Source organism: Hibiscus syriacus, unplaced genomic scaffold, assembly GCF_006381635.1.
Source record: "Hibiscus syriacus cultivar Baekdansim isolate YM2019G1 unplaced genomic scaffold, ASM638163v2 tig00110372_pilon, whole genome shotgun sequence".
Lineage (NCBI taxonomy): Eukaryota > Viridiplantae > Streptophyta > Magnoliopsida > Malvales > Malvaceae > Hibiscus > Hibiscus syriacus.
The window spans coordinates 243,007-315,095 of NW_024062709.1; the positions used below are offsets into that span (position 1 = coordinate 243,007).

At 34.3% G+C, this 72,089-nt stretch overlaps 3 pseudogenes; 1 reads left to right on the top strand and 2 right to left on the bottom strand.

The window, feature by feature from the left end:
* Nucleotides 1–28,275: 28,275 nt before the first annotated feature.
* LOC120121431 lies at nucleotides 28,276–30,600 on the bottom strand (annotated as a pseudogene).
* Nucleotides 30,601–41,409: 10,809 nt separating this feature from the next.
* LOC120121360 lies at nucleotides 41,410–43,221 on the top strand (annotated as a pseudogene).
* Nucleotides 43,222–48,077: 4,856 nt separating this feature from the next.
* Nucleotides 48,078–50,110, bottom strand: LOC120121401 (annotated as a pseudogene).
* Nucleotides 50,111–72,089: the final 21,979 nt, after the last annotated feature.

Below are 72,089 nucleotides of genomic sequence, written 5' to 3' on the forward strand. Positions count from 1 at the left end.
GCCTTGATTGGAAAATATTAAATAAAACAAGCAATCAGAACAATAATTGTGTCGTGGTAATCCATTGTCTTAGAATCGAATTCGTCCCGATGTGTGTAATCGCTACAATGGACGAATAGCCCCCTGAGGTTAGCACGGTTCTCCAAATTCCGTATACCCGAAAGATGGAGTGAACTTGGTGGTATTGTTCTTCTCTCAACTCAAACAATACTCAATATAGGTATATACAAACCAAAGTGAGTGTTTCAAAGAAAATGTTTACTTGGGATATGTCAAAATGAATGAAATTGCCCATTATTTATAGGTTAAATAGTGAGGGCAAAATCGCCATTTCCAAAGCATAATTTAATTCTATTAAACATAGAATTAAATGCCATTTAGAAATAGGTTACAAATTTGAGCATTAACCAACAATCCCCCACTAATGCGATATAATTCTTTCATAAAAACAAGAGCATTGAAGTTAAAACACGAGAAGAGCAATAGCGAGATTAATTGCTTAAGCACTAGTGAACGTATATTGAATTAGTACATAGTGATGATGAGAAATTCTTCTCTTAGATAAGTGAAACTAGTCTTGAACTTTCTAAGATAGGGGTAAACTCATAACACACAATTAACCCCTGATCCACCGAAGTCCTCGATGTGTCTACAAAGAGTATATACAAAAGCATAAATATGTTTATCCCTCATTCCTCAGGATTCTAATAAGAATACTAGAAAAATGACCCAACATTTTTCATAGAAGGTGGCTAATCATTCTCACTTACGTAGGTTATTTCATCAAGTTTATCTCGACATCAACCACCCAAATCGGGCTATGATAATTAAGAGCTTTTACAATAGGTCATCCTCACAATAGTAATGGTGAATTTCTTCAAGTTTATTTTTAAACGAACCACCTAAACTCTCAGATAAGAAATCATTAAGAATAAATATTAAACCTCATTAATCGATGAATTCAATTTGTTATTCTCAATAGGATCTCCCAAACTCTTGGATTTGAATTTATTAAGAGTTTTAATAAAAATTCATCATCTCTAGCGGTAAGTTCATCTAGTCCTTCGCGATTAGGACCACCCACTCAACATTGGGTTATAAACTTATTAAGAATAGACACTCAACAAAAAATCGATAAATTCATCAAGTCTTTCTCATTAAGACCACCCAAAGCCTGAGTTATGAATTTATTAAGAGCAATGAAGCTCATCCTTTGTGTAAACACCCGTTTTTGTTCGAGTTTTTAAAAAAATTATTATTATTATTATTATTTAACTTATTTATATTTTTCTTTTACAGTCGGAGCCCACCATTACATGCCTAAGTTATCATCAACACCTACCAAATTTACCCAAGTCAAACCAAATCCACCTAACCCACCAAAACATCCATCCTATATCCCGAAAAATATGGGATTTCAAAGACAAAAAGTAGAGGGAGAGACCATTACCTCATCTCCTCGTTGGCAGCAAACAATGGAGGGGATACTAACCTGCAAGGATAAAAACGCAATAAGGATTTTAGAAAAGGGGAGAAAGATTCAAAGGGAAAAAAAGGAAAAATGGTTCTTTAACTCTGTCGGATTTTCACCGATGATAGAGATCTCTGATCGAAAATCCGAATAGTGAAAAGTTGCGCAAGGTCAACACGAACAACATACTAAAAAATCAGGACGATCGGAGGGCAGACGATAGAAGATCGGAGAAAAGAAAGTCAAACGATTTTCGGCCTTTTTGCGACGAACGAAGCCGATTCACGCAAAACCAACCCCAGATCCAAGACGGGGCGACCGACGGTGACCGACGACGACGGAGCAGGCGGCCGGCGGAGGTAACTTACCTAAAATTTGCCAGTTTTCTAGAGAGAAGGGAGACTGTTAACTTCCTAAAAAGGCTACTTTTAAAGCCTTTTTTCACTTAAGTTATTGTTTGTTTAAAAGCTCATTTTAGTCATTTTAGGATCATGTAGTTGCATATAGTTGTATTTGTGGTGGTTGTGCTATTTTATTTCTTAATGGTGCAGTTTGAGGGAAAGGTGCAGTTTGTCTATGGTGTGCAAGGAATAGCAAGAAAAAGGATTCTTTGGGAAGTACTGTCGCGGCATCACACGTTGCTAAAGCAGATTGAAATGCCTTGGCATTTCTGGCGCAGAAAAAGAAAAAAAGAAATTTCCGCATAAGGACAGCTGGCACTGGACAGCTGTCTCTGCACGTGAAGGACTGCTGTAACCGCCTGCCAGAGCTGCCAAAGGACTACTGCCACTTGGAGGATAAGGTTCATGCAGAACATGTGATTCTAGGGGTATGAGGGGTATTTTGCACCCAACAACCTCATCATTACCCCTAGATATTTTTATTATATATGACACCTCATGGGAGAGAGGAAAAAGAGGACAGAGAGCACACGCATAGAGCAGAAAAAATCAAATTTTTATTTCTTCTTCCTTGGGATATTCCTCCATTGATAAAGCTCCAAGGAGTGGCAAGCTAGGCGCCGGAAGGAGCTAGCGAGCTAGGTGGTTCGTGGTGGCCGAGAGGAGACCTCCGGTGGCGCGTCGAAGGCTTCTTCTCACTTCCCTTTTGCTGCTATTTTTCTATTAATTTGTGGGTTGTTGGAACGAATATTTTTCATGACTTTGTGTTTGGATATTTCGAACCCCACCATGAACTAACTTATTTGGTGGTGGTTGGTTGAACGATTGTTTAAACTTTATTTTTTAGGGTATATTTAAGTTTATTTTGGGTTCTTTATTTGCTTTGCTTATGAATGCTTCACCATCTAGGCTTGTAAGAGGCATGGAAATGTCCATCTCTTAGATGAAGGTTAGGTATTCGGAAGAATCCTAAGCTAAAAATACTTGTAAGTATTCAGAAGAAACGCAAGATAAGATCCTCATAAGCAATGGGTTATGGTATTTTCAAGGGGCTTTGAACCGGCCTAGGAATATTATAACTTAATCCCTTAGATCTCAGAAGAGACTAGGATAGGATTTCAATGACTAAAAAGGGTGCCTTTATCAATAGGGTAGGCTGTCCAACATCGTTGAGTGAGAGCAGATGCCTTGGCATCCTATTCTGTTAGGTTCTTTTGAACACCTTAGGAAAGCCTTGTCGAGTAAGTAAAGACAAGGTAGCTTAAATATACTTGAGAAATAAGTTTAGCAACCTTAGACCAATCCTTACCATTCATTTCATTGGAAGCTTGTCACGTGAGGATTATTTTCTTCTTATTTTATTTATTTATTTTTACTATCTTTACCATTTCTCATTGCCTCAACATTTCACCATACTCAACATTAAACATCCATCATTGCCACTGCATTTCCATTTGCTACACCATCACACCATCAATCCGCATCCACCAGCATACACATATCCATTGCCGTGACATTTGTATATATCAAGACTAACTATACTTAGATAGAATATTGCATTGCTTTGGTTAGACTTTTGTGATTTCACCCAATCCCTGTGGAGACGATACTCACTCATCATTATATTACTTGAGCGATTGTGTATACTTGCACATTATTTGCGTATATTTTATAGTACTCACAACACGCGAGCAAGTTTTTGGCGCCGTTGCCGGGGATTGGCAGCCTGAAGTTATTTAGCTTTGCCAGAGCATTTTATTTTGTTTTGCATTTTTATTTTTTGTATAGTTTACTTGATATTTTTGTTTTATTTTTCAGGTTTATTTAGTGTATGCCTAGAAGAAATTCTGAAGAGCCTTTGGAACCGATAGAACATGAGATTGAAAGACTCTTTAGAAGAAGAAGACGTGCTCAAGGAAATATGTATCATATTGGAAACCAAGGCATTGGTCAAGATGACGGAAATCAGAATGCCGCGGCATTAAACAATGCTGAACCTGCTATCAGGCCTCGTGTTATTCGAGATCATTTAAATCCGATGCTGGATGATCTGAATCCTAGGATTGTGGCACCCGAAATTCAAGCTGCACATTTCAAGCTGAAACCAGTCATGTTCAACATGTTGAATTCCATTGGGCAGTTTGGGGGTATGCCAACTGAAGATGTCAGGCAGCACATTCGCAATTTTCTGGAAGTTTGTGATTATTTCCGCCAAGAAGGAGTGCATGAGGATTTTCTGAAATTAAAGCTTTTTCCGTATTCATTGCATGACCGAGCAAGGGCTTGGTTGAGTGGTGTACCAGCCGGTTCGATGGAATCATGGGCCGATCTTTGAAAGAGCTTCTTATTGAGATACAACCCACCAAACATGAATACGCAGCTAAGGAATGAAATATCATCTTTTCGCCAGGGCGATGACGAATCCATGTATGAGTGTTGGGATCGTTACAAGAGTTTGCTTCGAAAGTGTTCAAATCATGGTTTTCATGATTGGACTCAAGTAGTCATGTTCTATAATGGAGTCAATGCACCCACGAGGATGTTACTGGATGCCTCGGCAAATGGGACATTGCTGGACAAATCACCTACGGAGGCGTTTGCTATCTTGGACAGAATTGCTAACAATGATTATCAATTTCCTTCCTCAAGACTTGGGAGTGGGAGGAGAGCACCTGGAGCATTCGAGTTAGAAGCCAAAGATTCGGTGTCCGCTCAACTCTCCGCTATTACTAATATGTTGAAGAACTTACAATGTTCCACTGATGTGAAGGAAGTGAAAACAACTAGTCTGGCATGTCTGTTATGCCAAGGCAATCATCACGAGAGCGAATGCCCAACCAACTATGAGTCCATCAACTTTGTAGGCAATTACAATCAAGGCAGCAACAATCCTTACTCAAACACTTATAATGCTGGATGGCGTTAGCATCCTAATTTTTCATGTGGAAATCAAGGAGCCCACAATGCTAATCAACCTACTAGGCAGCAGAATCATAATGAGCCTCAAGGTTACCAAAATGCTATGCCATGGCATAATGCTAACAAAGGAGCTTCATCTTCAGCGAGCATAAGTTCCTTAGAAGCTACAATTCAAGAATTCATATCTACTACGAAGACAATGCTGCAAGACCATTCTACTTCAATTAAGAATCAAGGAGCTTTACTTCATAGTCAAGGCACCTTACTTCAAAGCCATAGCTCGTCTCTAAGAGCTTTGGAAGGTCAAGTTGGTCAGATTGCTACGGCATTGCAAGAGCGTCAGCAAGGATGTTTGCCAAGTGATACTGAAGTCACTAAAGGGCCTGGAAAAGAACATTGCAATGTGTTAACTCTTAGGAGTGGAACACAAATCAATCGACAAGTCAAGGATAGTGGGCCAGAACAAGATGATTCTAATCCCACTACTGAAGCTGAATTACAAGATGATAGAGTTTCTGAGAAGGAAAAGGAGGAGGATTCTGCCAAGGTACCAGATTCTGATGCCAAGGCAAAAGAAAATTCTATTCCTACAGCTAAGGAAGCTAGACCTCCCTCACCCTTCCCGCAAAGATTGAAGAAGCACAATGATGAAGTTCAGTTCAAGAAGTTCGTAGACATTCTTGATCAGCTCCATATCAATATACCTCTCTTGGAAGCTGTTGAACAAATGCCGATGTATGCCAAATTTCTGAAAGACATATGTACCAAGAAAAGGAAAGTAGAGACTGTTTCCACGGCAACAGAATTTTGTTCTTCATTGAGTAAGTTGTCGCCAAAGAGAAATGATCCGGGCAGCTTCATTATTCCTTATTCAATTGGAGCTAATTTCGTTGGAAAGGCTTTATGTGATCTTGGTTCAAGTGTCAACTTAATGCCGAAATCGATATTCTTAAAGCTTGGCATAGGAGATGCAAGACCCACCTCAGTTATTTTATAACTTGCCGACAAATCCCATGTTAAACCTGAAGGGAGAGTCGAGGATGTCATAGTAAGGGTGGACAAGTTTGTGTTTCCAGTCGACTTCTTAATTATGGACTGCGAAGTTGATGCCAAGGCACCAATCATTCTGGGAAGACCTTTCCTAGCCACTGGACGTATCTTGATAGACTGTGAAAAAGGTGAACTCACCATGAGAGTGGCTGATCAGTGTGTGACTGTCAATGTTTTTAGAACGCTCAAATATGTTGATGACACTGAAGAATGCCAAGGCATTTCTGAATTGAACTCAGTGATTGAAGAAGAGACTGAACATCTTTGCCAGAACAACTTCATTCAGCTAGCAGAAAATGAATATTGGGTGGATGATGAAAGCTTAGTGGAGTCCGACGACTTTCCAATTTTGGAGGAGCAATCTAGCTTAGTACAAGTTAGATCAGGTATGAATTTTAAACCTCTGAATTTTGATGAATTCATTTCTCCTAAGCCTTCATTATTGCATGCACCCAATCTAGAGTTTAAGACTTTGCCAGGGCATCTTAAATATGTTTACTTAGGTAGCGATGAGACTTTACCGGTGATTATTTCCGCTAACCTTACTGCTATCCAAGAGAAAAGTTTGTTAAGTGTTTTGATGCAGCATAAGAAAGCAATTGGTTGGACTATGGCCGATTTGAAAGGCATTAGTCCCACGATCTGCATGCACAAGATTCTGCTAGAAGATTGCCACGGCAATTCAATTGAACCACAAAAAAGACTCAACCCTATTATGAAGCAAGTGGTGATGAAAGAAATTCTGAAATGGCTTGATGCTGGAGTGATCTACCCTATCTCCAATAGCTCATGGGTGAGCCTTGTCCAATGTGTTCCGAAGAAAGGAGGCACGACGGTGGTTACGAATGAGGATAATGAGCTATTACCCACTCACACTGTGACTGGATGGAGGATATGTATGGACTATAGAAAACTCAATAAAGCTACGAAGAATGACCACTTTCCTCTACCTTTCATCGACCAAATGTTGGATCGATTGGCCGGCAAAGCATTCTATTGCTTTTTGGATGGGTACTCGGGGTACAATCAAATTGCCATCGCACCAGAGGACCAGGAGAAGACTACATTTACTTGTCCCTATGGAACTTTTGCCTTTAGGAGGATGCTTTTTGGACTCTGTAATGCCCCGACAACGTTTCAGCGCTGTATGCAAGCTATATTTTTTAGATATGGTTGAGGATTTTCTAGAGATCTTCATGGATGATTTTTTTGTTTGTGGGGATGATTTTGAATGATGCCTCGGCAATTTAGCAAAAGTTCTCAAGAGATGCGACGAGGCTGAGTTGGTCTTAAACTGGGAAAAATGTCACTTCATGGTGACTGAAGGTATTGTATTAGGCCACAAAATTTCACACAAGGGTATTGAGGTGGACAAGGCAAAGATTGAAGTGATTGAAAATTTGCTACCACCAACTTCGGTCAAGGAAATAAGAAGTTTTCTTGGACATGCTGGATTCTATAGAAGGTTTATCAAAGATTTCTCCAAGATTTCTAAACCCTTGTGCACATTGCTTCAACAAAACCAACCCTTTGCGTTTGATGAATTATGCCTCGGCGCGTTTACTTAGCTAAAGCGACAACTGATCTCGACACCCATTGTAGTCCCTCCCGACTGGACATCACCATTTGAGCTGATGTGTGATGCAAGCGATTATGTCGTAGGAGCTGTTTTGGGGAAATACCGAGGTAAAATCTTTCATGTTATTTATTACTCTAGCCGCACTTTAAATAAAGCACAATTGAACTACACCACCACTGAGAAAGAATTACTTGCCGTAGTATTTGCTTTTGATAAATTTAGACCTTACCTAATAGGCACTAAAGTTATTGTTCACACTGATCATTCGGCTATAAAATACTTAGTGAACAAAAAGGATGCCAAGCCTAGACTTATTAGGTGGATCTTACTTTTGCAAGAATTTGACTTAGAGGTGATAGATAGAAAATGAACTAAAAATCAAGTTGCTGATCACTTATCTAGGCTAGAGAACAATTCTGAATGCCATGACACTGTAGATATCCAAGAGGAATTTCCTGATGAGAAAATTTTATATGTCGCGGTAATCTCGTGGTACGCTAACCTTGTTAATTTTCTTGTTAGTGGAATTGTGCCTTTTGATTTGAATAGTCAGGCTAAAAAGAAGTTCAAGCACGATGCAAGGCACTATTTTTGGGATGAGCCATATCTGTTCAAACATTGTGCCGATCAGCTCATTAGACGATGTGTACTTGAAGAGGAGCAAACTGATATTTTGTACCATTATCATTCAGCCCCAAGTGGAGGCCATTTTGGTGGAGCAAGGACTGCTGCTAAGGTCCTGCAATCAGGCTTTTACTGGCCAACTTTGTTTAGAGATGCCCAAGCATTTTACAAAGGATGTGATCGATGCCAACGGACTGGAAACATCTCCAGACGACATGAGATACCACTGCAAAATATTTTGGAGATAGAGCTGTTTGATGTGTGGGGCATTGATTTCATGGGACCATTCCCATCTTCTGAAGGAAAATTATATATATTGCTTGCTGTGGATTATGTGTCAAAGTGGGTGGAAGCAATAGCAACTTCAAAGAATGACTCCAAGACCATACTCAAGTTTTTGCACAAGTATATTTTTCACTCGGTTTGGAGTACCTCGTGCTATCATCAGTGATGAAGGAACCCATTTTGATAACAAGTTGATTGCCAAGGCATTGCTGAGATATGGAGTTCAACACAAGATTGCCACGGCATATCATCCGCAGACAAATGGCCAAGCTGAGATATCTAATCGAGTGATCAAGCAGATTTTAGAGAAAGTGGTAAACCCAAAGCGAAAGGATTGGTCGCCAAAGTTGGATGAAGCACTTTGGGCGTACAAAATAGCATTCAAAACTCCTTTGGGGATGTCACCCTTCAAGTTAGTGTATGGTAAAGCTTTTCATCTCCCGGTTGAGCTTGAACATAAAGCTTATTGGGCTATCAAGCGATTGAATTTCGATGCTCAACTAGTTGGGGAGCAGAGATTATTAGAACTTAATGAAATGGAAGAGTTTAGAGCACAAGCATATGAGAATGCTCGGATATACAATGAGAAAACCAAGAAGTGGCATGACCAAAAACTGATGCCACGGTATTTTCATGTGGGGCAACAAGTCTTGCTTTACAACTCCAGACTTAAACTCTTTCATGGGAAGCTAAAATCTCGATGGTCAGGGCCATTTGAGGTGCATTATGTCTATCCCCATGGAGCTGTTGACATCAAGAGAATAGACAATGGGAAGATCTTCAAGGTCAATGGCCAGCGTCTGAAAGCCTACAATGGAATTCCACCACCGCACAACAAGGACGTGTTACGGCTGCACGATACTGAAGCGTGCTCAGAGGAGAACCAAAATTCGATGCCTCGGCATTGAATTTGTGTCTGTGCATAAATAAAATTTAACATTCAAGTTTTTTTCTTTAGTTTTATTTTATTTTATTTTGTAATTAATTTTTGATCTGATTTGTAGGGACCACATTGCTGCAAACCGTACAAGGAGCGGTTACCAAATGGAGGAAAGGACAAAGCATTAATTGGAGAGATATTCTTTTGATTTGTTTCTTTTTATTTAATTTAATTTCTGACATTTCTTATCACCATCATTACCTTTTGGCAGTTTTTTTCCCTTCCCTATACATGCACAACCCCCCACCCACTAATTCCTCTCTTAATCGTCCTATCACCCATTTTCCCTCCCAAATTTTTAACTTTTTCTTTTCTCTTTCTTTGTTCATTTTTTCTCTTTCATGTTAACTTTTACTTTTTCTCTCTCTTTTACTAATCTTCTTCCCTTATTCTCTCCATAGCCGAAATACATCCAAGTTTTTAAAGCTTTCAAAAGCTTCTTCCTTTTTCATTTTTCTTACTTCAAAAACACTGAAAATGGTGCGCTCAAGACCAGATCCAACCGACACGACCGCTTGGCAACAGTTTGAGAACGATGAGGCCAAGGATCGGTTTGAAAACTTCATGAACCGAAAACTCTTTTTTGATTTGGGATTTATTTTTACCGAGGAAACCGATGGTGGTTTTGGACCCGATGTTATGGACATCGTGACGCCGCTCAAGTGGCAGAAGTTTGCCCGTCATCCTGGTTCGGTGAACGCCTCATTAGTTAAGGAGTTCTATGCGAACATTTCCAAGCCCAATCAACACTCCATCTTCGTTCGAGGTAAGCAAATCCGTTTTACATCCACTGCTATTAATCGTTATTTTCATTTACAGGAGATAGTAGACGGCCATGCCATGTTCGAAGAGGAAGCTGATAGCAACACATACGATGGGGTCTTGGAGGACCTTTGTTTTGAAAACACTGAGTGGAATGGACGACAAACGAGTAGATACTCGGTCAACCGAGAACGTCTTCAGCCGCGCGTAAAGTTATGAAATCACTTTCTCAAGCATAAACTAATGCCCACTTCCCACAACACTACGGTATCACTTTCACGCTTATTGCTTTTTCATTCTATGATAGTATCCCGTCCGATCGATGTGGGTCGTATTATTGTTCAGCAAGTTCATGACTATTTGGGTAAAAAGGCAAGTGCTTTGGTGTTTCCTAATTTAATTACCGCTTTATGTCGTAAGAAAAAGGTTGAGGAAAATGCTTTTGATGAAATTTTATCTGGATTATCGGGCATCACTAGGGCTAGACTTCCACTATTGTTGGGACTTGAAAATCCCAAGTCTAAAGACCCTGTTCATGAGCAATCTGCAGGTACTACAGAATCGAATGCCGAGGTAAAGTTACTTGCTCTCGAGGAAGTTGTGACGCAGACTCAAGCTCAACTGCATGCTTTACACGGTGACATCCGTAATTTCTTTGGATACGTGAAGCATAGAGATGCTATGGTGGAATCGTTGTTTCAAGAAATTATTCCCCACGGTCAACGGAATTTCCCTGGTTTCCTAGACGAAATTCTGCCGGCATTCAATGCCGAGGCATCTCCAGAGCCTGAGCACAATGCACCCGATCCTCCTGCTACTGACCCTACTCCTGATACACACCGGTCCGAGACTCCTGAATATCCGCCCACTGTCCCTGTCGAAGAAACACCCAGCCCCATCCCATCACCCAATCCTTCTCATGCACAACGTAGTGGTCGTCGCACCAAGACCACGGCTGGACGCATTGCGCACTATTACTCCACTTCTTCCGAGTCCAGCCCAGCACCTATCCGAAAGCGCACCCGACGAGGAGCTGCTAGCACCTCCGAAGCACCACCACCACGTGAACATTGAGGTACCTCTCTTGCATCCATTTTCATTTAGTTGCATTTTATTGCATAACATATAGTTTATAGTTAGTTTAGTTCTCTTTAAAGCATTGAGGACAATGCTTCCCTTAAGTTTGGGGGAGGTATTGTTCTTGGTAGGTCATATGCATGATAGCATTAGCATAGTATTATGCCATGGCATCAGTAAATGGTAGGACAGTTAGATGAAATGTTTTGAGGATACCCGATGATGATAATTTTGTTAGGCTAGAATCTGAATGTAAATGACTGTTGAGAATGGTAGAACTCACTCTAGGGCTTGATGCTTTGTGAAAAATATTTACACGATTTGTATGTTTTCTATACTTAGAAAATTTAGGAAATTTTTATGAAGAAACTTTAGTTAGTCTTGGCATTGAAATATAGTATGGTGTTTAAAAGAAAAATAAAAAACAAACTCCCTTAGAAATGAAACTGTGAATAAATGCTTAAGCATAGCTGTAGAGGGACACTCCTCTTTGCCGTGGCATTTCCTAGAACTTTCTTTAATAAATGGAAGCCTTGTGCATATGAGTGAATGAAAGAAGTCACGGGATGACTCTACTTAACTAGCTCGGGGATGGAAGGAATGCTCCCTTTCATCTAGAGTGTGGGAGAGTAGGTGTGATGAGCTGACTCCCTTCGTAACAGTTAAAAAAATAAAAAAAAATAAAAAAAAATATTCAAAGAGAAGGGAGTAAAAATGTGCTTAATGATAAGTAAATGCCTTGACAAAAACTAGGGGACTTGATTAGAAATTGTCTAAATTCGCTAAGTATAGATTGGATACAATCACGCACACACACTACCACAAAGGATTTTGACCTAGGGAAAAGTACTTGAATTCTTGATAAGTCTAGCATGTGAAGTCTATCGTTCTGAGGGTTGAAATTCAATTTTGTCCTACTGTCTTACTATCGAACTTTGTCATGACATTATGCTTATGTAACTGCTATCCATTGCTTGAGGACAAGCAATAGATTAAGTTTGGGGTGTGTTAACTTCCTAAAAAGGCTACTTTTAAAGCATTTTTCACTTAAGTTATTGTTTGTTTAAAAGCTCATTTTAGTCATTTTAGGATCATGTAGTTGCATATAGTTGTATTTGTGGTGGTTGTGCTATTTTATTTCTTAATGGTGTTGTTTGAGGGAAAGGTGCAGTTTGTCTATGGTGTGCAGGGAATAGCAAGAAAAATGATTCTTTGGGAAGTACTGCCGCGGCATCACACGTTGCTAAAGCAGATTGAAATGCCTTGGCATTTCTGGCGTAGAAAAAGACAAAAAGATATTTCTGCATAAGGACAGATGGCACTGGACAACTGTCTCTGCACGTGAAGGACTGCTGTAACCGCCTGCCAGAGCTGCCAAAGGACTACTGCCACTTGGAGGATAAGGTTCATGCACAACATGTGGTTATAGGGGTATGAGGGGTATTTTGTACCCAACAACCTCATTATTACCCCTAGATATTTTTATTATATATGACACCTCATGGGAGAGAGGAAAAAGAGGATAGAGAGCACACGCATAGAGCAGAAAAAATCACATTTTTATTTCTTCTTCCTTGGGATATTCCTCCATTGATAAAGCTCCAAGGAGTGGCAAGCTAGGCGCCGGAAGGAGCTAGCGAGCTAGGTGGTTCGTGGTGGTCGAGAGGAGACCTCTGGTGGCGCGTCGAAGGCTTCTTCTCACTTCCCTTTTGCTGCTATTTTTCTATTAATTTGTGGGTTGTTGGAACGAATATTTTCATGACTTTGTGTTTGGATATTTCGAACCCCACCATGAACTAACTTATTTGGTGGTGGTTGGTTGAACGATTGTTTAAACTTTATTTTTTAGGGTATATTTAAGTTTATTTTGGGTTCTTTATTTGCTTTGCTTATGAATGCTTCACCATCTAGGCTTGTAAGAGGCATGGAAATATCCATCTCTTAGATGAAGGTTAGGTATTCGGAAGAATCCTAAGCTAAAAATACTTGTAAGTATTCGGAAGAAATACAAGATAAGATCCTCATAAGCTATGGGTTATGGTATTTTCAAGGGGCTTTGAACCGGCCTAGAAATATTATAACTTAATCCCTTAGATCTCGGAAGAGACTAGGATAGGATTTCAACGACTAAAAAGGGTACCTTTATCAATAGGGTAGGCTGTCCAACATCGTTGAGTGAGAGCAGATGCCTTGGCATCCTATTCTGTTAGGTTCTTTTGAACACATTAGGAAAGCCCTGTCGAGTAAGTAAAGACAAGATAGCTTAAATATACTTGAGAAATAAGTTTAGCAACCTTAGACCAATCCTTACCATTCATTTCATTGGAAGCTTGTTACGTGAGGATTATTTTCTTCTTATTTTATTTATTTTTTTTACTGTCTTTATTATTTCTCATTGCCTCAACATTTCACCATACTCAACATTAAACATCCATCATTGCCACTGCATTTCCATTTGCTACACCATCACACCATCAATCTGCATCCACCAGCATACACATATCCATTGTCGTGACATTTGTATATATCAAGACTAACTATACTTAGAATATTGCATTGCTTTGGTTAGACTTTTGTGATTTCACCCAGTCCCTGTGGAGACGATACTCACTCATCATTATATTACTTGAGCGATTGTATATACTTGCACATTATTTGCGTATATTTTATAGTACTCACAACACGCGAGCAGAGACCCTCTCTCTAAAAATAATTTAAAACAAATGAAATGAAAATTAAAAAAAAATTGTTATTTATAGAAAACTTTAGGGGAAAATTGCACTTTAAATTCCCTAAGTTTGGCGTGTTTTAAAATAATCACATGTAGGGAATGTTTTCGTAGTTTACTCATTTTTGATGTATGTTATGTATTTTTGGTTTAATTTCTGTTTAGTCCCTATACTTTTAGGCGTGTTTTTCATTCCAGTAGTTGAATCTATGTATTTTTATTTATTTCGTTTTGGGCACTTAGGATTAATTATTTTTAATTTAATCATTTATGTCATATCTCTTGTTTTATTTATTTCTGATTTTGACACTTAAGTTTCTGTTATTTTATTTTAGTCACTTAAGTTTCTATTTTTGCTATCTTAATCCTTTAAGTGAATGTTTTCAAGATCTCTTATCAAGTAAAAGGATTTTCTTTTAAACGAATAATTCGAATCAAGTCTTTAAATTTTAATTTTAATTTTTGCAATTAAGACAACCGATAAATTAAAATGGTACCGAAAGGGCAGTTCAAGGGTGTTAATCTTTCCTTGACTGTAACCGACTCCCGAACCTGTTTTAATCGAATCTTTGGTAAACACAGACCAATTTTTGTCTTAAAAATGATTTTTCTTAAAATTATTTTTAAAAGACGTTTTTAGGTATTCGACATACCTAATCCTAAGGCTGATGGCGACTCCTTTTCAGTTTTATCCAATTTAATTTCAAAATCCCTAATTTTTCAAAATTAAAGTCGTGACCGTTTTTAAAACAACATTTAATTGTTCCACCTAAAAATGGTTATGACAACTTGGCGACTCTGCTGGGGATATGTAAGTGAGTCAGGCCGAAATTAATTTTCGGTTATCTTTTTGAGCGAAAATTACAAATTTAAGTTTTAATTTATTCATTCGATTCTAATTATTTATCTTTGATTTTTTTCAAATAAATAGTTGTACTGACGTTTTTTTAATGATTTCATATTTTCAAAATTTTCATCTCAAACTCTATACCTGAGCTCCAAACCCTTTTTAAGTAGGGGTGAAAGCGATGCATTCCTGAGAATTTATTCTCCGTGAGGGCCTAGCAAGTAACCTTTGGGATTTATATACCTTATGTCTTCGTGTGAATTTATTCAGTGTGCGAGCATAAGGGAATGCATCCTCTCGAATTTAACTTTAGTCCACATAAGCTTGTAATGGGCTTAGGGCTAAGGGTCTGGCAAGCCCAATGGGGCACCAGCAAGGAGAACTCGGGTACCCTTTTAATAACCTAAACCGGGAGACTACAGATAATTAGAGCCCACCCCAAAACCTCACTTCAAACCCTAGGCTATTTTGAGATTATTTACTGCTTTATTTTCTGTTCAAAGCATGTGAACTAGAAATTTATGTTGTTAGGACTTGTTCAAAACCAACTTGTGGGATAAAGATCATGTCGGGGTAAGGAATAATAAGCATGTGGGGTAGGACTTTTTATTTTCATTACTTTTATATTATCCTTATCTCACTAACTTTTTTTCCTTCCATTTTTGTTCTTTTTCATTTTATTTTTATCATTTACATTATTCAAAAGAGGTGTTGATCCACAAAAACGTGTTCGTTAAATGTAAATAGTTTGCATTAATGGACAAAGGGGTTGTAATACAAGAGATGAAAAATGCAAAAGTTCGACTATGGTCAGAAAAGACTCAGAAGGAAAAAGAGGACAATCTGCAAGGCAATTATGTGTCACATTCAAGACATGATGCTCAAAATCAAGTACATCAAAAGTCAACTTTCCAAACATAGGTTGACAAAGATTGTAGGGGCAAGATGAGAAAAACGTTACTGACCTGGAGAGTCCCTTTAAAGACAAGAAGAGCAAAATGATAGCTGAAATTGGAGGTTGTTATTGACAAATTCAAGAAACAAGCAAATGAACTTCGGATAACTCCTATCGATGGAAGGCTCCAATGACGTTTCTGTTAGGGAACATGTTCAGCAAATGTGCAGTCATTCGATTATGCAGGAAAAAGTAAAAAAAACAGCTTGTCACTTGCACGATTTAGCCAGAGAATCTAGAGCGGTTGGACATGGTATTCAACTAGTGACAAAAGAGGGCAGAAGATGAATCAACCTGTCAGAAGTTGTTCGGGGTCTAGAAAACTTGGTTGTTTTTTTCTCTTAAGAAATAACACATTTGTCTCAATAAAGATTATTTATAATAACAGACATGTTTTCGGATCAATGCTTCGAACATTTCATGCATTTTTACATTTTGCATCTACATTTCAATTTTAAACATTTTCATAAACATGAAATTAAGTCATGGAGAATTCGATGAAATGATCCTAATCACGTGACACCACATGGAAGCAAGATTTGAACAATTAAAGAAAAAATGATATTAGCACGGTGGAAGTTTGTTCAACAGGTTGTAGGATTGAGCCTTCTAGGATGATCTAAGAGAAGAGTTATCATTACCTACAGTTTATGATGTTGAAGTTGTGTGCAGTTACCACATAGGAAGCTCCAGCTATTCCTCTGAGAACTGTAAGGCACTAAAGCACAAAATCCAAAACCTGATGGATTCAAGGGCATGGGCAATCAAAGAAGAGAGCATTGCATCTACCATTTGCACTGAGAGCATTGTTTTGTTTGAACACATTTTTTATCTTTCATATTTTCTTAATCTTTTAAATGACTAAATTTATGTTATCTTCTAAGGTGGAATAATTGAAAAAAAATTAATCTTTAGTTCTTTGAATATCGAATGAATTAAGGATTCTTTTAATTCTTCAAGAATTATAGATTTTGACGTATGGCAAGATCAGACCTTTTTTATCCTGTCTAAAACAAAAAAATCCCTCGATTATTTACCCAGAATAATTCATGAAGATACAAAGAGTCATACATATACCTTTGAGTCAATAAAGTCACAACATCATCTTTTTAGACGTAAAACCAACATTTTTTCTAATAAAACCTAAGGCATTGAGTTGTTCATTTGAGCATTCTTCTAAGACACAACTTGGGGCATCTCGGATGGAACCTGAACATTGAGACATTGTTGTCCCCTTTTGAGCCTATATTATTTTTTTCTCTTTGATTCAACCCTAACCAAGGATCACCCTGGGGGGCAAGGTGGAAGGAATATGCTATATGAGTGAAAACATCTATCCAAAATAGATACCAAAAGGTGAACCAAATGTCAAGTGAGAAGATCCAATCAGAACAAAAAGAGAAAGGAAGAAAAAAAAACAAAGAGAAAATAAAAAAAGAGAACAAAAACAAAGGAAGAAGTGAAGAAAAAAGAAGACAAGACGCATATGCAAAGATTCTCTCGATTCAAATTATGCATCGAGATTGATCAAGCACAATCATTCCAGAATCACTTCACTATAAGATCATGGAGCATCCAGAGAAAATCAAGAGAAACACATACGAGCATATTCAAATTGAGCAAGACAGGATTGAAGACATCCGAATGAATTGATCTATGGTTCAATACCCTGAAACACTTGTTTGGGCCTATTTGTCCTTTTATTTTACAACCATGAACCATGGCCTATGTTACGTGCCTTAAAAGTCCCTTCTAATCATACATGAATTTCTGAACAGAAGAGACTATCTTCAGATTCCATCCCGCCCATCAGGATTAATCTTTATTTGCAAAAAATTTTCTAAAATCTTTAATGCATGATAGAGAAAAATAAAAAAGGGGGTTTAAAACGTAAATTCTGATTACGCCTTGAAAACCAAAGGAGGATTCGAGTTTAAAACCTGAAAAGGCAGCTCGAATATAAAAATTGTGCAGCTGAGGTGATCACACAAATTCCTTGATAAAGCACCACACAATTCGAGCGTGACCATGAAAGTTGGGAGTCGGAGAACACTTCCAGTAGAGGAACATACAAGCTACCCCATCAAATCTTTGAGCATCGAATAAACAAAAATCCAAATCGTTGACCAAATACAATAACCTGAGACTTTTTTATCCTTTCTTTACTTAACCATTTCCCAAAGATAGTTTTGATCTTGACATTTGTCAAATAACTATAATTTATTGAAGGATTAACAATGTAATTAATTCTTTGATATTCAATGAGCTCTAGTTTTATGATTCGTCTAAATTATAAAACCAAGAAAGAGATAATATTTTCAAAACTTTTTCGAAACTCTTTTAATTGATATTTTCAAAACTTTGGAAATAAAAGAGAAAGAAAAAAAATTTTCAAACAAGGCAATCTCTCTAGAGTGGATCTTGGAAAATGACATGTGGCTCTCAGACACAAAGCTCATGTTTAGAATCAATGCTTAAGCAAGAAATGAGGAACAATGGGGGCATCTTTGGGAATTCAATATCCTGATACGAATTATCAGATCTTCTGAAGGCCTTCCCTCTACATGAAGGAACAAGCAGACAAAGAATGAGGCTTCATCCAGGAAATAAAACAGAACTAATTCATGTTGTATGCATCTTAGACATACTTAAGAGCATCATATTTTCCATTTTTTTCATACATAATTTTTTGCAGCTTTTAGAGTCAAGTTTCAATATTCAAGAACAAATATACTTGATTCGAAAGCACCTTAAGAAATTGATAGTGGTTGCTTAACTCAACAGCGAGGAGCTACACCTCAATCAATTTTACCAATTGAAAGATCGACAGATTTCATAATCAACCTCAGACGGGTTCGAAAGCCAATCAAGAACGAATCTAGTTCAGCTTTACTCAACGACGAGTGGATAATCTCCAATTAACGTTTTCAGGCCAGATTTCAACTCAACGATGGAAGATATATGACTGACAGAATATACCACTTGGCTTTCCCATGAAAGGGGACCATTTAAAGAACCATGATCGGCTTAGACCCGCGAAGGGGGGTCGTCCTTCATTTAGAGGAAATTTACAGCACAACTTAAGTCGAGAAAAGCTGTCTGTCAACAAATAACGTTCCAGTTTCATTCAGAGTCAATTTCAACTTCACAACGAAGGATATTGGACTCAACAAACAACTTTCCAGTTTCATTCAGAGTCAATTTCAACTTTACAACGAAGGATATTGGACTCAACAAACAACTTTCCAGATTCATTCAGAGTCAATTTCAACTTCACAATGAATGATATTGGACTCGAAACAACACAATTTACTAGAGATTGGATTTCAACTTCGCAACGAAGGATATCCAACTGAAAGCCAATTTGGTGAAACTTACTCAAACTTGGATTTCAACTTCACGACGAAAGATATCCAACTCAAAGCCAATTTGGTGAAACAATACTTGGATTTCAACTTCACGACGAATGATATCCAATTCAAAGTTTAACTTCACAATGAAGGAGCTATCCACGATTTCAACTTCATGACGAAGGATATCGTGCCCACAAGCAGCAATGCAACCCTTGGATTTCAACTTCACGACGAAGGATATCCAATTCAAAGCTCAACTTCACAACGAATGAGCCATCCACGATTTCAACTTCACGACGAAGGATATCGTGCCCACAAGCAGCAATGTAACCCTTGGATTTCAACTTCATGACGAAAGATATACAATTCAAAGCTCAACTTTGTAACGAATGAGCCAACCACGATTTTAACTTCACGACGAAGGATATCGTGCCCACAAGCAGCATCCATCTCTAGATTAGATTTCAACTTCACAACGAAGGATATCCAATTCAAAGCTCAACTTCGCAATGAATGAGCCATTCACGATTTCAACTTCACGACGAAGGATATATTGCCCACAAGCAGCATCCATCTCTAGATTGGATTTCAACTTCACAATGAAGGATATCCAATTCAAAGTTCAACTTCGCAATGAATGAGCCATCCACGATTTCAACTTCACGACGAAGGATATCGTGCTCAGGATTTTACAGTTCAACTCAACTTCACAGCGAATGAGTCACCCACGATTTCAACTTCACGAAGAAAGATATCGTGCCCAATGGATCAGTTTAGTGTAACAGCAACTGTGTCACCCTCAGACGACCAGACCTCTTCATCACCTATGAGCAGTGTCATCCCCCAAAACAAACACAATCAAGTCTAAAAAAAGAGGACCAAACAAAAATTGGTTGTCTTTTTTCGTCTTTACCCCATTCTTGTTAACACAAGAATGTGCAAAGAGGGGAAGCTGTAGACACCCGTTTTTGTCCAGGTTTTTTAAAAAAATTATTATTAATATTATTTAACTTATTTATATTTTTCTTTTGCAGTCGGAGCCCACCATTACATGCCTAAGTTATCATCAACACCAACCAAATTTACCCAAGTCAAACCAAATCCACCTAACCCACCAAAATATACGTCCTATATCCTGAAAAATATGGGATTTCAAAGACAAAAAGAAGAGGGAGAGACCATTACCTTATCTCCTCATTGGCAGCAAACAAAGGAGGGGATACTAACCTGCAAGGATAAAAAAACAATAAGGATTTTAAAAAAGGGGGAAGAGGATTCAAAGGAAAAAAAGGAAAAATGGTTCTTTAACTCTGTCAGATTTTCGCCGATGATAGGGATCTCTGATCAACAATCCAAATAGTGAAAAGTTGTGCAAGGTCAACACCAACAACATACTAAAAAATCAGGACGATCGGACAGCGGAAGGCGGCGGATCGAAGAAAAGAAAGTCAAATGGTTTTCGGCCTTTTTGCAAAGAACGGAGTCGATTCACGCAAAATCGACCCCAAATCCAAGACGAGGAGGCTGAGATGGACCTCCCGGTGAAATTTGGTGACCATCGTCCACCAGCGACGGTGGCAGAGTGGCGGCACAGCGGCGACCGGCAGTGGCCGACGATGACGGAGCGGGCGGTCGGTGGAGGTAACTCACTGACAATTGGCCGGTTTTCTAGAGAGAATGGAGACCCTCTCTCTCTAAAAATAATTTAAAACAAATGAAATGAAAATAAAAATGTTTGTTATTTATAGAAAACTTTAGGGGAAAACTGCACTTTAAATTCCCTAAGTTTGGTGTGTTTTAAAATAATCTCCTGCAGTGACCGTTTTTGTAGTTTACTCATTTGTGATGTATGTTATGTATTTTCGGTTTAATTTCTTTTTAGTCCATGTACTTTTAGGCGTGTTTTTCATTCCAGTACCTGAATTTATGCATTTTTATTTATTTCGTTTTTGGCACATAGGATTAATTATTTTTAATTTAATCACTTATGTCATATCTCTTGTTTTATTTATTTTTGATTTTGACACTTAAGTTTCTGTTATTTTATTTTAGTCACTTAAGTTTATGTGTTTGCTATTTTAATCCTTTAAGTTAATGTTTTCAAGATCTTTTATCAAGTAAAATGATTTTCTTTTAAATGAATAATTCGAATCAAGTCTTTAAATTTAAATTTTCGTAATTAAGACAACCGATAAATTAAAATGGTACAGAAAGGGCAGTTCAAGGGTATTAATCCTTATTTGATTGTAACTGACTCCCGAACCCGTTTTAATCGAATCTTTGGTAAACGCAGACCAATTTTTGTCTTAAAAATGATTTTTCTTAAAATTATTTTTAAAAGACGTTTTTAGGTATTCGACCTACCTAACCCTAAGGCCGATGGCGACTCATTTTCAATTCTACCCAATTTAATTTCAAAATCCCTTATTTTTCAAAATTAAAGTCGTGACCGTGTTTAAAACAACATTTAATTGTTCCACCTAAAAATGGTTATGACACTTTGCATGTACATTATTCGTCATAGGGATAGGTAGGTAGAAATGTACACTATGAGTCTTTCCATGGCTTCGTTTGACCACATTGAACTTAGATAACTAAGTTGGGTATCCATCATGAATTCCTCAACCAATGGACTTTAGACCCATCCCCCTCGACGAATGAAGAATCATTTTCTGACTTTAACTTTTAATAAGCGGATCAACTAGGTTTTTCTCTCTGACTTTAATAATCATTTTAAGACACTCCCACAATTCTAACATTTTTAAGATAAAAATAAATCCATAAGTGTCTCGAATAACATGTAAATAAATTCTCTTGCACATTTACTCATTCAAACTTTATTAAAGTTTGTTATTAGTTTTAACCATAAAACTATGTTTTAACAAACTCAACTTTTATTTACATATGATTATATTCTCAAATAATTATGAAATTCCTTTATATCTCATTTTAGTCCTTTACGACTTTTTCTCTTTCAAAAGAAATTTTGATTTTCCTAACTCTTCATAAAATGTGTTTAGGAAATTATGAATATTATGACAAAATTTATTAGGAGTTTTCAAATATTCCTAACAATAGGAAAATTATCTCAAAATTTTGATAAAGAGATTTCAACACAACTCATGTAATAGGACATCTCTTTTCTTTCCTCTACTTAGAAAAATCACCCAAAGAGATTTTAATAGCTACAACATACTTTTAGTAGCAGTAATGTCTATCATTTTTTCATTCATAATATTCAATATATTAGCCTTAAAGATACCATCATATATTTTATTTACTAGGACTATATTTAGTATTCTACTTTACCAATTTAATCTCTACTCTTTTAACTTCTGCACTAAGTTTAAAGAGTTCTTATCTTGTCATAGTATTTTATAAATTAGAATAGTGAGCATAGTAATGAACAGTGCACCAAGTATGTTTCTAAGAAACAGAGGTGGTGCACTAGGCACGATTAGTACCAAGTCTTCATAGAACCAATCCTAGACATGCACTTTCATACTCGTCACACTATTTTGTAATAAATTATTTATGAATTTTCTCTTTCTTAAAGGCTTCTTAAGGAATTATGTTTGATACTTTTATTCACAATAGTATCTTATTAAGCATATACATTTTGGGCTCATTACTACCTTAGCCTTAGCCTTAGGAAGTTTTTCACTACCTTAGTCTTAACTACTGGTTTATTTCATTTCACAATATTTCCACTAAGTACTAAAGACTAACTTAAAGGCACATCTATACTAATTCATGCATCATTCTAAGCTTAAATTAATAAGCAACAAGTCTTAATAGTCTGACCTCACATGTAGAACCATAGTTCCCAAATTAACTTGTTCATCCTCACTCTGCATACAACTTCAACCTTTGCATTAGGACCTTTAATTAGAATGACCTCAAAATCTATTGTGGTAGTCACTTCATGTGAACCAACACCTATTTTGAATCTTCTAAATTCAAATGAAGATTATATCAGGTCAGTCACGAAAATAATTTACTAACAGTAAAATTAGGATAATTAATTGATAGCAATAGAGTTCTTATCTTTAATAGCTTTCGGTAATAAAAAACTTTGGATAAAAACATTTGATTTGAAGAATTTTTTTTTTCATTCCAACTTCACCACTTCCATACTTCTCCAAAATTGTAATTGTCATGTACGACATCCAAATTTCTCGAAAATTCGTCGTATGACATCATCATTCGCATAGTATTTCAACAAGATATATTCATACAATCGAGAAATTATATGTTAAATCACATGACAATATGAGTTTAATACTAATTCGAAGAAAAAAAATCAAAATATTCGTTACAACCATATCCTTCCATATTAATTAGTATTAACAATGCACTTTAATCATTATTAAGAGCATAACTTAAAAATTCATCTTAATGCTTTTAGTTATGTTTCTCCGACTATTAAAACATAACTTAAGGCAGGTTAATCAATAGATTTTAGAGTCATAACTCCTTAATTAATACATGAGTGAGCATGTAAATGCTATTTAAAGATTATCATAAGTTATGATAACGTATTAATTCAATGTTAACCTCTCAAACCCCATGGTTAATATATCATTTTACATTTATAAATACAAAAAGAAAAATGCAAACACCAAAAGTATTTATTCACACAAATCACCATTATATTTCCATAACTTTTGTGAATTCATGCTTCACAACTCACATGATTTTCTTTAATTTTTAATTTCAATCATTCAGTTACTAAGTATGCAACCCATCCACCATTTACATTATAGCATAAGTCTTCAAAAATTGATCATATAATAAAGATCAATTTCAATATAGCTACACAGCTATTTAATAAATGGCCCAATTCACTATAAAATTTAAAGACCATATTTCTCATGTAGACTTTATAACTATAAATTGTAGAACTTACTTACGATATTCAAAATAAACATCACCGTAAGATCAATTCAAAGAAAACTACCGCAAGAGCAATCCAAAGAAAACTAACTTTTCAGTTTAAGCAAATCATGCAATTAACTTAATCTCATCGACGATTTAAGTTGTGTTTGCTACTGAATTTGCTTGTTCACGGCTTACAATTGCTTTGAATTTCAACTATGTTCGAGCAATATTGACTATCACGTAATAACGCTAAATAAATAAAGAAAACGATATAATTATTACGATGTGATAGAAGTCATTGTCTTGGAAACAATTTCGTATGAAATAGTGTAATCCCTATAATGAACGTTGTCCCAAGGTTAACGTAACCTTCTAAACTTTGTATACCTGAAGTGAGGAAATGAAACTCGCTTGTGTTGTTCCATTCCACAATAATTTTTTCCGGAGGAAAAGAGTGGAACCATCGATTATTTGCACCAATTATAAAGAGAAGACTACCCTTTTTCTGGATTAATAGAGTAAAATTGTCAAATGACAAATTCTCACTCCAACCACTCTCTTGTTGTAGATAGTCCACTTCCCAAATTCTCTCTCATTAATTCCATTATTCACCCGCACTAAAGTAAATAAGTAGAGAATTTAAATCCAAAAAAAAAACGAAATTAACTGCTTAAATACTAGTGAACCTACTTGGAACTAATATATAATGGAATAAGAAATTCTTCTTTTAACAAGTGAACGAATATGAAACTTGTTAAAATATGAGCAAACTCACAAAACACGATTAATTTATTCACCAAGTAAGTTTCGCAGCAAATCAATAAATTTAATCAATATACCTCAAATGCTAGTAATTGCTCTAGAAAGACCGTCCAAAGTCTTCAATAAAAGGTGACTAATCCTTCACACATACGTAGGTGACTTCATCAAGTCTATCTCAATACGTAGGTGACTTCATCAAGTCTATCTCAATATACATCATTCAAATTAGGGATATGAAACCATTAAGAGAATCTAAAAAACTCAACCTCTTAATTTTAAGAACCGATAAATTTATCAAGTTTGTCTCACAAAGTTCACCCAAAGCATGAGATATGAGTTCAACAAGAATATTTAATAGTTCATCATGTCAATTCGATGAAATCATCATGTCCTTCTCACAAGGACTACCAAAATTGTAGGCTATGAACTCATTAAGAGCATAAAATTCAATTTCTCAAGTTATTGAATCCATCAAGTCGATCTCACTAAGGAGCACCTAAATGATCGTTTTAATCAGTGAACTTTGAAAAGTTATAAAATGTTAAGATTTTATAATTATTATAGTGTTGGAATTATTACTTTATAACAATTTGATAATTTTGATTGTTATTTTCTGATTTTTGAAAAGTTAATGACTATAATAGGAATTCAAGCACAATTTAGTAACCTCTATTATATTTTACCCATAAAATTTTTGGTTCTACAGTTTTAATATTGAAACCCAAATTTATACGAGAAGCCCATAGCCCATTAGTGACAAACAAAACTGAAAAAAATACATCTTTTCGAAGGGAGAAAAATAATTAAAATTATGGTTTAATAAATTTAATGCATTATTCTTTTCCCTTTTTTTATAAACTTTTATATAGACAAACACAATGTATGAATGATTTCTACTTACCTTAGATTAATAAGAAAAAGTGATAAATATGTTAATTTAGAAATTATATCAAATACGAATGTGTTTATTATAAATTTATATTTCAATTTATAAAAATTTTATAAGCTTAAGTGTTAAAAGAGAATGTTATTCTCTACAAAAGTTATAGATTAGAGTAACTGAGTTTTTATGACGTGTGTGCATTATCAACTGATTAAAAAAACTCTAAACAAATATTATCTTATAATCATACATATTATTAAAAAAAAGCATACAAATATTATTAAAGAAATAAAGAAATAAAATAACATAAATTACATCTTGTCATAGAGAGAAAGCAAGGAACTACGTGAAATACAAGTTTCATTCTTTTGAAACCCCATGACGTTCTATCAAGCAAATGCAAAACTTATATAAGTTATAATATAAAATTTTCACTTTTTAACTTTTGTTGGATGAAGCAGTGTCCTTGTCCTTACCTTAAAAAGAATAACAAAGTAGAGAAGGAAGGCATGGGATTGTCTCATGAAAAACGACTAATATATTGTTAATATATGGTATTATCGAATATATTAAAAGATATTTAATAAATTTAATTTAGCGTTAGTTATTATGTTGACAGACTAATAATGTTTTTGGTAGAAAATATGAGAATCTATTAAAAAATTTGGTAACCGATAAACTTTGGTTATCGGTAAGTATCGATACATATATATATGTTCATATTTATTTCACTGTGGAAAACATTAATTTATGGTTATCTTTTGAGTGAGTTTTAAGATATTAATTTAATAATTATAATCGTCTAATGATTTATTTTTATGTTACGGTATATATTATTATTAAATTAAAAATAATAAACATAGATATTACATATTTATTATTAATTTTGGTTAAAATTGTTAAATTTAAATTATAAATAATATTTTATAAAATATCAAAACAATCAAATAATTTTTTGTGTAAATGAAATTATTAAATTAATATTGTAAATGGAAAACATGAAGCACTATTAAAAAATTTTGAAACATAAATTACATAACTTTCAATAAAATATCGATACAATTTTATAAAAAGTATATATACTTTCAACATATTAGGTAAATTTTACCAGTTTTGTCATAATGAAATTGGTTTTGTCATATTTTTACCTGTTATATTGTAAAGTATCGATCTTTTTTATAAAAATGATCGATACTTTCAACATATCAAGTAAATTTTACTGGTTTTGTCATATTTTTACTTGTTATATTGTAAAGTATCGATCATTTTTATAAAAAAGATCTATACTTTCAACATATTAGGTAAATTTTACCGGTTTTGTCATAATGAAACTGGTTTTGTCATATTTTTACCTGTTATATTGTAAAGTATTAATCATTTTTATAAAAAGGATCGATACTTTCAACATATTAGGTAAATTTTACCGGTTTTGTCATAATGAAACTGGTTTTGTCATATTTTACTTGTTATATTGTAAAGTATCGAAAAAGGATCGATACTTTCAACATATCAGGTAAATTTTACCGATTTTGTCATAATAAAATTGGTTTTGTCATATTTTTACCTGTTATATTGTAAAGTATCGATACATTTTTATAAAAAGGATCGATACTTTCAACATATTCAGTAAATTTTACCGGTTTTGTCATAATGAAACTGATTTTTTTCATATTTGTACCTGTTATATTGTAAAGTATCAATACTTTATAGGCGCTATTACTGTTTTTCTTTTAAATTTCAAAAGTGTCGATACTTATTTAAATGGAATCGATACTTTCAACATATCTGGTAGGTAGTTTAATGTAATAGGTAGCGCCTATTTTTTTTTACTATTTACATTATTATACTTGATAATGTTTCCAGTAAATAATCGGTTATGTTATCCTTGATAATATTTTAGACATTTACATAATATATTGTAATAACAAATTAAATAATTAACATATTTTATTATATAAGCACTACCTATTACGTTATAAAGCGCTACCTAATATGTTATTGTGTTTGATAATGTTTCTAGTAATTAACATATTTTATTATATAAGCGCTACCTATTACATTATATAAGCGATACCTAATATATTATTGTGCTTGATAATGTTTCTAGTAATTAACCTATTTTATTATATAAACGCTACTTATTACATTATATAAGCGGTACCTAATATATTATTGTGTTTGATAATATTTCTGATTAAATAATATAACATAACCGATCTAAATTTTAACCGATCATTTATTTAACCGATTATATCATTTCTTAACTGTTTTTTAAACGCCGCAGTGCAGAATTTCCCGAGATTGTGAAAAGGCTAAAAAAAGGGGGATTGGGTCAGCACTAACTTCCTCGTCTTGGTCAGCACTCACATGTGGGGATACCTTACCCTTTTTTCAAGAGCAATCATATGATCCTTTGTGTAAAAAAAAATGATCACAGTAGTTTTCATCATCATGGGGATACCTCACCATTCAAAACTCGATAAGATTTGTGCTATCAGATCATTTGTTTAACCATAGCTTTCATTGTCTCACACAATTAAGCAAATCTAACGGCTCGGAAATTGACAATTGGTCCAGCTACATGCAACTCTTTCATCCATCATCTTCAGTTTCTCAATAATTCATCAAATATCAAAATCAAACAAAAGTTACCTCCCAATTCTAAGCAAATTCAACAGTTTTACCTCAAATAAGGGCCAAAAAGTGAGAAAAAAAGAATTTGCTTCGGATAAAACTTATTTACACGGCAAAGGAAGAGCATTTTCCAAAGAAGACAACCCCAAAGATAATTTTACTATTACAACATTTACACGTACAAGAACTTACCAGCTACCACAAACATTTTCTTTAACCGAACTCGGCTCATCAAAACCCGACTCCAGCGGCGCCAACTCCAACTGAAGTCGGCTCGAGCTTCCTATTCTTCCAAAAACAAGCGTCGGGCGCTAGCTTATCCGATGGTTTCCTCGGCTCAGACTTGCAGCGCGTGAGCGCAAATGGCTCATACCCTTTACCTCCGACAACCTTGTGGTCTTTCGTAGTAGACATAGACCCGCCGCCGCCAGCTCCATTAGATGCAGCAGCAACCGCCGTATCCATCGGCGGAGCAACCGGGAAAGAGCAAGAAGACCTTGGTGGCTGTATAAAGATAGGACGAGGATTAGAGTCAACACTGATTCTTCTCTTGGGTTCATCTCCACCGTCCTTTTGTTTGACCACCGGTTGCTTCCTCTTCTCCGGAAGCCATCTGATGAAATCCGTGCTGCACACCCAAGTCTCCTTGGATACCTCCATTGACAGCTTTGGCTCGCACATCATTAACAGCAAACAATCTGGCAATAACTTCTCTTCACTTTCACTCTCCTTTGAATCATTTTCCGGTTTACCAAATTCGGATCTTTCATGGGTTGTTTCACCTTCTCCCACCACTGTTGAATCTTCTTCTTCTTCTTCTTCTTCTTCAGCTTCAGTTTGATCTTCCCCTTCTTCCACTTCATCTTCATCTTCTTGTTGTAGCAGGTCTTCAATGGCGGATTCATTTTCTTCAAACGGTGGCTTTTCAGCATCATCAAGTGAAACTTCAGTCAAAATTTGTTCTTTTAATGTTGACTCTTGCTGGTTTCTTCCACTACATTTTCATGTTCTTGATCCTGGCATTCTACACTTGTTTCTTCTACAACTTCGCTACTTTCATCCTTCACCAAAACAGATTCAACCTCTGTTCCAGCTTCTGGGATTTCTTCTTCATCATCTGCTTCACAAGAAACAAGCATTTCACCGACTTCATTCACTTCTTCATGTCCCATTTCAGCTTCAACAGTATCCTCTTGGACTAGCGGCCCTTCTTGTTCTTCCAATTTCTCTTCACTTCCATTTCCAGCCTCTTCTGCTGCTTCATCTTCTTCATGTTCATCTTTAGGGAGTGGAGTTTCCCAGAACTTATTAGCAAGGCCAGCCATTTTAACAGGATCAGATCTACATCTCTTCAACAACAAAGCATTTTTAGGTGGTACACAGATACTCGCCCTAGCTTCATCTTCATCATCACCAATATTATCAGTAACAAAATCATTGATTTCAATATCTTCAAAAACATGTCTCCTTCGGCTGCTGCTAATCATCATCCCACTACTTTCCCTTCTCTCATCATCATCTTCTTCCTCACCAACAACCAACTCAATTTCCCTCTCTTTCCCTTCCCCTTCCCAATCTTGAACAGCCACAAGCCACCTTGTGAAAACAGCCCCACATGAAGAAGAAGAAGAAGACCTCCCATTTCCATTCCCATTCCCATTCCCATATCCCCTGCTTTTCTCTTCTTTGTTATTATCCCTTTGGTTAGCCAAACAAGACGACCTGCAAGGTAAAAAACAGTTAAACTCGGACCCAAATGCCCTCAATGCTTCACAAATAGTCAATGGGTAATGCACCCATTTCTTGCATTCTTGCTGCTGCTGCTGTTGATGATGACTACTACTGCTCAAAAAATGACCCATGTTGTAATCTTGATGATCAAGACTGTTGCTGCTTCCATTCCCATGACCCACTTTTCTGAAACTAACTTCTCTTCTTTTAGATCTACAAGCTCTCAACTTTTTCCCCTGTTTCTTGGTCTTCACCCTGACTTGACCTATGCAAGTGACCTTCGGTGAAGACGGCTCGGGGTTCTCGAAACCGCCGCCGCCTCTCTTTTTCCCGTTACTGGTTTTGGGGAACATGGGTGAAGCTTGACCACCTTTCATACTACCATTACTTCGAAGCCTCCAACTGAGCGATGAAGAGAGAGAGATTTGCGAAGAAGAAGAAGGTTCCCTTGAACGACCGGGGCTGATGATCGATTTAGAAGGGATTTTCATCGACGAAGAAGACGAAAGGCGTGAAGTGAAACAAATGAAGAGCTCACTCGTGCTGCTTGTTGCGTTGGTGCCACTAGGCTACTGTTGTTGATGCTAGTACTTCGATGGGGTCGCTCAGGATCCATTATTGATTGATTTTTTTTTCTATTTCTCCTGTGGGATGACCATCTCAATAAACAAAAACCAACGACTAAAAAGTTTTGATTTTTTTTTCTTGGGGATGGTCAATTAAGAAGTAATGGGGGGTTTGGTTGTTTGATAGTTGAAGGGATGCAGAGCTTTACAAATGGAGAAGATTAATGGGAGAGAGAGGGGATAATGAAATGAAGAAAGCGAAAGAAGAGGGGTTTAATGGAAGATGACGAAATGTTGTCTTCAGCTTGCTGTTAGTTTTTTCTTTCTGCTTCCAATGGGGCATGGTTGTTTGTCGGGGAGGTTATGCTGAGTGGGACTAATGCACAGTTAAAAAAATAGTATGATTGGTAAAATAGGTAACCTGTTGTCGAAAATATTATATGTTTTTACTGAAAATATTATTTGTATTGATAATAATAATAGTAATAATAGATATATTATATCGTATGTAAAATACGTTAAAAATCTCAACTTTAACATAATTGATTAATTATTGAAAATATTATCAATAATAATAACATAATAAGTAGCGCTTATGTAACGTAATAGGTATCGTATTTTCAAAGTTGATAGGATTTTAAAAATTCGACGATAATAAAATATGTTAATTACTTGATTTTTTATTAATATTATCAACACATTAGATAACACCTAAAATGTTATCAAAGTTTAAGTTTGAGTCTTAGAAATTCGACGATAACAAAAATATGTTAATTACTGAAAACATTATCAACTATAATAACATAACAAGTAGCGTTTTTTTAAAGCATATGGGTCCTTAGAAATTCGACAATAACAAATATGTTAATTACTTAATTTGTTATTAATATCATCGACATATTAGGTAGCGCCTAAAATATTATCAAAGTTTAAGATAATGAGAAATTAGAAATCCAACGATAACAAAATAGGTTAATTATTTATTTTATTATTAATATTATCAACATATTAAGTAGCGTCTAAAATGTTACTAAAGTTTAAACTGATGGGGCATTCGAAATCTCACGATAACAAAATATGTTAATTTTTTATTTTGTTATAAAAGAATATTAACATACTAGGTTGCACCTAATAATATTATTTTGAATAAAGAAGTATGTTGCAATCTAGAAATTAAAGTTGTGTTTAATGATATTAGTATGATTTAATTTGATAATTATTTTTAAAATAAATATCGATGCTACTATGATATGATGATTAATACTTTAGCAAATATCAATACTTTTATAGTAAATATAGATACATTATTATTATTAATACTTTAGAGTAACCATACTTTTAGAGTAAGTATTCATACTTTCGAATTTAAAAAAAATATTTCAAACAGTTAAGTTGTATATATTTTATCATTTACATTACTGTCGAAACAATATTCATACATTTAGAGTAAGTATGGATACATTATTATTAACTTTTAGAGCATACATATTTTTAGAGTAAATATTCATACTTTCGATTTTTTTTAAAAATGTTTCAAACGATTAAGTTATATATATTTTATCGTTTACATTATTATTAACATTTAAACAAACCGGTAGCTAATTTAGCGTAATAGGTAGTGCTTATTTAATGTAGTAGGTAACACCTATTTAACTAATAGGTAGCGCATATTTTATTTTACCGTTTACATTATTATTAACATGTAAACAAACTTGTAGCTAGTTTAACATAATATGTAGCGCCTATTTTATTTTACCGTTTATATTATTAGTAACCTTTAAACAAATCGGTAGGTAGTTTAATGTAATAGGTAATGCCTATTTTATTTTACGTTTACATTATTAGTAACCTTTAAACAAACCGGTAAGTATTTTAACGTAATAAGTAGCACCTATTTTATTTTACCGTTTACATTATTAATAATTTTCAAACAAACCGGTAGGTAGTTTAACATAATAGGTAGTACCTATTTTATTTTAACCGGTTAAGTTTTAAATATAAGTATCGATACATACAATATAGATATGGATACTTTTTCAGGACAATAGTTGGACATAGCTTACTGTCGAAACAATATCCATATTTTTAGAGTAAGTATCGATACAAAAGCTATGCAATTTATGTTTCAAAATTTTTTAATAGTTCTTTATGTTTTCCACCTACAACATTAATTTAATAATTTTATTTACACAAAAAAATTATTTAATTATTTCAATTTTTATAAAATATTATTTAGAATTTAAATTTAACAATTTTAACTAAAAATAATAATAAATATGTAATATTTATGTTTATTATATTTAATTTAATAATAAAATATATCGTAATATAAAAATAAGTCATTAAACGCTTATAATTACTAAATTAATATCTTAAAATTCACTCAAAAGGTAACCCTAAATTAATGTTTTCTACAATAAAGTAAATACGAATACTTATATATATGTATCGATACCTATCGCTAACCAAAGTTTACCGGTTACCAATTTTTTTTAATAGTTCTTCATGTTTTCCACCTACAGCATTATGAGTCTGTCAACATTTCTGGTAGCGCTTTACCAAATTTGTTAATTATCTTATTAAATTTATGGTCACGCTGTTTCTTAACTGTATATTAGTCTGTATTTCCTTAGACAAACTCGTGTTTGTGTATTTTTCCCTTTTTATTAATAAAATAACTATTTCAGCCTTTTTGGAGTTTTTAAAGCATAAATCAATTTTAGTCTATCAAATTTGATAATTTTTTAAGAGAAAATAACTTTAGTGACAAAAAAAGCCTTATAATATACGATTTTAACCAACTTTTTTTGGATTTGCCAAAATGACCAACAAAATCGCAATGCGAAATAAAAATCGCAATGCGATCTCCAGAATCGCAAATCAGTTCCCAGAATCGCAACGCGATTATGAAGAATCGCAATGCGATAGTACAAATTCGCATTGCGATTTTCCAGAATCGCAACGCGAACATATAAATCGCAACGCGATTCTAACTATCGCAACGAGTATCCGTAAAATCGCAACGCGTATCCGTAAATCGCAATGACAATACGTAAAATCTCAACGCGTATCCGTAAATCGCAACGAGAATACGTAAAATCGCAACGCGTATCCATAAATCGCAACGCGATTTTTAAAGCGCCATTAGAATCGCTACGCGTATTTTATTTTCAAATTCCAAACACGAATATTAATTATCGGAACACTGAACCGTCCACAGTATATCCCGTAATCGCAACTCATAACCTAAAACCTAAAATCACAACTCAGTCCCATCTCCATCTCTCACTCTCTACGGCGAAATCCGTCCCCATCTCCGAAGATTTCCGTCCCCATCTCCGGCGAAATCCCTCACAACCATTCACGGTCAGAAATCCCTCAGAATCATTCAGAAATGGAAAATCAACCTCCGAGGGTTAGTTTTTTTAATTATTTTTATTTTGAAAATTTTGCATTATTTTAGGTTTTTCATATTGAAATTGATGATAAGTTTACTGGTAATTTCAATAATAGATTAACCATTTCACTTAGATTTCTTATTAAATTCATTCGATTGCTGCCAATACTGCTAAACTGTTTAGTCTTTAACCCTGTGAAGTTAGTATTTGTCTTTGTTTTGTCTTTTGGTTGAAGTAATGCAATCCATTAAAGTTTCAATTTGCAGAAGAAGAATAGTTTCTAAACTTAAAATCGCAACATAAAAATGAAAATCGCAACATGAAAATGAAAATCGCAACACGAAAATGACTATCGCAACGAGAGAAATGAAAATCGCAACGAGAAAATCGCAACGAGAAATGAAAATCGCAACGAGAGAATCGCAACGCGAAATGAAAATCGCAATGCGATTTTGGTTTCGCGTTGCGATTATCTCGTTGCGATTTTCATTTCTCGTTGCGATTTTCTCGTTGCGATTTTCATTTCTCTCATTGCGATAGTCATTTTCGCATTGCGATAGTCATTCTCTCGTTGCGATTTTCATTTCAACCAAAAGACAAAACAGTGTTGCAAATTTTAATTTCAAGAATAAACTACTACTCTTTATGTTTATTGTTTTTGGTATATCTTCACAGTGTAGTTTTTGGTATATCTAACTTGGTATGTTTATTGTTTTTGTAGAAATTTTTTTCGGCTTCATTGACATTAAGGAATAAAGTTAGCCTAGCCACTACAATTATTTCGAAGCTTTCACCTGCACAAAGAAAATTGTTTGAGGAAACCTGCTTCGGGCCATGGCTGAGAGTACATCATCCGGGTGGAGATGCTAATTTGACATATTTGTGGCTTCAGACCATGACTAGCGATCTACCCGACAGTATACAACGTGGTGAGGAAGAGATATGGTTTCATTTTCCACCGGCGTATACTTGTTTTGGGCGGAAGGAGTTCTGCTTAATCACTGGTCTACGATTCGGACATGATGATGTAGGCCGGTACACTCATCATATCACCCGCCCATCATGGTTATCCCGGGTTTTTCCTGATGAGTCAATAGAAAAGCCGAACTTACACGTCGACGACCTGAAGAAATTGTTTAATAAGAAAGATGGTTTTACTCGGATGAATGACGTCGATGTTGTCCGAGTATGCCTTCTAGTACTTTTGTATGCCGGCTTTTTAGGCAGAGAATCCAGACAGCCTATTGCTCAGGAGCTAATATTATTGGTAGAGGACCTAAATGCATGGAATCTGTTTCTGTGGGATTCGTATATATGGAAAGCTACCTGGACTAAGTTGTCGTCTGCCTTTGATGACCGCAAAAGTTTGCGTGGCGATGGGTCGAAATACACTTTGTCAGGCTTTGTTTGGGCCTTTAAGGTAAGAATTTCTATATAATGTTTTCAAAATTATAATTAATTATTTAACAATTACTAATGTTTGTTATTATATTATTTGTAGATTTGGATATTCGAGGCTTTCCCCAGCATGCGGACATATGCATTAAAAACTTCAAATGATATTCCTAGGGCTATTTCCTGGAAGAGGAAACGTTTGTTGGATTGGAAGATTTAATACCATATGCAACAATAAATAATGTAAGTTAACACAAATACTATCATATATAAACAAGTGATTAATAGTAGACATTTAACTTTGTTTGAGTTTTTATATTTTTAGGAGGCCAACACTCCATTACAGAGACTGACACCCACGGAGGCTGAGCTTGCCACTGATTGGTGGCAAGCTAGTCAGCATTTTTTTGATGGCACGAATGATGAGCAGCCTCCACTTCCTCCACTTCGAGAGCCATTACCTCACCCAGAGCCATCACCTGATCGACCCGACTATACACCTCTACAACAAGAGCCATCACATATCCCGTCACATCATCGAGCCTCTTCTCCACCATCACCTCATGATAGGCGACCGGTAAAGATGCCACGACTTCTGTCTCCCTGTTCTCCACCTCCATGGGATGAGTCAAGGGAGTTACGTGATGAGGTCAATGCCTTGCGTGAGGAGATCGGTACTCTACGCGATAACGATGGTGTATGGCATGTGGAGGTGTCTACTTTACGTGGTGAGGTTGCCGCTCTACGTGAGATGGTAGTATCGTTGTAGAATGAGGTTCATACTCTACGCAACGAGGTAAGTTTAAGATTTTCCATATTTAACTTGATGATAAATTTACTCGTAATTTCACTTAGATTGCTTAGTAAATTTATTCGGTTGCTGCCAATACTGCTAAATTGTTTATTCTTTAACACTGTGAAGTTAGTATTTGTCTTTTGTTTTGTCTTTTGGTTAAGTAAATTTATTCGGTTGCTGACAATTCTGCTAAACTGTGTATTCTTTAACACTGTGAAGTTAGTATTTGTCTTTGTTTTATCTTTTGGTTGAAAGTAAATTTGTTCGGTTGCTGCCAATTCTGCTAAACTGTGTATTCTTTAACACTGTGAAGTTAGTATTTGTCTTTGTTTTGTCTTTTGGTTGAAAGTAAATTTGTTCGGTTGCTGCCAATTCTGCTAAACTGTGTATTCTTTAATACTCTGAAGTTAGTATTTGTCTTTGTTTTGTCTTTTGATTGAAGTAATGCAATCCATTCAAGTTTCAATTTGCAGAAGAAGAAATAGTTTACTTTCGCAACACGAAACTTAAAATCGCAACGTGAAAAATGACTATCGCAACGAGAAATGAAAATCGCAATGCGAAACCAAAATCGCAACGACAAAATCGCAACGCGAAACCAAAATTGCAACGCGAAACTATAATCGCGTTGCGAAAGCGATTTTCATTTCGCATTGCGATTATCTCGTTGCGATAGTCAAATTCGCATTGCGATAGTCATTTTCGCATTGCTATAGTCATTTTCGCATTGCGATAGTCATTTTCGCGTTGCGATTTTAAGTTTCAGATTCTATTCTTCTTCTGCAAATTGAAACTTGAATGAATTGCATTACTTCAACCAAAAGACAAATACTAACTTCACAGTGTTGAAAATTTAAGTTTCAAGAATAAACTACTACTCTTTATGTTGTCATTGAACCTGCACTAAACCTATATGTTGTCATTTTAAATGTTTATATAAGTGCTTACTTCTGGAATATTATCTGATGCATTTTGTGAACAATGAAATAATAATGACTTGGGTGAATACCATGCAAGTTTGAAATATATTTGTCTTTGTTCTCACTGTTTAATATCATGTCTGTTTATTTACTGATTTATGTATTAATTTATTTTTAGCGGCCCGCTAAGGTGGATGCTCTACGTCGGGTTTTTCTTGCAAGACAGAGTTCACGCATCAGACGGCGTACACGTGCCATTACGTCTCCGTTCACCCCAATAGTGTGAAGAATCCGTAAGAAAAAGCCCGACTCACATGTCATCGTTCAAGAGGCCTCCCCTATCGTTCAAGAGGCCCCTATCATCCCTCAAGAGTCCCCTCCTACCGTTTAATAGGCCACTGTCATCGTTGAAGAGGTCCCTCCCAATATTCTAGAGCCCGATTCACACGGCGTAATATATCAAATTATTGAGAAGCCCCCTCACGTACCGGACATGATGGATGACTGTTGGCTTTCGTATAAGTTACCAGCCAGTACCATTCCGGCAGATGAAGTGGAGATGAAACAATTACCGGAAATAATTCTGGATAATACCCTTTGGGCTAAGACCGCAGTTGATTTATATCTACATGAGCGGAGCCAAGGGTGTTACGCTGACATATACAAACTCAACGATGATATGCATTTGTTGATTGAATGATCTTGGTGGGGTGTATTATTAGGGGTTGAAGACAACAGCTATTTCGATGGGGGGGTAAGTCTTATATTTCTTATATTTCAGTTTGATTAATTTTTTTTAAAATTTATGTAATTCACTAATATATGTCTTTTTTTGTAAAATAACATATTGATGCATGGGTGACACGTCTTCTAATTGTAAGGAAATTGAAGAAAAATATTAAAAAAACGCGATATACAATTATGCCGACGTCTTTTCACATAGTTCACTTGAAGAATCAACGACAGGAATCATATGTGTTGGCTAATGGACAAGCTAAACTTTATCCTGCATGGTGGGAGGTCGATAAGGTTAGTATATTTGTTTAAATATTTTAATGGTGTTCATAAATAAGTGCGCAATTTGAATTATTACATTTCGATGCAGGTGTTTATCCCTGTTTTGGACAGTACTCATTGGTTTCTCGTCGAGCTTCAGCTCCCATCCCTAAAGACAATAGTATATGACAGCATGATAAATTACATATCATTGTCTGATTTGAGAGATATGATTAAGGGATTGAGCTCTCATTTGGCTAAATTCTTGGATGCAATTGATTATTGGACTAAGTCTGGAAACAAGAAGCCAAAGAAGTTCAATGTTACAGTTATCAGAGACGAGACCGCGCCACAACAAACGAAGGAAGCCAGAGGGGATTGTGGTCCTCTCGTATGCATGTGCTTGGAGCGTTTGACGACAGGAAGTACACATTTTCTACCTCCCACCGATAGAGATAGAGGTGCAGTAGGCTTGTGGTTTTGGCATTTTATGGCTAGAGCGATATATGCGAGACGCTGCCTACCTGCATCCGTGTTATGAAAGTGTCCATAAATAATTTGTAAGTCAAATGCAAGTGTTGTTAAACATATTTACTCTTTTTGGTTTGAAAATGTTTGGTTAAGTAGCTAGAATTCAATAATTTGCTGTTTGTAGGTTTTAGATGTGTAGAAAGTGTTGTTGATTCAATGTTTGGTTTCTGCAGGTTAATCTTGAAGTGAGCTGCGTGAAATGGATGTATGAGTGCAAAAGTTGATTTCATTATTATTTTTTGATTGTTTAATTGATTTGTAAAAGATGATTTGTTAATGTTGATTTGTTTAATTGATGTGTACATAATATTTGTGCTTGTTTAATTGATTGAAATGTAATAGTTGATTTGTTGATTTCAATCTGCATTATGTTGAATGCAAAACAGAAAATCGCAATGCGAAATGAAAATAACAACGAGTGAATCGCAATGCGAAATGATAATCGCAACGAGTGAATCGTAATGCGAAAATGAAATCGCATCGCGTTGCGATAGTCAATTGCCAATTCGCATTGCGATAGTCAATTCCGCATTGCGATAGTCTTAGGGGCTCTAAATTCAATTTATTTGCAACACGTAACATTAGAGTTTCATAAGTTAACTTTTTTAATGACAGTTTTAGTTGAAGATTCATGGGTAAATGCATATATTGTAAAACACCATGAATATTCTCCCATGACCCTCTAAAACACAAATCTATCCAAACATGATCAACATTAGATGATTTCATTATTGTAAATTAATTTACTAAACAAACGAGCTGCGAAACTAAAACCTGTTGCCGGATGGGGAATGATGTCGTTGGATATAGGAACGGATGTTGCCGGAGAGAGTGATAGATGGAGATGGAGATGGAATGAGTTGCGATTTAGGGATTTAGGTTATGAGTTTGCTGCTGCTGCGTAGTTATATACCCAAAACATTTGTGTTGTGAAATTAAAACCTGTTGCGAATTCAGAAATCGAGTTGCGAATTTGAAATTCAGTATTGTGATAGTCAGAATCTCGTTGCGATTTACAGATTCGCATTGCGATTTACAGATTCGCATTGCGATTTACGTATTCGCATTGCGATTTACGTAATCGCAATGCGTATCCGTAAATCGCAACGACAATACGTAAATCGCAACGCGAATTTGGGAAATCGCAATGCGATAGTCAGAATCGCGTTGCGAATCTGGAAACTGATTTGCGATACCGGAGATCGCGTTGCGATTTACGGATATGCGTTGCGATTTTACGTATTGTCGTTGCGATTTACGGGTACGTATTGCGATTTACGTATACGCGTTGCGATTTACGTATTCTCGTTGTGATTTACGGATACGCGTTGCGATTTTACGTATTGTCGTTGCGATTTACTGATACGCATTGCAATTTTACGGATACTCATTGCGATAGTCATAATCGTGTTGCGATTTATATGTTCGCGTTGCGATTTTCATACTCGCGTTGTGATTCTAGAAAATCGCAATGCGAATTTGTACTATCGCATTGCGATTCTTCATAATCGCGTTGCGATTCTGGGAACTGATTTGTGATTCTGGAGATCGCGTTGCGATTTTTATTTCGCATTGCGATTTTGTTGGTCATTTTGGTAAATCCAAAAAAATTGATTAAAATCGTATATTAAGGCATTTTTGGTCACTGAAGTTAATTTCTCTTTTTTTAATTTGACTCTTTAAGTACAAAAAAATATAAAGATTAAATTATAAATTAAAAAAATATAAATAAAACATATGTCAAATAACGGTTTATTTTTAACGCATGTTACCACGTAAGCACTTAAATTAATAGCTTTGGAAACTTTAGATATTTACTTTGAGTAAAAAACACGTTATGGATTAATTTTTTTTTAAACATGAGAATGATTTAATTGTTCATATTTTTATGTATCTTTAAAAAATGAAGAATCAATATTTCTTTATCATAATTTTTTTTATTAAAATGAGATGATTATAAGATAATATTTATTTTAAAGATTTAAAATTATTTGACAATGAATACACTCAAATACCTTTATTTGCATATATTAATGCTTGAACCTGTGACCTCTATAAAAAGAATAAACCCTTTAGGCCCCATTTAATTCATGAAATATTTTATTCTTGAGAGGAATATTTTTTTCCGGTATTAAGATACTTACGTTTGGTTTCTCTATATTACCAAGTGATAGTCAAAAATTAATACCAACAGTAGTATTTTCTTTCTGTTTTCCTGAGAATGTTAGTCCTCATCTTTATTTATTCTCGTTCCCGTTGTCTAAAATACCCTCTCCCGGCTTGGTTCTGCTGAAACAAAATCTTCTTGCGTATTAGGTATTTGCTTCTGGTGATATTTCAATTTTTATTTTCAACATTTTTCTTGGTTTGTTTCATTGTTCATCTACTTTTGATCAGTGTTTTCTATTTTTTTCGCAATGGAATTGAGGTTTGTTTCATTGTTGAGTTTTGGCTGCTCTTCATTTTCCTTTCCTTAATATGATCGACTATTAATTTAGTTTCTCATAGGGTGAGTTTTATGATTTTAATTTTTATGAAGATGTTCATGTATGGTTTGAGTTTCATGAGCATGTCTAAGTATTAAGGATAGCATTGAAAATTTGGATTTTTAAGTTGTAGATGATGATGCATTGCCCAGAGGACAAGTTCTGTCATTTTCATTTTTAGATTGGAGAGATTCATGCTTGGGTTCTTATTAAGCATTATCTAGTAGAGTATCAAGGAATAAAGCCTAGAATTGTTGTTGAATACTGTCTCATGCTTGGGTTCATTACTTCGACACTCTTTCCTTCCAATTTTTCACGGAAAAAGGAAGAAGAAAAATTTACCTGCGATTCATTTTGGTAGCAAATTTTAAAACAACTAAAGCCAACCCATTTGCTTAAACCCCACGTAAATCCAAAACCAACCCTTTTTTACTTCAATATGTACCTTCAGCTCTATGCAAATGTCGGTTTCTTGAAGAAAGCATGTGATCTGTTTGAGTCAATGCCTGAAAGAACTCTGATTTCTTGGACTATCCTGATGTCGGGCCAAGCATGGTCCTGGTAAGGAAGCCTTGGCATTGTTTAAACACATGTTGTCTGCTGATAAAACGGTGCGCCCTGACTCGTATGTTTATGCGGTTGTGTTGAGAAGTTGTGGGGAAACGACGCAATTGGGGTCTGACAGAGGGGTCCATGGCCAAGTTTTGAAGAAATGAGAGGCTTTTCTTGATGGGTTTTTGCAGAATTCTTTGGTGAATATGTACTCAAGTTGTGGCCTTTTAGAGGATGATGTTTTGGTTTTTGATGGGATTGAGAATCCTGGTTTGGTTGCTTGGAGTTCCATGTTAAGTGCTTACGTGTAAAATGGGCTTGAAAAAAAGGGTTTGTATCTTTTCTCGATATGATTTCTAAGGGAATCGAGTTGGATGCTTTTGTGTTTTCAGTGGTTATCAAGGCATGTTCCAATTTGGAGCAGTTGAATTTGGGAAGTCAACTACATGGTTTGATGATCAAGAAAGGATTTGGGGAAGGTTGTTGTTTGTTTCTGGACAATAGTTTAATGGATTTTTATGCAAAATGTAAGGATTTGAAAGGATTAAAGCGAGTTTTCGACCATTTGTCTGAGAAAGATTTAGTTTCATGGAACACATTGATCATGGGTTATGTACATAAATTTCATTACTTTGAAGCTCTTAGGAATTTCAGAGTTTTAATGCATCGAGTTTGTTATTGTGATGATTTCACCATTACAGGTCTTCTCAAGGCAAATTTGAGTTTACACGAGATGGACTATGGTAGGCAGGTTCATAGATATATAGTTAGGACCGACTTAGTATTGAATATTATTATAGCAAGCATGCTAAAATGGTGCTATCTGTTATTGAATCTTGACGCAGGGAAAGTATTCCACTCCTTGGCCAGAAAACTAGATGTTCATTCCGATCCATATGTTACAAGTGCATTGATTGATATGTATTCCAAATGTGGGATGCCAGAGGCAGCTTCAAGGGTTTTCGAAAGAGTAGAAGATCCGAGAACCGTAACGTGGTCAGCTCTGATCTCTGGACTTTCATGGAATGGGTGGTTTGTGGAAGCACTTACATGTTTCCAGAAAATGCAGTTTAATGGTATTGAAGCAAATGAGTTCACCTTAACATCTGTTATTCTAGCTAGTGTGGCTTTAGGTGAACTTAGAAAGGGAAGGGAATTACATTGCAAGATACTCAAAAGCTTGTTATGAATCAAATCTTTCTGTAGTTAACATGCTCATAAATCTTTACTCAAGATATGTTCTTCGATTTCTGATGCTGAGATCTCATGGAATTTATTGATACAGGCCTGCCTCAAGGCAAACGATCATGAAATGATTCACAGACTTCTCAGGAGGATTCAGTCGTGCTCCGGTTATATTGAACCGATCACTGTTTGTGATATTTTCAGATCATGCAACAGCCCGGTGCATTTGCATATGGGGATGCAAACTCAGGCTTACATGATCAAAAGAGGTCTTCTTTCGCATCCTATTATGGAAACGATCTCATTCAGATATATTCCGACCGTGGACAAATTGCAGAGGCTAATTCGGTGTTCGAATTGATGCCCGAGAAGAGTTCTTCATCTTGGACGCCGATCATCTCTGCAGAAGTGGAGCATGGACATCCATCTGAAGCTCTGGCTTTATTTAATGATTATGAGGAGGAGGAATAAATTAGTGGACTCAAGCACGTTAAAATCAATCTTGAAGGCATAGTTCATCTATTAAAATTTTCATATGCTTATTTAGTTAAATGTTGATGTAAAATTTTAATATATTTTTAGATAAATAATGTATAAAATAATATTATTTATAATTAAAATAATAAATGATATTACTCTTTTATTCTATCCATTTTTCTTTTAAATTTTATAAAAAAAGTATATATAAATTTTATTAAAAATATATAAATTTAAAATAATAAAGTAATATATTTTCGATGATTTTTTATATAAATATTTACATTTAAATATTTAGAATTTCACTTGTTAACACATATAGAACAAGGACAATTTGTAAAATATACCACTCAGTAATCTCATATTCCTTCAACCAAACACTGTAATCATACATTCCTGTCAAACATACCAAACACAGCAATGTAACATTCCCAGTAATGTATCAGGTAATGTTACATTCCAATAATCTCATTCCCGGAGGTAATGTTACATTCCATGAGCCAAACGCACCCTTAATCTATGAAGTAGTTTTAAAGTTTTACTTTTGAATTGAATGTATAATGGTTAAACCGCGTGCTTTTATAATGAAGGGACCAATTTATTCTCAATCATATAGTATAGGGAGCTGATATGTAATTTAAACTGATTATAGTTACCATTGTGCTTGAAAGAGTAATCTGAGAAAAGACAGCAACATATGGACGTGTTTGGAATCTTTATTAGTACTACATTTCAAGAACTACGGAGAAAATGAAATTACAAAATTAGTTATTAACCTTTTCTAGGAAATTTGATTATTGATTTGCAGTGAAAACCGATATATTAAATACGGATGTTATAAAAAAATGTATAATTGCATAAAATTTTAATTATTTGCAAATAACTTATTTATTCTTTATCAAACTTCAACTAAGTCATTAATATTATTTATGCATATAAGATTATAACATACTAGTTTAAATATATATCGATAATTATTTAATTATGGTTTTAAAAATAAACTTTACATTTAATAAATTACTACTATTATTAAAATTATTTTAAAAATGTTTCATAGATTAAACTCCTATATGTATCAATAACAATTGGAGTAAGATAACGTTTGCCCCAATCTTCATTTCTTTGTGTGTCCGATTCATGCACAAAACCATCCACGTGACTGGTTTTAAGAGCTTGATAATATATTCGATAAAACATTAACTAAAGCACGTAGGTAATTTTGTGCAATAATAACAAAATTGGTAGAAATAATAATATTTTAAGAATTTTTTTTACTAATTTTATTAAAAAATAATAACAAAATCGATAATATATTTTCTTAATCATATATTAAGATTGTCCTACTGTAAAACTTTCGTTTAAAAAATGGATTAACGTTATAGCCAAAAGTGACGTGACAATTAAAACCATATTTTTTACGGACTTGCAAAAACTCATCTGTCAATCTGCAAACATAAAATAACAGTTGGATTTACATTATCATATAATTTAAGTATATTTTTAATGGTTTCATTTTATATCCTTAAACTCTTAAGTGTTGGGTTCAAATGATGTAAGATTATTTTTGAGAATGACATTATTAAGATGTAACATTACTTTGTGAATATTTTATTATTTTGTTTGATTTGTTTAGCGGGAATATAAAATTTCAGTGTTTGGTTAGAAGAATATAAAATTACTTGAATGCATATTTTACCAAATTATCATTTTAATATAAGTTAAACTTTAATATTAAATTATAAATATTTGAATGAAAAGTCATAAAAATATTTTAATCATTATATTATCTAACTTTTGAGAAAAATATATTTAATATATAATTAGTATATTAAACTTATTTTTTAAAATAATTTTCATAAGTATCTTATATATAATATAATATAACATGGAAAAAATAATATTACGATCTCAAGTGGGTAAAAATATTATTTTTAATGTATAAGATCTATTTTTAATAACTTAAAGTTATATATCATTTTAAATAATTATATTTTTACAATAATATCATTTTTCACCTCATAAAATTATAAATAATTAATATATTGAATATTAAAAATGTAAAATAATTTTAAATACTCAAATTCATTAATATTTTACTAAATTAAACTCTTTGTATATTATTATTATATTTATAATTTTGAGTAAAGTGTAAAAAAATAAGAATTGACAAGGATTGTTATAAAAAAAATTATTAGTCTAAGGGTATTTTTGACCAAAATGATGGGAATTATATAATACATAAAAATTTGGAGGTAATGACATTTACATAATTTTAACCAAAAAATGCTACCATTAAGAAAATATTATTCCCTTCCGTGAACCAAACATGAAAATATTATTCTACAAAAAATTATTCCCTTTGACAATAATATTTTTCGTAAACCAAACCCACCCTTAACATAATTTGGTAAACGTGGTAATGTAAAAGTGTGTTTGGGGTATCAAGCACCATCCGTGTGCCCTCTTTTTTCTTCATTTCCCTTTTGCTTTTGTTTCCCAAACTTCCCAAATAGGTCCAATACAACAAATAAAGAAATGAGAGAGAGAGAGAACAGTGGAAGGGTTTTATATAAAAATAATAATTTTTAAAAATAAATGGCATTATATATATATATATATATATATATATATATATATATATATTACGTGTTTGTTTCATATATGTTACAATAATGTCATTTTCTGTGTTATTAGTTGTCATTTATCTTGTTAATTTTTTAAAGAAAAATAAAATAGAATAATAAGATGGGAATAAGGAATGCACGTATGGAAACTCTTCCTTTTGTGTGGTCAAATTTTTCATCACTCATTCATGTTCTATATTATTATTGTTGATGAAGATTAACTTCTAAATAAATAATTTGCGTGAGTTTAAAATTCATATGATCACAGGATTTTTAACGCAATTGACATTACAATCATTAAATTCTTAATATGATTTTATGACGGTTCACTGCATTTAAGAAAAACTGGCGGGGCACGTTAAAAGATCCTAAGCTTCTTCTTCTAAATTGGTAGTCATCCCTCTTCCTCCCGCCATCGTTTTTACCGACGTTCTTTCCTTTACTATCCACAACAACACACAAAGAAGTCAAGAAAAAAGGTAGAAAAGAAAATTTATTCATCTCCATCTTGACGAGTTGAGTTTTTGATGAATGAAACAATTATCGATCAAGTCCAACAATAGGAAGACTATGTTTGGCTAACAGGGGCGGACGCAAGATTTTATGTTGTGGGGAGCCAACTTAAACTTATAAAATTTTAAGGGCGAAAACAAATATTCAATAGAAAATACATAAAAAAATCTAAAATATAAAATTTTAAAATTTCAGGGGTGACTGCCTCCACCCGCCCCCATCCATGTGGGCCAAAAATATAGTTTACTTTCAAGCGAATTCGACAATTAGCGGTGGAAAATAAATAAAAAATCTAGCTTTTAATTTCGATTGAGATTCGATGAGATTAAAAGGTTTTTTTAAAGAGTTTGAATCGAAGAAACGAAAAGAAGAAGAGTAGAAGTTCAATGATTTTTTACTTAAGAAACCACTCAATGAAAATAAAAAAAATAGATGAGAGGAAAAACGATGATTGTCAATGTAGAAGAAATTTAGGGGTTTTAAGATTTTTTTAACATTTATTAACGACTATAACCGCAATGGAAGTGAATTACAAGTTTAGTGACTATAATGCGTAAGTTCTAAAAGTTCAAAACCAAAGTGAAAACAGCTTAAAAATTAAATGAGCAGTGTAGTTTACCCGTCATTTTTATACTTGTTTCTCTAAAGGTTAAACTTTAAAAGAAAAGGTACAAATTGTAAATAAATTTAACTAGAATATATCACTCAATTTTTTTAAAGAATGAGTTGAAAGTGGAATGATGATAGAAATAATGAGGGGAGTGAAGGATTCTACTTGAAAAACGAATAGTACTAACAAAACAAGTGTATTGAAGTTAAGATTCTTTGCGAAGAATGAATCATAAATAAACAAGTGTTTACAACTAAACCTACAAGTTCATGGTTAAGCCAACTGTAACGTAAAAGTGGGGGAAATGTGACCAAAAATCATGAGATTTTGCCATGTTATGTGGGGGCGTAGGCTCAATCTTTAGCCATATGATTCTAGATTAGGTAGTCCAAGCCTGGACCACTGTGCTCATACTTGGCTACCTGGTATTAGGGTTCAAAAGATTTAAACAAAAAGTCCAACTAGTAAATTTTTCATTTTCATTTTTCAGTTCAATTGTTTTGAATAAAAAATTATTAATTAAAAAATCTAAACAATTAAATAAAAAATATGGAAAATCGCAAAACATAATTTAAAAATCCAAAACAAAAATATTCGATAAAGTGTATTGATAAACATAAATTCATGTGAACAATGGGATCGAGCTGTTAAGTGTAACCCCAACTCACCTTAGAGATAAGAAAATGATTTCAACGACCAAAAGGAGTAGGCTAGGACTCACACAGAGATGTATGACCTTAGCATTGATTTCTTGATAGAGATAGTGTAGAAACAACCTAGTCTATTCTGTGGAATAATATATTGATGATAAGATGCTAGACATTTGTTAAGGAAAACATAAGAAACTATAGTAGACCTAGCCTTTTATCCCTTGTGATTATTCAACACGTGTAAGGTCTCATTGTATCAATTTGTAAAACCCAGTTCACGACATCTTTTTGCTACAACATTTATTTGTTTTGTTCATATCACTTCACATACAATACTTTTATGATCTCACTCATCACTTTATTACTTGAGCGACGTGTATATTTGCACAATTTGCGAATCACTTAACACACGCAACAGATCATTAATATCATGGAATATGAAAACAATCCTAAGATTTAGCTTTGACATGGATTCAATGAAATCTCCATTAAACGCACAAGAACAAAAACTGTTGAAGAAAGAAGAGAATCTAGACAGAATTAATGTCATCCATAAAAAAACTCGAATTTCTGCTAATTACATGATATTATCCTAAGGGACCTTTTTCCCATTGTAAATCAATCTTTGAAATCCGAACCACTTATAACTTCGCTGCCTGCGTGTTTTGGGCATTGTTTTGACCAATGCCGGTGCTAATGGCTGTAGCAGCCACAGCATTTTCGATGACGGAAAATCCAGGATCAGTCACATTAGTAGTCATTGTTCCTGGAATCTTAGATTCTTGATTTGTATGTTGTGCAGCTACAAACACGATAATATGTGAATCCGGGGCTGCTCTGGATTGATCTGGATTCTACCTCTTCTGCATTGTTTCCGATGATGAACCAATAGCCTTTGGTGCAGGAGCAGCAGAATGATCAGTGAATACTTTTGTGTTGATTTTGGAATGTCAAGTTACCTGCGGCATGAAGTTGCTGCAATCTGTAATCAGTTTCCAGCCGACGGCAGATCTTCTTCAGAGGTACAATTTCCTAAGAGATTGGATTAGTGTTATTACAATGAATATAATCAAAGGCAGGACTTGAACAATGCAATAATGGAGTGATTAGCTACCTCTGACTGATCATGATCGTAGCGCACCAGAAATCTACAACGACAACCTCGTATGTCATGCCTCCGCCTTTGAGCATCAAGAACATGGGCATCAAAGTAAAGAGCCTGCTCTTTACCTTCCTGAAAAATTTGAAAGCATTTAGAAAATGAAATCTAAGAAAAGGTTTGATTAAAAGATATCTATATCCACGCACAAATTTGCATGCCAGCAATGATCGGAAATTTTAAGCTGAAATCCACCTGAAAACACAGTACGAGATCACCGGAAGGACTGCAACATACTCAGATGCTTCACACGGGAGGGACCGTTGTCTGACATGCTTGCGAATGTTAACCCATTCATCCTCCTCTGGTCCAAAACCAGTAATCCGAACCTTTACTTCCTGCAAAAGAATAGAAGTATTTTGGAATTCTTTTCTTACACGGAAAATTACTGTATTCCGAGTTCTGCATAAACCATTAGAAAACTTATAAAAGAGAACCATTCGAAAGTGAAAAAGAAAAAGAAATTATCAAACTAATTTCAGGTAAAAAATGTAATGAGGTAAACATAAGAAATAGGAAGAGAATAATCCAAGTTGGTGATTTGTGAACTCATGGCATGTGCAATAACATCGAGCTAAAATATTATCAGATCACCACTGTCCATATATCTATGGGCCATAAAGGTAATAATAGAGAATAATCCAAGTTGGTAAAACACAAGAATTCAAAATCAAGTTGGTAAAACAAAAGAAATAAGAAGAGAATAAATCAAGTTGGTAACTCATGCAACAGTGAATCAGTAGTAACACTAACACACTCATATGCATGGACATTGGGCTAAAACATTACCGGATCGCCTGTATCCAAATATCTATGGGCCACAAAGGTCGCAACATCATACCTGAAACAGGAAACTTGAAAGAATTAGGTTTACTGAAAATGTTCATCTATCATGGAAACAAAAGTTAAGTAGACGAAGGGAAGCATTTTGATCAGAATCGCAAACTTACCACGCACCATCCCGTGAAGATTTAGCTTCAAACTCCATCTAAGATTCTGACATGTGCCTTCCAGCACCTGGAACTGAGTGCAGAGAACGAGGACTACTAATCAGACCTGTGATAATAAATTAATAACACGAAGAAGATAATAAACATTGGGAGGCACAGAAGACTCAAAAGTGAAAAAGAACTCGAGTTTCTTTTTTATCACTGATTGATTAGGCTTCTTAACCAACCTATAATTAAAGAAGAGGAAAAGATAACTAAGGTAGAAAGCACAGTACCTTCTCTGCTTATTGTTTTGGGGGAGAGCAGGTTGGACAACTTGAAGTAAGAAGAGGGACCTACTGTTCAACTCTGGTTGGGCTTTTAAACATTGCTCCTTAGTAACCCCTAATTTAGGAAAAGAAAGGAGGCCTTAAGACTTAAAATCGGAAATCCTTCTACCTGTAGAAGCAGACATTGGAGCCTTAATATGGGAAGGCATGGGAGCAGCAACAGGCTGAGGCACATTTCTCATGGGATTGGAATCATCTCGATGCATAGATGTAATGTTTAACTTCCCGGGAAGTGGAACTTTACTTGATTTTGCCCTTATTGCATAGCGCCTGTTCTGGAACGAATTCCATATCTACACAAAAGTTTTCCAGATTAATGGGCTGAAAACAACTCCTCATTTGGGAGAAAAGAAAAAAAGAAATCAAGTTCTTACTTGCTTAATGTCGTAACCGGTTTTTGTTAGGTACAAATTTTTTACTCGATAGAAAAAAATGTGAATAAAAAAATGATTTTTGATTTAAAAATATTGGGAGTGGTCATCGGCCTTTTGGGTCAGGTAGGTCGAATACTTAAAAATCATCATTTAAAAGAGTTTTTAAGAAAACATCGATTAAAAGATAAATTGATTTGCGTTTTAACCAAAAATTCGTTCTTTTTAATAATAAAAAGGGATTCATGGTCGGTTACGTTTAGGGAAGGATTAGCACCCCTACAACGCTCAAAATTGATACTTTTTTATTATAAATTGTTTCTATTATTAGAAATTTAAAAATTCAAAATATATTTAATTTATAATCCTATTATTTCAAAATTCTAATTATGAAAAAAATATTAATTAATATATATTTATAAATAAAATATTTATTTATTTAGAAATATCAGAAAAGGACTTCAAGGTGCCTTAAGACAGTTCTTTTCTTCGATATTAAAAAATAAATAAATAATTAAAACAATTAATATAATTTATAAAATAGGATATTTATTTATTTAAAAATATCAGAAAATGGACATCTAGTTGTTTTAAGACCGCCCTTTCTTAATATTGAAAAATAAATACATATTAAAATAGGATTAAAATAAGTTAAAAGTAATTAAATAAGATTTTAATAAATAAAATTAATATTATTTATTATATAAATATATATATTTATGGCTAAATAATAATAATAATAATAATAATAATTAAAAGTAAACATATAAAATTAACATATAACTAAACAATGAATAAAATTAAAACTGTATATTTAAAATAAATAAAACTTGTAAAAAAATAAATAAAAATTGAAATTAGTGACTAAATTATAACCTAATAGAATTAAATACTTAATTCATAATTAATTATTTAAAATTACAGGGATTAAACATGTTATTTTACTCATTTATTAATTTATGGACTAAAATAAAACTATATTAAATTCGAATGTCAAATTAGAATAAATTAAAACATGCTATTCAGATTAAAATATTAATTACTAAACTATAAGGGACTAAATTCAGTATTCACCCTAAATATATAATTATACTGGACGTGACTAAAATAAAATAAAATAAACTTCGAAGACTAAATTATAATAGGAAAAAATTGCTTTCAGTGACTAAATTGCAAGGTATACAAAATTGGAGCACTGCGGACGGGGTTTACCCTTTATGCAATTACAGAAACCCCTTCCCCAAAACGGCGTCGTTTGGGAGAGGATATTTAAATACCCTAAACGGCTGGCCCGAAGGGTCATCATCCTCATTTCTTCTCTTCTTCTTCTCTCTCAATAATGAGAGAGCCAGAGTTCTCTCTGGCTTCTCTCTACAAATTCCCTCACCGGAGGGATAAGGCCACCGGACAGCCACCATGCTCCGGCTCCGATACCCGCCACCGTTCACGGTGGCCGGTGTTTGGAAAAATAGCCTAACTCGATCCTTTGTTTCCCCTAAACCCAAATCTAGTTTCTTTTTCTCCTAAAACTCTTTCAATAGATGTAGATCTAAACAAAAGCCGAAGGTTTACCTCGGTTTACAAAAGTTTCCGGTGACGTTTGGTATCTCGGGGGTAAGTTCTTTTTTTTCTCTGTTTTTATTTTCGATTGTTGATGTTTGCTGTTGGTTGATGTGTTCTCGTTGCTTCTCTGTTCTCTTTTTTTTGTTGTCTCCTTCTTTTTTTGTTTTTGCAGGTTCGGTTTTATAGGCCTCGAAGAGGCTCTCGTCGGACCGTATAATAAGGCGGTCTTCGGTGAGTCACCAAGCTATGGCGGTGACTCACCATAGAGCATTGATTTGGTGAGGCATCTAGCTTCTGGAAAGCTCGGCGAGGCTGGCGTCGTGGACACAGCAGCGTCGGCAGCGACTGGTTGGACCATCTGGCAGCTGGAACATCTGGAAGCTGGAGAGGCGGCTGGGACGTGGCCTTAGGGTTATCATAACCCTAGGGTTTCCTTCTGGAGGGTTCTGGACCTTTAGATCATAGCTAGATCCAACGACTGTGATGCTGGCGGCTGGGGCAAGAGATGATATAAACCCTAAATTGGGTTTAGGGTTTCCTATAGGCTTCTGGATCTGGGCCGGTTATTGTTGGGTTTCAGATTTTGTAAAATAGGCCTGTAAAAATGTAATAATAATAAATTATTTATTTAATAATAATAATATAATATAATAATAATATTAAAACAAAATAATAATAATAAATAAAACAAATGAAATAAAAAAACTAGTGTCTTCAGCTGCCCATCTTTGTTCATTCTTGTGTTAACGAGAATAGGGCAAAGACGAAAAGACAATAAGTTTTTTTTTTCATTTGACTTCACTTGATTATGATGGAAATGTTGAACAAGTTCTTCTTCTTTGGGATTAGTTATTCTCATTATGAACTTTTCCACTGGGGATGACAATTTATCTCATTTTGTGATGCAATCTATCAAAGAGTTTGAACAAATTCTTCTCATTGTGAACTTCTTCTTCTTCAGATGAGTTCTTCTCATTATGAATTCCTTCTGGAAATGCTGATGATGATATATCTCCTTCTATGATAGAGTCATGCAAAAGGTCGAACAAGCTCTTCTCATTATGAACTTCTTCTTCCTTCTTCAGATGAATTCTTCTCATTATGAACTTTCTCTGGAAAAGTTGATCCATCGAGTGATGAATTCAAACAAAAGGTTGAACAAATTCTTTTCATTATGAATTTCTTCTTCCTTCTTCAGATGAGTTCTTCTCATTATGAACTTTCTCTGGAAAAGCTGATCCATCAAGTGATGGATTTGAGTAAAAGGTTGAACAAGCTCTTCTCATTATGAACTTCTTCTTCCTTCTTCAGATGAGTTCTTCTCATTATGAACTCTACCTGGTAATGCTGATCCATCGAATGATGAATTCAAGCGAAAGGTTGAACAAATTCTTCTCATTATGAACTTATTATTCCTTCTTCAGATGAGTTCTTCTCATTATGAACTTTACCTGGCAATGCTGATCCATCAAGTGATGGATTTGAGCAAAAGGTTGAACAAGTTCTTCTTATTATGAACTTCCTCTTCCTTTTTCAGATGAGTTCTTCTCATTATGAACTTTCTCTGGCAATGCTAATCCATCGGGTGATGAATTCAAGCAAAAGTTGAACAAGTTCTCATTATGAACTTCTTCTTCCTTCTTCAGATGAGTTCTTCTCATTATGAACTTTCTCTGGCAATGCTAATCAATCGGGTGATGAATTAAAGCAAAATGTTGAAGAAGTTCTTCTAATTATGAACTTTTTCTTCCTCTTCAGATGAGTTCTTCTCATTATGAACTCTTCTGGAAATATTGAAAACATTCTACCCAGAGGTCTTATGAATGGCCCTGAGGTCTTATCATCTTGCACTGTAGGGCTTACAGATGACCCTGAGGCTTTAAGATCAAAAAGCTCCCGAAGGCTTTTTGAAAACATCATGCATGTAGGTCTTACATATGACCCTGAGGGTTTTGAAAACATCAAAAAGCTCCCGAAGGCTTTTTGAAAACATCCTGCACTGCAGGGCTTACGGATGTTGGAAATAGTTTACTAAGTAAAAAACTATAGAAATCATTTTTTTACTTTTAATAATTTCATTTTAGAAAAGATTAAATGAGAAACTTTGGAAAGCGTTTTCTCATTGAAATAATTTGTTGATTGGGTAACATGCTCCAAAATAAAGATAATGTTCATTCTTGTGGATTACGTCCATCTATTCTTCAGATGTTTGCGTGATTCCTGCATTTGCGGTTTTGAATACCTTCTTCCCTTAAGGTATTTTTCACCATGAATCTTCTTTTTCATATGAAAATATGCAAAACCTTATGTTTGAATGCAATAAAATGTAGCAATGTAATGCATTTTCTGTTATGTAAATGATGTTCTTATGAATACATGAATGTTTGTGCAATCTTCATTTGACTTCAAAGTGGTGAACTTGGTCTTCCTTCACTTCATTATTTATTGCCAGGGTTACCTTTGGATATCAGTGTAGCAACCTATGCTATCAAGCTTGTATTTCTGAAGAACCATTTGATCAACTTATATCCTCGTGTTTTCTTTGCTTCATGAAAGTCTCAGAAGAAATGTTTCATTTATGGAACTCTTTCGTAGTCAGAACTATGACTTTGATGCCCCATTTTATCTTGGATAAAACCAACTTTCTTTGATTGGACTTGTGTAAAAATTCAATAAAGCTTTCATCTTCGAAGAGAGAATCTATCATCTTTGAAGAGTGTAGATGTAGATATGCCCAATTCATCAGAGATTAATTAGGAGAGCAATATCTGTTCTGATGTGACTCTTGAAACACATCACAAAGAGGATTTATCCTAATTCCTTTCATGTCTACACATTTAATCAAATCTCAAATAAGGCAACTTGGACCATATCATATCGAGATACTTAACAACAACATGTTGTTCAACCTTAGTTGGCTCCACTAGTTTCTTGTTGTTAAAATTTTCAGCTTCCCTTCTGTGGAAAAAATCTTCATCATTTCTCACTTCTAACCTTGTGGTTGAAGAATACAAACTTCATATTGGATCAACAAATGGAAACACCATATGATAGCAACATTGGTTCAACACCATAATTACTGGTTCGTAAAACACTTGACAATGCATTCATCATTTCTCGTGGCTTATGCTTAGAGGCTCGTAAAACATTTGACAACTCGTCATCATTCTCATGTGGTTTCTGCCCAGATGTTCATAAAACATTTAATAACACATTCATCTTTTCCTGTGGCTTATGCACAAATTTATGGTCAAGGAAGCTCTTTGCACATTGTTCAAAGCTTTTATATGATATCACAAGACCACTTGAGAACAAAACTCAGTGGGAATATAAGTGAGATGTTGTTATGAGCAAAAAGTTGGTCAAATTCACAAAATATGCTAGTGTCGTATTGATTAAGAGATACCAACTGATCTTGATATTGTCTTGGGAAAGTGTGATATTGATCACATTTTCTTCCATAGCGAGCATTGTAGGAAGTAGAAACATATAAGCTATAGGAGCCATGTACAGAACGATATCCATGGAATTCTTGTCATTGGGGATGAAACGCACATGATAAAACCAAATAGATGAAAACTCAGTTCAGCCTAGCTGGCAATGATAACCCCAGTAACAACGGGATTAAGGATAAAATTCAAACAAGAACTGATGTGTAAAGCAGCTTCGTAACCTTAACAGTATGGTTGAAACTAATTGCCAAGAATCTCAAAGAAATATTTCCAATCATCACCGACACACGGAATACAAAATTCAAAGTCGAGATTTTAAGGAACTGAACCCTAGATCGAATGGTATGCCTGGGGACCATCTTTATCTATGCAACCGTGATGTAGTTTAACAAAGAACACACTGTCATGTGACACATGGTTTAAGAAGATTGGGTATTTGAAACCACACTTGCTGAGTAAATATTTGTTTAATAACAGGACCCTAATGCAACTGCCTGATGAATGAAGTAATTATGTATAGTCAGCTCTGCTGTCAATGTTTCACTATTTTCATTCTTCATATCTTTCTGTTTCATTGGAAATACTTGCTCAAGTCAATGATCTTTCTGCAAGATGATATGGGTTTTCAGTATAACCCAACATTGGCTAATAAAAACATTCAAAATACATCAACATTTCTGATTTTGATTGAAAGGGGCTTTCAGCATGCCCCAACATTTGCTGCTTGTTAATCTGAGCCTTTAAAATGCTCCATATGAATCTATCTAAAGTAATCTTTAAAATGCCCCAACATTTGTTAATACAGATGTTAAAAGTGTGCTCAATATTACTTCTTGATGAGTAAATATTTGTATTACTATGAGCTTTCAAAATGCCCCACCATTCTATTTCTGGTTGAAATGGGCCTTCAAGATGTCCCTCTAGATCTGTCTGAATTGGGCTTTTGAGATGCCTCAATATTCTGCTTCTGATTCACTCTCAATGTATGTTTGACTGGAATATCATGACCCTCATGAGGTCCAATTTTGATAATGCACTTGTGGCTTTATTCATGCCCCAAATCTGTTTATCTTGAATACTCTCATTCAGGTGTCACTAAACAGTAGTATTGTCAAGTAAATGGAGAAATTCTCTTCATGTTGTCACAAACTTAAGAAGTACTCAATCATTCTGACAGAAACGTCTGAGATATGTGTCTTCTGAATGAGGTGACCATTTTTGTATCTGGAGGGATTTAATCAGAAAGAGCAGTAAAAATAGCTTGGTAATCCGTTCCAGGCTGACACAGTGGCTTATCATCTTTCAGTGAAGGCCATCTCTGAAATATACTTTTCTGTGAGAGAGAAACCAATTTATGCGAACAGTAGTCTGATGCAATAGCAAGACTACATATACAGTGGTACAGACTCATCAAAAATCCACACCCATGCAATATGTTGATTCTGATAACAACTCATCTGATTATGAAGAGATCTTTCAGGATGATTTCATAGATATTGATAGTTCTTTCTGATACCGAGGAAATCCTGAATTCTGATTCTGATAAGAAGAATAAACTGTTATACTTGACAAAAATAGGATATTCAGAGGTTGAGGCTTCAATAGCCATGGAGAGATTTGGTCCGAATTCATCAATTACAGAGTTGACAAATTTTATATATGCTGCTCAAATGGCTAAGGCTACTGACGCACTTCTTCTGGTAGAAGATAGGAAGCCATTATGCAATGATCCCAATTACAAGCAAAGGTGAAACTTGGGCTATGATTTTTGAAAAGGAAGAAGCAGAGGAAGCTTGAAAAGAAGCTTCTTAATGAAGAAGATCATGTCGTTCATCTTCCAAATCCAATGATTGGTTTTGGGGTTTATACCAAACCAGATCAGATAACTCAAAGAACACTTCCAGAAGATACTATTGGGTCTCCTTATTTCTACTATGAGAATGTGGTACTTGCTCCAGTTGGTGTTTGGACTGGAATCACATACTTATTCGATGTAGAGCCAGAATTTGTAGATTCAAAGAATTTTTGTGCTGCTACCCGGAAACGGGGCTATATTCATAACCTTCCAATAGAGAACAAATTCTTCTTATTTTGCTTACTCCACGCACCATACATGATATTTTTCTATTGACAAAAAATGGTGCCTTCCTGGGATCCAAGAACAAAGTTGAACTGTTTACAAACATGTACAGGAAGTGCCAAATTGACAGAAAGAATCTGTAAGGCTCTTGAAGCTTATGACGATGAGCCACCTTCGAGTGTCCAGAAGTATGTTCTTGATGAGTGCTGAAAATGGAATCTGGTATGGGTTGGAAGGAATAAAATTCTTCCACTTGAACCTGATGAGGTGAAAAGGCTTCTAGGTTTCCCTAAAAACCATACATGAGGAGCTGCTAGAGACATGTTCTCCGGTGATATCAATGTCCTATTTTTTTTTTCTGGGATCAATGATGCAGAGGTCGCCTTCTACTGTCTTAGCATATCTTTGAAAGATGTGCAAGAACTGAATGATGATCATTTGAAGCAATTGATGAGTAGATTTGTCGAATTCGACCTTGTTGTCAGTGGCATCCAGTGAAACAACCTTACTGGAATAAATAAACATCATCAGGATGAACTAGAATATTTTTGTTGGTGCATTTACTTGCAATGACTGCTACAACGACTGTCTCTTTTGCTACTCCAAGATATATCATACTCTTACTGAACCATGGAAAAGTTTAATTACGGTAAAACTGATTATCTCAACTTTTGGAATCCTGTAACCAATGTTATCCTATATAAAAGGCCTATAAGGGTAGATTCTGTTCCAATGTCTTATTATGTGCCATAAGTCCTCAAATTCAAATTCAGCAATCTTCTGAAGGACATAATGGATATCATCTTGACAAAGAAAATGATTGGCATAGAAGAAGTAGCAATGATGTATCAAGACTTGAGTCATCATCACGGTATAACCAGAGTGCAGGTAGTGACTTGCTCATGGCTCTATGATGTAATCTTCTAGAAAACATGAATTGATGGCTGGGGAAAATAATTTATCTGGTGATGCTTATCGACCTCAGCATGAGATAAACGATAATCTTTCTTGATGAGCTGCTAATAATGTCATAGGAGAGTGTCACAAGTTCAATTCTCCAGACTTTCTGGCTTCTTGGACCACTTGCCTTCAAAAATGTGAAGTGCTTCATTATTCTGGCCTCGTTCTTTCTTTTTCTACAACAGAGGTAAATAAGCAACAATTGCTTCAAGACCTTCCTCATTTGAGACTGTCCTGTTTGAAAATGTTTTTTCTCCTTTCTTTATTGAAGAATGAAAGAATTTTGTAAAGTATTGCCCCTTTCAGGTTCACAATATAATCAAATCATAAACAATAAGTTAATGAATATCAAATAAATCAACTACACTTTTAAATCATTCAAAATCATAGTCCTATGGCAAGTGTCAAAATTATTGACTGATTTGAGGTGTAGGTTAGTTCTGGTAAAGTAAGGTCTCTCAGGTTAATTCAGCATATATGTCTCTTTGGGCTTCTATTAACTTGAAGAAATGGTTGTTATGCTCATCTCGTAGAGATACTTCTTGATTCCAGAATATCAGGAACGTCTTTGGGATGTGTGGTGCTTCATTAAGAGCTTAAGATCGTCTCTTATGTCGTTGTTGCGCCATTCAATATTCGAGCCGCCTTTTCAGGTTTTCAACTTGAATCCTCATTTGGTTCCAAGATGTTATTTAAAATTTTACATCTTGAACCCCCTTTATCATTTTTCATATCATGCATTAAAGATTTTAAAAAACAATTTTTGCAAATAAGAATCAATCTTGAGAGGCGGAATGAAATCTGAAGATATTCTCCTTCACTTAGAAATCCATGTATGATTAGAATGGACTTTTCAAGTATGTAACGTAGGCCATGGCTTATGGTTACGAAAGAAAGGGATAAAAAGGCCCAAATAAGTGTTTTAAGGGTAATCAAACCAAGGATCAATTCATTCTGATGCCATCAATCTTGCCTTGCTTAACTTGGATATGCTTTGTTGGGGATTTTTCCATCATCTGGATCCCTTTAGACTGCCAAATTTTGGATTTATTTCCATTTTCTCATATCTTCAGCATTTATTGCTCTTCTTGTTTGTACTTGATCAACCTTGTAACTTGAGGCTCAATAAGTCACCCATCTTGATTCAATTTTCCTTTTTTTCCCTTTTTTTTTTCAATTTTTTTTCTTCTTCTTTCTTTGCTGGATGAGTATAATACTTCAATTGCTTTGAGCACCTCCTTTTCCTTTTGCATTTTGGAGATTTTCCATTATTCTTGATTGGATTGATCTTCAAGCACTCTGTATTTGACATACCTTGTAGTTCAAAACTTTCTTGACTTCATGGAAACTTGTCTTCGTAATAAAACTGTATTTACAATCTTTATTCTTGTGAGCCAATATCCTTTACCTTGCCCCCCCAATGTGGAGGGTGATCCTTGGTTAGGGTTGAATCAGAAGAAAAATCACTCAGGCTCAAGTGGGGACAACAAAGGATATATATATATATTTAAAAGGATAAATGAAACAATGTCGTTCGTCATCTCATACACAGAAACCTTTGTAAAAAGAGGTATCTCCAGGGGGATGAATATTCAAGATTAACTTTATTTACATGAAAACAATGTAATTAATGCATGATATATTTGTTTCAATCAATCACCTCTTCTTTGAGTATGTCCCAATCACTTGAAATCATCTTCGATAAGTTGGTCCATGATGCCTCATCTCATCTCTTCTTGCAGGAAAATTCACGGATAACTGAAAGTTTGGTTATTTTGAAGTTTTTTTTTATGATGGCATTGTATTTGGAAGGTCAAATGTGTGACTTTTGAGGTCATATATATGGTGGAAGGGGTAATATAATAAACCAACCAACTCTATCTTAGAAGGTAAACATCTAGAGTTGGTGTCTCAAAAACAGGTAGAGACATTTCTTCAGAGTCTCAGATAAATGTACGGTCAAAATTTGGTTTTAGTAAGGATCAAGTAATTGGCATTGGATGAAGGTATAATTTTATCACTTGTTAAAGATATATATAATTCTTGAAAGAATATTTAATCTACTTGATACTCAATAATCTCAAGATTAAAAATTGATTCCTTGTTCATAACCATAAAAGCAACACAAGTTTATTTATTGCACACAAGGCGGAGAAAGGAACAAAAAACATGTTCAAACAAGATGCTGAAAATAGAAGATACTACAGTGGTAGATAACTACTTCAATTGTTTATTTAGCTTGCATCTATCATTCCTTGAATGATGGGTGTGTACTTGGCTCAGGATTCTCATCCTTATTTGCCCCCCATTTCTTGATCATTTATTGTGTCAAGACTCCCTTGTCGACGAGCGTCTCTATTTCCTTTAACAGTGACCAACAATTCCCTGTTGAATGTCCAGATACCCCCAAGTGAAAATTATAGAAGCTATTTTGATCATAGCAATGGGCATAAGGCTTTGGTGACACCTTCACCAATCTTGGTGTAATATATTGACCTTTAACCAAATGAGGGTACAGATCTGAGATAGATTCTTGAAACACCTTCAAAATTTTTCTCGCTCGCGAGGCTATTACCTTCTTTGATCGTTCTGAACGACTGAATGCTCTCATGTTATCGAGGGGGTTCTGGGTGCTCATTTCAGCTATAATTGGGGTAGTGTTCACCAGACTCTTTAGATTGCCCCTTGGGACCAAATCTTGAATCTATCTTGAATTACCATGCTCTCTAATAGGTTCTTGATCATCAGACACTATCACATCGAACTCATCATTATCATTCAGAACCTTATTCACAGCCTTCACAGCGGGATCCTTTAAGGGTTTTTCTCCATTGAGTACAACATTTATCAGGTCCATCAGTTTTGTCATTTGCTCTTTTGAATCATTATGGGAATTTTTTACTTGATCAATCATCTCTTGTTGAGTCTTGATAAGTTGCTCTTGTAGTTTGTCAATTCTACCAACCCTTGCTAAAATCTCATTCATGGTTCTTATCCTTGTTTAGGAAGACCAAGTTAGCTCCACTTTGATTTCAAAAATTTTGTCATGGAATCCTCCACGAATTACTCTCATGTTTTCATGTTTAAATGCATGTAGAATAGTTTGAAATAAAATGTAATTATGCAAATATGCAAATGCAAAAATGAAAATATAAATATAAACATAAAAATGAAAAAAATGCTAAATGTAAATGCAAATGTAAATATGTGAATGTAACAATAAAAATGCAAATTGTGCAATACAAAAGCAAACATAAAAGTACAAATGCAAAGATTCCAAATGTAAATATGCAAATGTAAAAATGTAAATGTAAATTATTTAAAATACCAGAATAGGACATCCAGTTATATTAAGACTGCCCTTTTCTTTGATATTGAAAATGAATAAACATTATTATTTAATTAAATATGTTTTAATGCATGATGTAAGTTTAAAAATGTAAATGTAAATACAAACGTAAAAATGTACAGATGCAAAATGTAAATGCATGTATGAAAAGGTGTTACTCAAGAGTGATCATTTTAGAACAGATTTCATTTAACACAAAAGTTTCCGTGCATCAAACAAAACTTTTACATATAGGGGACATCTTTCAGTCCTAACTTCTCTAAAGCCAAGTTAATTTCCATTCATGCTCAATAGTTGAATTGTCAGTCTGCTTCAATTCCTCGTAAAATCAGGTTGGTCTATCAACTTATGGGTCATATTACTTGTCTGGACTGCAGCTTCTTCCATGACATTCTCTTTCATCTTCTGTATCAATTCTTGGAGTTGCTTATTTTCCCTTATAAGAGAACCTTTCTGTCCAAGAAGTTCTTGAACAAGGTCTTCATATAAGTTGTAGTTCTTTTTCAGCTTGGTTTTCATTTCTGTGCTCAATTTCTTGTTTTGGTCGTTCAAGTCCTTCAAATAACATGCTTAAGCTTCATAAAAACCTCCACTTCTCTGAATGCCCTGACTGTTGTTCTTACCATAGACTGCTTTTGGTATCAATCTGGTAGGATCTTTGTGTAACACTTTTGGTATTAATATAACCGGTTCTCTATGTACAAAACTTCCCTCGATCCTCGTAGTTTCTTCAGGATGTTTTTCCTTGACCGCATCATATTTTGTTTGATCATAAAACTTTTTTGTCCATTTACAATTTCTTTCCAATTTGATGAACAGTCTTTCAAATCAACACCTTTTGATTATCCCATGATCATGCAATGCAAACAAAAGAAATCAAATATAAACAAGTTTAGAGCAAACAATATGTATGAAAAAAATGAGAAGTGAAAAAAGAAATTGGTTAGTACCAATTAATGGAAAGAAAAGATCATATTTATCAAAGTATAAATCCTAACCTCATGCTTTCTAGTTCCATGCTTTGTTTGGAAAAATTAACCTAACTGCATGATTTCTAGTTCACATGCATTTATTCAGAGAGAAGAAAATAATAAATTAAATAAATTAAAAGCTAAAACTTATTTCTCCTTTGTGTACACCTATGGACATGGTTTTAGCATTGCCTTAGATTAGGATAATTTCTAGGGTTTATTATATGCAGAGTTTCAGTTCTAGGAGTAAAGGTACTCGAATTGTCCTTGTTGATGCCCCCTTGGGCTGCCAACCCTCAATCCTAGTCCATCACAGACTTAAGTGGATCGAGTTCAATTCGAGGGGACACATTTCTCTATGCCTGACACGGAGAATAAATTCTCACGAAGACATAGAGCATATAAACCCCGAAAATTACTTGCTAGGTCTGACACGGAGAATAAATTCTCACGAAGACATCGCTTTCACTCCCACTTAAAAGGGACAAGCTTGATTAAAAAGCTTATATTATGTAATGCATGTGTTGTGTGTGAGGAGAAATGTTCAAACCTCTAACAGACAAATAAAATAATTAATACCTGAATAAAAAAAAATATTAATAAAATAATATAAAAATAATAAGTAATAAAAAATTTGAAAGAAAAGAATTAAAAGTTAAATATATGAATTTTTAATTTCCAACTGATAGAGACAATTTACAATTGATTTTAAAGTTTGACAGTCCCCAGCAGAGTCGCCAAGCTGTCGTAACCGGTTTTCGTCCGGGCACGAATTTTTTACTCGGCGGGAAAATAATGTGAATAAAAAAATGATTTTTGATTTAAAAATATTTTGGGAGTCGTCATCGTCCTTTTGGGCCAGGTAGGTCGAATACCTAAAAATCATCATTTAAAAGAGATTTTAAGAAAACATCAATTAAAAGATAAACTAATCTGCGTTTTAACCAAAAATTCGTTCTTTTTAATAATAAAAAGGGATTCGTGGTCGGTTACGTTTAGGGAAGGATTAACACCCCTACAACGCCCAAAATTGGTACTTTTTAATTATAAATTGTCTCTATTATTAGAAATTTAAAAATTCAAAATATATTTAATTTGTAATCCTATTATTTCAAAATTATAATTATGAAAAAAAATATTAATTTATATATATTTATAAATAAAATATTTATTTATTTAGAAATGTCAGAAAAAGGACTTCTAGGTGCCTTAAGACAGTTATTTTCTTCGATATTAAAAAATAAATAAATAATTAAAACAATTAATATAATTTATAAAATAGGATATTTATTTATTTAAAAATATCAAAAAAATAGACATCCAATTATTTTAAGACTGCCATTTCTTAATATTGAAAAATAAATAAATATTAAAATAGGATTAAAATTAGTTAAAAGTAATTAAACAAGATTTTAATAAATAAATAAAATATTAATTATTATATAAATATATATATTTATGGCTAAATAATAATAATAATAGTAATAATAATTAAAAGTAAACATATAAAATTAACATATAACTAAACAATGAATAAAAATTAAAACTATATATTTAAAATAAATAAAACTTGTAAAAAAATAAATAAAAATTGAAATTAGTGACTAAATTATAACCTAATAGAATTAAATACCTAATTCATAATTAATTATTTAAAATTACATGGATTAAACATGTTATTTTACTCATTTATTAATTTATGGACTAAAATAAAACTATATTAAATTTGAATGTCAAATTAGAATAAATTAAAACATGCTATTCAGATTAAAATATTAATTACTAAACTATAAGGGACTAAATTCAGTATTCACCCTAAATATATAATTATACTGGACATGACTAAAATAAAATAAAATAAACTTCGAAGACTAAATTATAATAAGCAAAAATTGCTTTCAGTGACTAAATTGCAAGATATACAAAATTGGAGCACTGCGGACGGGGTTTACCCTTTATGCAATTACAGAAACACCCTCCCCAAAACGACATCGTTTAGGAGAGGGTATTTAAATACCCTAAACGGCTGGCCCGAAGGGACAACATCCTCATTTCTTCTCTTCTTTTTCTCTCTCAATAATGAGAGAGCCAGAGTTCTCTCTGGCTTCTCTCTACAAATTCCCTCACCGGAGGGATAAGGCCACCGGATGGCCACCATGCTCCGGCTCCGATCCCCGCCACCGGCCACCGTTCACGGTGGTCGGAGTTTGGAAAAATAGCCTAACTCGATCTTTTGTTTCCCCTAAACCCAAATCTAGTTTCTTTTTCTCCTAAAACTCTTTCAATAGATGTAGATCTAAACAAAAGCCGAAGGTTTACCTCGGTTTACAAAAGTTTCCGGTGACGTTTGGTATCTCGGGGGTAAGTTCTTTTTTTTCTCTGTTTTTATTTTCGATTGTTGATGTTTGCTGTTGGTTGCTGTGTTCTCGTTGCTTCTCTGTTCTCTTTTTTTTGTTGTCTCCTTCTTTTTTTGTTTTTGCAGGTTCGGTTTTATAGGCCTCGAAGAGGCTCTCGTCGGACCGTATAATAAGGCGGTCTTCGGTGAGTCACCAAGCTATGGCGGTGACTCACCATAGATCATTGATTTGGTGAGGCAGCTGGCTTCTGGAAAGCTCGGCGAGGCTGGCGTCGTGGACACAGCAGCGTCGGCAGCGACTGGTTGGACCATCTGGCAGCTGGAACGTCTGGAAGCTGGAGAGGCGGCTGGGACGTGGCCTTAGGGTTATCATAACCCTAGGGTTTCCTTCTAGAGGGTTCTGGACCGTTGGATCATAGCTAGATCCAACGACTGTGATGCTGACGGCTGGGGCAAGAGATGATACAAACCCTAAATTGAGTTTAGGGTTTCCTGTAGGCTTCTGGATCTGGGCCGGTTACTGTTGGGTTTCAGATTTTGTAAAATGGGCCTGTAAAAATGTAATAATAATAAATTATTTATTTAATAATAATAATATAATATAATAATAATATTAAAACAAAATAATAATAATAAATAAAACACATGAAATAAAAAAACTAGTGTCTTCACTTAAATTGCACAATAATCTTCCCTTTCCTATCTGCAGACTCACTACAACCAAAGAAATTTCCTTGCAGTTTCTTATGAGGAAAGAACAAGACTTCATGCTACACAATGTTCTTGGGAAAATTAATGTATACCTGAACTTATCCGCAAGATTTAAAAGGATCTCTTGAGCAGGCATCTGATTATGGTGCTCTTGGATAATAGTCTCCATCTCCGCAACCTTAATGTAGAGGTTATGTTACAAACTCATTGTTAAAAGAATTAAAACACTGGAAAAAAAGATGCTAAAATGAAAAACCATACTACATTGTTTCACACATAGAACGATATTGTAATCATCTTGAGCAATAACCAAAGAAACAGCTGATTGAAATCGGCTTTGCAACATAACCAAGCACAGCACATAGAGAAAGAACCGACTAACAAATTATATTTACAGTAACTTTTTCTTTCCTATATTTAGAAGTACTGCAAGAAGGAATAATCTCATAGCGTCTGACTCTCATGTTTACCATCCATTTTTCTTTTTTTCTAGTCCATGATGTTATTAAAAGGGCTTACACCTTAAGCTCAGGGGAAAAAAGCAAACTTGATTGAAATTACAACTTAATAATTTTAATACAGTGTTGATATAAAGATTATTGGACAACACCCGATATAAGGTATCATCCGCAAGGTTTCATCTTTCAAAAAAAAGGAGCTTTGACAAACTGGCCCTTGCATTACCAAATCACGGTCTAATCCTTGGCTAGTTGACGTGGAATCGAGGTGGGATCGTTTTATAAAAGAGCCAGAGAAATGCAGAAGGTTATCTACTAAATATACTAAAATTAGATTAAAAAACCAAAATCTTGAAGAAGTCTAGGCACTAAAAGCTTCGTTTAATTACCAGAAATAAATAAAATTGGATTAACAAAGGTAAAAGCTTGGAATAACAATACCTAACATTACCATTAACGAAGCAGGCTAACTACTGAACCAACTATGAGGCAAAAGCTCAAAAATCCAAGCAATCAAAGACAGGAAAATAGCAGAAAATCTAAATAAAAAACCCAGAAACGAATTAATTCAAAAGTTGGAATTCAATTGACCCATTAGAAATTCTAAACTAAAAATCCAGATTACTACAGAACATCTCTACATGCAATAGAATTAATTTCCTTGTAAAAGAAAAGGGTACCTCAGTTTGGGTGAAAGGCGGGGCCGCCATTAGTCGGAGGCCGACCCATCTATTCCCCCAGTCTAGTACGCGGGCTTTTTTTGTCTTCTATTTATTGAAAGATAAAAATTGGATTAATGCTTTGGGTTTGAGCTACAACGTAACTATAAAGAGTTGAGTTGAGGGACAAGATTTTGTCTTTACCAAAGGTTTGGAATTTCTGAACCAACTCCATAAAATGAAATAAAATAAAATAAATGAGAAAGATATAAGCTTTATATATAATTCTTTGGTGGGTAGTTTCTACCAGGAGCTTCTGCGGTGCGGTGTCTAAAAAATAACTAAAAAATAGCGTGACCAGTTAAACAAGTGATCGGTCAAAATTTAGATCGATTATGTTATATCATTTAACCGGAAATATTATCAAGTACAATAACATATTAGGTAGCGCTTATATAATGTAATAGGTAGCTCTTATATAATAAAATATGCATTTAACCGGAAATATTATCAAGTACAATAACATATTAGGTAGCGCTTATATAATGTAATAGATAACGCTTATATTGACCTATTTTCTAAGTAAACCAGTATATTTATATCGGTAACATTGCAAATTTACCTATTACATTATAATTATCGGTTTCAATTTTTTTTGATCGATACAATTTTAAATGTATCGACACTTTATGCATGCACCTCGTTGGGCATTCATTCTGGAAAAAAGTATCGACACAAACTTAAAAAGTGTTGATACATTATTTAGACCTATTTTCTCATAAAACCGGTATATTTCTGTCGGGTACATTGTAAATTTACCTATCACATTGTAATTATCAGTTTTCGATGTTTGTGAGATTGATACTTTTAATAAATGTATCGACACTTTATGTGTGCACCTCGTTTGACATTCATTATGGACAAAAAGTATCGACACAAATTTAAATAGTGTCGATACTTTGTGCTGACCTATTTTCTTATAAAACCGGTATATTTATATCAGTTACATTGTAAATTTACCTATTACATTATAATTATCGGTTTCGATGTTATTGGGATCGATACTTTTAATAAATGTATCAAAACTTTATATTCTGGACAATAAGTATCGACACAAATTCAAAAAGTGTCGATAAATTATGTTGACTTGTTTTCTAATTAACCGGTATATTTATACCGGTTACATTGTTAATTTACCTATTATATTATAATTATTGGTTTCGATGTTTTTGGGGTCGATACTTTTAGAAAATGTATCGACACCTATTTAACTAGTTATTGTACATACCTAAATATGTCACGCAATTTAATGTTGTACCCACCCTTCAACTACCACTATCAATACCACATCCTATTGAAAGCACAACTGAAACATGTTCAATGAACATTTACTTACATCTCCATCAACTCCCAGACCACTGAACTTGCACAACAAAATTTTTGCCATGGATCATAGTGATGCAGACAATGTTAAGCCAACCGAGGAATGCCATGAAGTACATAATGTTGATGAATCTGACAAATTGGTTGGTCATCTCTTCTCTTCATGTGATCAAGCTTGGTACTTTTACAAGGGATTCGCACGTGAACATGAGTTGAGTGCACGCGGGCTTTTTTTATCTTCTATTTATTGAAAGATAAAAATTGGATTAATGCTTTGGGTTTGAGCTACAACGTAACTATAAAGAGTTGAGTTGAGGGACAAGATTTTGTCTTTACCAAAGGTTTGGAATTTCTGAACCAACTCCATAAAATGAAATAAAATAAAATAAATGAGAAAGATATAAGCTTTATATATAATTCTTTGGTGGGTAGTTTCTACCAGGAGCTTCTGCGGTGCGGTGCCTAAAAAATGGCTAAAAAATAGCGTGACCAGTTAAACAAGTGATCGGTTAAAATTTAGACCGATTATGTTATATCATTTAACCGGAAATATTATCAAGTACAATAACATATTAGGTATCGCTTATATAATGTAATAGGTAGCTCTTATATAATAAAATAGGCATTTAACCGGAAATATTATCAAGTACAATAACATATTAGGTAGCGCTTATATAATGTAATAGATAACGCTTATATTGACCTATTTTCTAAGTAAACCGGTATATTTATATCGGTAACATTGCAAATTTACCTATTACATTATAATTATCGGTTTCGATTTTTTTTTGATTGATACAATTTTAAATGTATCGACACTTTATGCATGCACCTCGTTGGGCATTCATTCTGGAAAAAAGTATCGACACAAACTTAAAAAGTGTTGATACATTATTTAGACCTATTTTCTCATAAAACCGGTATATTTCTGTCGGGTACATTGTAAATTTACCTATCACATTGTAATTATCAGTTTCGATGTTTGTGAGATTGATACTTTTAATAAATGTATCGACACTTTATGTGTGCACCTCGTTTGACATTCATTATGGACAAAAAGTATCGACACAAATTTAAATAGTGTCGATACTTTGTGCTGACCTATTTTCTTATAAAACCGGTATATTTATATCAGTTACATTGTAAATTTACCTATTACATTATAATTATCGGTTTCGATGTTATTGGGATCGATACTTTTAATAAATGTATCAAAACTTTATATTCTGGACAATAAGTATCGACACAAATTCAAAAAGTGTCGATAAATTATGTTGACTTGTTTTCTAATTAACCGGTATATTTATACCGGTTACATTGTTAATTTACCTATTATATTATAATTATTGGTTTCGATGTTTTTGGGGTCGATACTTTTAGAAAATGTATCGACACCTATTTAACTAGTTATTGTACATACCTAAATATGTCACGCAAATTTAATGTTGTACCCACCCTTCAACTACCACTATCAATACCACATCCTATTGAAAGCACAACTGAAACATGTTCAATGAACATTTACTTACATCTCCATCAACTCCCAGACCACTGAACTTGCACAACAAAATTTTTACCATGGATCATAGTGATGCAGACAATGTTAAGCCAACCGAGGAATGCCATGAAGTACATAATGTTGATGAATCTGACAAATTGGTTGGTCATCTCTTCTCTTCATGTGATCAAGCTTGGTACTTTTACAAGGGATTCGCACGTGAACATGAGTTGAGTGCACGCGGGCTTTTTTTGTCTTCTATTTATTGAAAGATAAAAATTGGATTAATGCTTTGGGTTTGAGCTACAACGTAACTATAAAGAGTTGAGTTGAGGGACTTTACCAAAGGTTTGGAATTTCTGAACCAACTCCATAAAATGAAATAAAATAAAATAAATGAGAAAGATATAAGCTTTATATATAATTCTTTGGTGGGTAGTTTCTACCAGGAGCTTCTGCGGTGCGGTGCCTAAAAAATAGCTAAAAAATAGCGTGACCAGTTAAACAAGTGATCGGTTAAAATTTAGACCGATTATGTTATATCATTTAACCGGAAATATTATCAAGTACAATAACATATTAGGTAGTGCTTATATAATGTAATAGGTAGCTCTTATATAATAAAATAGGCATTTAACCGGAAATATTATCAAGTACAATAACATATTAGGTAGCGCTTATATAATGTAATAGATAACACTTATATTGACCTATTTTCTAAGTAAACCGGTATATTTATATCGGTAACATTGCAAATTTACCTATTACATTATAATTATCGGTTTCGATTTTTTTTGATCGATACAATTTTAAATGTATCGACACTTTATGCATGCACCTCGTTGGGCATTCATTCTGGAAAAAAGTATCGACACAAACTTAAAAAGTGTTGATACATTATTTAGACCTATTTTCTCATAAAACCGGTATATTTCTGTCGGGTACATTGTAAATTTACCTATCACATTGTAATTATCAGTTTCGATGTTTGTGAGATTGATACTTTTAATAAATGTATCGACACTTTATGTGTGCACCTCGTTTGACATTCATTATGGACAAAAAGTATCGACACAAATTTAAATAATACTTTGTGCTGACCTATTTTCTTATAAAACCGGTATATTTATATCAGTTACATTGTAAATTTACCTATTACATTATAATTATCGGTTTCGATGTTATTGGGATCGATACTTTTAATAAATGTATCAAAACTTTATATTCTGGACAATAAGTATCGACACAAATTCAAAAAGTGTCGATAAATTATGTTGACTTGTTTTCTAATTAACCGGTATATTTATACAGGTTACATTGTTAATTTACCTATTATATTATAATTATTGGTTTTGATATTTTTGGGGTCGATACTTTTAGAAAATGTATCGACACCTATTTAACTAGTTATTGTACATACCTAAATATGTCACGCAAATTTAATGTTGTACCCACCCTTCAACTACCACTATCAATACCACATCCTATTGAAAGCACAACTGAAACATGTTCAATGAACATTTACTTACATCTCCATCAACTCCCAGACCACTGAACTTGCACAACAAAATTTTTGCCATGGATCATAGTGATGCAGACAATGTTAAGCCAACCGAGGAATGCCATGAAGTACATAATGTTGATGAATCTGACAGATTGGTTGGTCATCTCTTCTCTTCATGTGATCAAGCTTGGTACTTTTACAAGGGATTCGCACGTGAACATGGGTTTAGTGCACGTAAGGGAACAACACAGCTTGACGTGGAAGGGAATGTGAAGACACAAGAATTTTGTTGTTCCAAAGAAGGGTTTCGAGAATCAAAAGTCAATATTGTTGATCGTCAACGTGCTCATAGGCCAGTCACAAGAACAGGATGCAAGGCTAGAGTCGTAGTTAAAACAACAAATACAAACGATCAGTGGGTTATAAGTAAGTCTTATCAGAAACATAATCATGCATTGTACACACCTGCTATGACACCATTTATGCTTTCTAATAGAGTTGTAAGTAAGGATGATATCGATGAGGCAACAACATTGAAAGAGGTCGGTGTTGGAACGTCACAAGTAATGAACTATTTAACGCAGCAAGCAGGGGGCTATCATAATGTTGGATTTATACATAAAGACCTGTACAATGCACTTCAAAGGGGTAAAACAAAGGAAATCGTCGATAGGGATGTGAATGGTTTATTGCTTACTTTGATTATAAGAAACATGATGATCCTGAGTTTTTTATGACATACTCGGTAGACGAAT